The 52,102-nt window shown below is 41.6% G+C and overlaps 2 protein-coding genes, 1 long non-coding RNA gene and 3 pseudogenes across 3 annotated transcripts; 5 read left to right on the plus strand and 1 right to left on the minus strand.

Annotated features, from left to right (window-relative positions):
* The first annotated feature begins 7,225 nt into the window (after positions 1-7,225).
* LOC115668241 (BRASSINOSTEROID INSENSITIVE 1-associated receptor kinase 1-like) lies at positions 7,226-8,113 on the plus strand. Its single transcript, XM_030589721.2, has one exon. It carries the CDS (start codon positions 7,226-7,228, stop codon positions 8,111-8,113), a length of 888 nt encoding a protein of 295 aa, XP_030445581.2.
* A 2,523-nt stretch (positions 8,114-10,636) lies between these two features.
* Positions 10,637-11,911, plus strand: LOC115668277 (BRASSINOSTEROID INSENSITIVE 1-associated receptor kinase 1-like; annotated as a pseudogene).
* Positions 11,912-21,831: 9,920 nt separating this feature from the next.
* LOC115662708 (BRASSINOSTEROID INSENSITIVE 1-associated receptor kinase 1-like) lies at positions 21,832-23,359 on the plus strand (annotated as a pseudogene).
* A 4,577-nt stretch (positions 23,360-27,936) lies between these two features.
* Positions 27,937-29,243, plus strand: LOC130139127 (BRASSINOSTEROID INSENSITIVE 1-associated receptor kinase 1-like; annotated as a pseudogene).
* Positions 29,244-40,936: 11,693 nt separating this feature from the next.
* On the minus strand, positions 40,937-42,166 carry LOC130139092 (BRASSINOSTEROID INSENSITIVE 1-associated receptor kinase 1-like). Its single transcript, XM_056315325.1, has 2 exons — positions 41,650-42,166; positions 40,937-41,574 (listed from the first exon to the last, which is right to left on the minus strand). The coding sequence occupies exons 1-2, from the start codon at positions 42,113-42,115 to the stop codon at positions 40,937-40,939; spliced, it is 1,104 nt and encodes a 367-aa protein (XP_056171300.1). The 5' UTR covers positions 42,116-42,166.
* Positions 42,167-45,470: 3,304 nt separating this feature from the next.
* On the plus strand, positions 45,471-47,462 carry LOC130139109 (uncharacterized). The gene is made up of 2 exons (XR_008817331.1): positions 45,471-45,569; positions 47,160-47,462. It is a non-coding gene; the product is annotated as an uncharacterized LOC130139109 (long non-coding RNA).
* The last annotated feature ends 4,640 nt before the right edge of the window (positions 47,463-52,102 follow it).

The raw sequence follows: 52,102 nt of genomic DNA on the forward strand, positions 1-52,102 counted from the left end.
CCTGTCGTGACATTCATAATTTCCGATGCCCAAACTTGGTCTCTAATTAACGACTAAATTTAATTAACGTAACTTGAGCGTATCTCGAACTAACGGGTGGCTTTTGGGGAAATTTGCACATTCGACCCTTGGCCGATACTGAATCAAGCCACGTTTAAGTTCACTCGGATCGTGACGACCTCGGTTGTCACTTAATCGCGAGGATCGATTGCTAGTTCCGACGGATACGATCGTTTGGTATAGGTTTGGGGTCATTCGTCAACTCATCTCGTGGTCCAGCGGAATCACCCGCGATCCACTAATATAACAGCGGCGAACTGATCCCTAACTATCCTTGGATCGGCCTACATTAGCTCAAAATGTCATCTCGACAATTTTTTTATGGTCGAAAGTCGGTTCACGATCGAGTTTCTTTGGTCGCGTGAATTTAAATCCCTAATTAGCCATTCCCTATCGGTTAGTATCCCAGGAGTGATCAGTTCCGGGCGAGATCTAACTACAAGCACGTCCATAAATCATCCATTTCATAAATCCCAAGTGGGTTGGATTTTCAGAATGTCACACTTGAACACTAATTCTTCTTGGATGTAATTCACAAACGAGAATCCACGGAAATACCCACCGCCAAGCACTCACGAATGCGGCGCTTCCTTCTTCGTGCACAATAACAGTGCTTCTTGTTCACTTGCACGGCACACCAAGCACTCGCATTAGGGCGCTTCGAGACTCACGATCAACTTCTTCATCGACAATAGCGCACCAAGACCTCTGTGCGGCCAAAAACAGAATATCCCGTATTTATGCTTAGGTTCCACGGTCAATGTAGACTCCATGCAAATATACTTATTTCCTTTTCCGAATCCAACTTTCTCTGACACACGTGGCAAGAAGTCCACAATTTCCTCTTTCACAGTCAAAGTCTTCTAGGCCAACGTTGTACTCAATCCTGCTGATTTCTTCCCGACTTCAATAGATAATCGTTATCTTTTATTTTGCACCCATGTTGACCGAGTCAAAGAAGAAGACTCACTTAGACTTTCCTTTTCTTGTTTTGTTTGGAATCATTGAGCAACGAAACTTTTACACTGAAAAGAAAATTCTGGATTTCCATGGCTTATATTTGGATGTCCGCAAATACTAATTCATCACGGGTTAGGTTTCATTCGCATGCTCAAATTCGAGACATATTTTAACAGTTCTAACGAAAATTAAAGGCCACCATAAAAATTGTCCTTACAAGACATTGATAAAATCAGTCACACATGCGTCTTCATGCTCATCAATCCTTGTACATGCAAGAAAATCCAAGTTGCTGGCACTTTGATTCTCTACCTGCATCTTTCAAATTTGTTTCTCTGGTTTCAGAGGATGTTGGAAATCGCAAAGGATTTTTCAGATCTCAAGGAGACTCTTCGTAACCCAAGTTCATCTTGATACTTGGAATCTATGAAGTTGTTACCTAGGAGGTTATGTCTTTTAAGATAGCCTTTAATGTTATGAATCTAGACGTGTCTGTTCATGTGACTAGAGTAAACGTAGAGTCGTGTGTTAATCCTATATATATGTGCATCTTGTAATCTTTTTTTAATATACAAGTGAATACAATAGTATTTCAAATTTTCTTCTAACATTTGGTATCAGAGCCAGTTGGCTAAGTTTTGAGAGATCTCGAGTCAGATGGCTTCTGTGAGTAGTGCCGGGAATGTCCAACCTCAACTCCCAAGGTTTGATGGGAAGAATTTTGAGCATTGGAAGATCCAGATGGAGGTGCTGTTCGGATTCCAGGAGCTAACCGAGATTATCGAAGAAGGATTCGTCGAGCCAGAAGCAGCGGCAGATTCGACAACGGAGGAGCAGAGGACGATAAAAGAAAATCGTAAGAAAGATCGTAAGGCTCTCTTTTACATCTTTCAAGCGATAGATTCGTCAATCTTTGAAAAAGTGGCGAATTCGAAGACGGCGAAGGAAGCATGGGATACTCTCATCAAAATTTACAAAGGCGTTGAGAAGGTCCAGAAGGTTTGGCTTCAGACTCTTCGTCGACAATACGAGCTCCTTCAGATGGAAAAGTCGGAGTCCATTTTTGACTATTTCTCACGCGTATTGGCTCTTGTCAATCAAATGAAGGCCAATGGTGAGACTTTTGGTGATCAACATATCGTCGAGAAGATTCTTCGAACGCTAATGTTGCAGTTCGAATATATTGTGACTTCCATTGAAGAATCCCGTGATCTCTCAGTTTTGACCGTGGATGAGTTGATTGGCTCTCTACAAATGCACGAGCAACGACTCAAGGAGAAGTCCAAGACGGTGGAGGAGGCTCTACAAAGCCAGTGGGTGTTACCCGATGAAAAGAAAAATCTTTCTACTCAAAAGAAAGATAAAAGGCGGTAGGAGAAGCAACCTCTACAACAAACAGATAAGTCCCATATTCAGTGTTTTAATTGTAAAAAGTATGGGCATTATAAATCTGAGTGTCGAAGCAAAAGGATTGGTGGTCAAAAGTTTCATGCTAAAGTAGCAAGTTCTGTCGATAGATTTGTTGAAAGCAATGATGAGCATGGTAATGCTCTTTTATTCACGTGTAATGCTTCAGTGGAGAACCAGAAGAATGTTTGGTACTTAGACACCGGATGCAGTAATCACATGTATGGCAAGAAGGAGTTATTCTCGAATTTCGATGACACCTTTCGTTCGGAGGTGAGGTTCGGGAATAATGCAAAATTTCCTATCACGGGAAAGGGGAGCATTAAAATCAAAACAAAAGATGGGTCGGTTCAAAACATTTCCGACGTTCATTATGTTCCCGGTCTTCGAGAGAATCTCTTGAGCATGGGACAGTTGTCCGAGCGAGGCTATCACATGATCATCAAGGATGAGGTTTGCACGATTCATGATGGCAAAGGAGGATTAATTGCAAAGGTAAAAATGGCCCGAAATCGCCTTTTTCCTTTGTATATTAATTATGCTACGTCATGTTTTAGTGCCTCAGTGCAAGATTCTTCATGGCTTTGGCACAAGCGGTTCGGACATGTGAATTTCGACAGCTTGAAGCTGTTGTGTCAAAAGAAGATGGTGCGAGGTCTGCCCGAAATTTCTTCTCCAAAGGAGATATGTGAACCATGCGTCATTGGGAAGAAGTCCAGAGAAAGCTTTCTTTCAGGAAAATCATGGAGAGCGTCGAAGCCATTGGAGTTAGTTCACTCCGATCTCTGCGGACCGCTTGGTGAATCGTCGAATCGCGGGTACAGGTATTTTGTTACCTTTATCGACGACTTTAGCAGAAAAACATGGGTTTATTTCTTAAAGCAGAAATCCGACACCATCGATACTTTCAAGGAGTTCAAAGCCTATGTCGAAAACCAAAGTGGGCACAAAATTCAGATTCTCCGAACTGATCGTGGCACAGAATATTTGGTTGGTGACGGCTTCTTCAAGCAATGCGGCATCAAGCATCAATTGACAGCACGATATACTCCTCAACAGAACGGAGTAGCGAAGAGAAAAAACCGCACTATCGTCGAAATGGTACGTACTATGCTTTGTTCTAAACATTTGCCGAAGCATTTTTGGGCGGAGGCGGTTGCTTGTACTGTTTACTTGTTGAACAGATGTCCCACTAAAGGTCTTGAGTTCAAGACACCGACGGAGGTGTGGAGTGGTCGAATCCCTTCAGTTCAGCATCTTCGTGTGTTTAGGTGTATTGCTTATGCCCATGTGCCAAATGAGCTTCGTAAGAAGCTTGATGAGAAGAGCAAGAAGTGCATCTTCCTCGGTTACAGCAATGAAACCAAGGGTTATCGGTTGTATAATCCGGTAACGAAAAAGGTGGTAATCAGTCGAGATGTTACCTTCAACGAGGAAGGTGAGTGGACTTGGAACATGGAAGAAAAGAAGCAGTTTCGCTTTGTCCTAGATGAGGAGGAGACGGTTCAGCCCGATTCAAATAGTCAATCTGAACCAGTAGCGGCTTCGGTGGAACCAGGTTCGATAGCAGATTCGATAGTAGAGACTTCGACAGCAGTTACTTCATCAAATTCTGTTGAAAATCCTATCGAAAATCTTGCTGAAAGTTCTTCACGTCCACGGCGAGAACGAGTTTTACCGGCTCGTTTGAAGGATTGTGTTTTGTCCAATGATGATGATCCCTCTGATGAAGAAATTATCAATTTTGCTCTCTTTGCAGATTGTGATCCGACAAAGTTTCAGGAGGCTTCCCAAGATAATGGTTGGGTTCGCGCGATGAATGATGAGATCCACGCGATTGAGAAAAATGATACGTGGGAGCTCACATCTCTCCCGGAAGGCAAAAAGTCCATCGGTGTGAAATGGGTCTATAAGACCAAGTACAAGCCTAATGGTGATGTTGATCGGTTGAAGGCTCGTCTCGTAGTCAAGGGTTACAAACAAAAACCCGGGATTGACTATTTTGAGGTATTTGCTCCGGTTGCTAGACTGGATACCATTCGTATGATCTTTGCCTTGGCTGCTCAGAAACATTGGAAAATACACCAGATGGATGTCAAGTCCGCATTTCTCAATGGCGTACTTGAGGAGGAAGTGTATGTGGATCAACCTGAAGGTTATGTCAAGAAAGGTCAAGAGGGCTTTGTCTACAAATTGAAGAAAGCTCTTTACGGCCTTAAGCAAGCACCGCGAGCGTGGTATACCAGAATTGACTCTGATTTTCTTAATCATGGTTTTACTCGATGTCCTTATGAGCATACTTTATATGTTAAGAATGGCTTGAACGGTGAGATGCTCATTACTTGCTTATATGTCGATGATCTCATATTTACTGGAGATTGTCAAGAGATGATTTGTGATTTCAGGGAGGCTATGACTCATGAGTTTGAGATGGTAGACATGGGTCTGATGTATTATTTTCTCGGCCTAGAAGTTACACAATCGGAGGATGGTATTTTTATTTGTCAACAAAAGTATGCCAAGGATATTCTTGAGCGTTTCAAGATGGCTACTTGTAAACCAATCAGCACTCCCATGGAAGAAAGGTTGAAGTTGACAAAAGACGGAAGTGGTTCCGAAATTGATCCCACGTATTTCAAGAGGCTAGTTGGAAGTCTGAGATATTTGACTTCTACTCGGCCAGATCTTGTTTTTAGTGTTGGGATGGTAAGCAGATTTATGGAGCACCCTAGACAATCACACTTTCAGGCAGCAAAAAGAATTCTGCGATACATTAAAGGTACTGTGAATGATGGTGTATTCTACACTGCTTCTGATAATTTTCAGCTTGTGGGATATACAGACAGTGATTGGGGAGGTGATATTGAAGAAAGAAAGAGTACTTCCGGGTATGTTTTCTCTTTAGGAAATGGAATTTTTTCTTGGGCTTCAAAGAAGCAGTGGGTGGTTGCTTTGTCTAGTGCTGAAGCGGAATACATAGCAGCAGCTTATTGTGCTACTCAAGCAGTTTGGCTGCGTTCGATGCTCGCTGAGTTACGGCATAAGCAGGAGCATTCGACGGTGATTTATTGTGATAACAAGTCAGCAATTGCCCTTGCAAAGAATCCAGTCTTCCATGGAAGAAGTAAGCACATTGATATAAAATACCACTTCATTCGAGATCTGGTGAAGTCCGAGGAAATTGTGTTGCAGTATTGCAAGTCAGTAGACCAAGTAGCTGACATGTTTACTAAGCCGTTGAAGATAGATTCCTTCCTTAAACTTAAGAGAATGATCGGCATGGTCAAGATGAACTCGGCTTAAGGGAGGCTGTTGGAAATCGCAAAGGATTTTTCAAATCTCAAGGAGACTCTTCATAACCCAAGTTCATCTTGATACTTGGAATCTAGGAAGTTGTTACCTAGGAGGTTATGTCTTTTAAGATAGCCTTTAATGTTATGAATCTAGACGTGTCTGTTCTTATGACTAGAGTAAACGTAGAGTCGTGTGTTAATCCTATATATATGTGCGTCTTGTAATCTTTTTTTAATATATAAGTGAATACAATAGTATTTCAAATTTTCTTCTAACAGAGGAGGATATGGTTGGACTAGTTGGTTTTGAGTTTCTTCTCTGCGAGGTCAACTCATATGATGCTTTCAAGAAGTTGCTCGGTGATGGGAGTCATCAATTACAAAACAACATTGCACATCAACTTCTTGTAGGCTCAAGTTGAGACTTGTGAAATTCGGGCATACACTTTCCACAATTCACACCTACATGGGCCATTTTAGCTACTTCTGGGCAATGTTTCAACCCGCGGAATCTCCATTTTGTCTTAATTTAGTTTACTATCTCCTATTCACAGGAGGCAACGACAAGGGCAATGACATTATTAGCCTTAACCTCATTCGAACAATCAAGAGGTGCATAGTTCGATTCTTCCCATCTACACCTCTCTCAAGCTCTCACTGACTGTCAGCGAGTTGGAGAATGAGAAGACTCTACCGAATGTCACGTCGTGCAAACAGATCGTGCACTTGTGAGAGGCTTTAATAACCTGCTTAGTTTTAATTTACAGTTAAGTTTGTTGTTCGTAGTGTACGCTGTGATTATAAGTATTGTGTTCATTTAAACGTTTCCAATGGGCGTCCTGGTGTTTGTAAGTTTTTAGTTATTTTGATTCCAGTGAAGTTTTTTTCTAGTGTTCACATTTGAATTTTTTTTTCTTTCGACGTTACTTGTCCATTAATTTCCTTAGTTTTGGCATTATCGTTTTTTTTTATTTGTTTCAAGCAGTGTTTCTTTTATATTTCTTCTAAGTTCCGGTCATTGCACTTCAATTCCAAGCACTTTACTTTCCTTCGTCATTTAGATCGAAGTTCTCTTCCAATAACTTTTGGCTCTCAGGAGTCAGGAGCTAGTTGGGTTCTCTCTCGCTCAAATCCATCTCCATCCAGTTTGAAAAACATGTCTAGTGGAAGTTTGGTCACTTTGTCCCGAACAAGAGAACAAGCTTTTTTATTGTTTTTCTAATTGCCCGTTTGTCAGATCCCGCCTAGATCGATTTAGATTCAACGGTTCCTTAAAGTGTGGTCACACGGTTCAAGCCCCATGACCAAGCTAGATTAAGATCTGCTCGCCAGATGACAACTTGATGTCACAGACATCCAGATTAGTGTTTGCTTTGATACTTGGGCATGCCGAACCAAAGCTCTTGAGATGCAGAAAAGCTAATCCGAAATCAATCAGCACTAAAAGAAATTTCATCAAGCTCATGCGATCCATTGATCTTGGACAAGTATCGTGTTATTGCAAAATGGTGTTCAAGTTCCGAACCTTCAGCTTCTCCAATCCCATTGAGGACGACGCAGAACTCCCTAAAAGTTTTTCTCTGCGGGAGCTCCAAGACGCGATGCAAAATTTCAGCCGCCACAATATCCTAGGCATGGGTGTATTCAGCACGGTTTACCGGGGATGCTTGGCCAATGGTTCTCAAGTGGCAGTCAAAAGGGCCTGGAATCTCGCGCAGGGGACTGAAAAGCAGTTCAAAACAGAGATGGAAGTGTCAAGCTTGATTTATATGCATCCGAATGTGCTACGCCTGAGGGGCTTTTGCAGGACCAAGATAGAGCTTTTATTGGTCTATCCCCTGATGGTCAGTAACAGCCTAGCATTTCTCCTTAGAGAGAGCCCGGAGCGAGAGATTCATCCACTTGATTGGCCGACTCGGATGCAAATAGCATTGGGAGCGGCTAGAGGGGTTGCTCACCTGCACCATCGTTGTAAGGTTAAGATCATTCACCGCGACATCTGCGCATCGAACATATTGTTGAATGCTCAATTCAATGCCGTGGTGGCGGATTTCGGCTTGGCCAAGATCATACATCAGAGAGATGTCAAGGAAGGGACCATCGAGTGGTCAACTTCAGTGCGTGAAGTGGGAGTCTCATTCTCACCCCAAGAAAATGCACCAGGTTCTGATTCTGGTTTCGATTCCAATTCTCAATCTGTTCCAGCTGTTGTAACCTATCACCGCTGCAAAGATTTCTACGTTAACACCGCCGTCCGCAGTACCGTTGCTGTCATTGCTCCTGAGTACTCAAGCACTGGAAAGTGCACGCTCAAAAGTGATGTTTTTGCATATGGGAACATGCTTCTCGAGCTAATCTCCGGACAACGACTTTTCGACCTGGATCGGCTTTAGAACCACGAAGATGTCTGTGACGGCCCAAGCCAAGTGGCATAGCGCGGGGAGGAGGGATGGCAGTGCGTCGCGCTACTACCCCAGACATGCGCAGGGAAGTGGGGTACCTCTCTTGTCCCACATTGCCTAGGGGGAAGTTTTGAGCTAGCTTATAAGGCTTGGGGGTCTATATCTGTGTAACGCATTTTAAAGCCGTAAGAGTCGATGGACCCAAAGCGGACAATATTACACAATGTAGATCCGGGATGTTACAGGTGGTATTAGAGCCGACTCCCGACCGCGTGTAGACCCGGGGTGTTACAATGTCATGTTGAAAGATTGGATTAGCGAATGTCTGAACGAGAACAAGTGGGAAAGAGTGGTCGATCCTAATGTGCCAGGGGAACTATGTGGAAAAAGAAATTCGTAGTCCCTTTGTCACTGTAGAGACATATTTGTCTTTCGTGAGTTAACAACGTAAATTACGAGATGAGTTCTTTTTATTCTCTCCTGATAAGAAAGGACGGGGTAGACTTTGCAGTATCCTCACAGGACGCACCATTGTCTATGGATTCAAGTTTCAAAGAAACTGTGCATCATCTGCTTCTTCTTGAATCACTCGACGTGGAATTCTTCTCGGTGATGGACTCGTTCGACTTCATCCTTTTCCTCGGGTCTTTCCTTTTGTTATTTGTCCTTAATACTGGCAGAAGACTCCTGTCGTGGCCCTTTACGTATGAAATTTTTGTGTTTGGACCCTGTCAAGTCAACCATATATATATAGGATTATTAATTCATATGCTTGTCTCAAGATACAATCTATTGTGAATTGGCACGAAATCTGATGGATCTTGCAATTCAATATATAATAAAAGGCCCGTAGACAAGATAAATTAAAAGTAAGAGAGACCGTTGTTATTTAATATGAGCACGTTGTGATCAGCTGAGCATATTTTCGAAGAACATTTTTGCAGAAGAAAAAGACCGCCAATCCCTTGGAGCAAGGGCTCAAACCAGAGATTTGCTCAAGCCTTTCCTCTCCCTTTCTAGCTACCTACAGGCCACAAAGATATTCTGGAGAGAGCAGTCAAAGTAGACCAGACCTTGAGAGCCGTGCACGAAGTACCCAACGGTAGAAGAATCCCAGGCTGGTTAACTTTCGAGGGAATAATAGCAGAGGCAACAACAAGCGTGGCGATTGCAACACATATGGAAAACACCATAAAAGTCCATACGAGATTCCATATGAGATTTCTGATTTTATGAGATAATTATTAACTGTTCTAAAAACTTAAGTGATGACGTGATTTAATAAAACATTTTTCATTGAGTAGTATTTTGAGTAATATGAGCAATCATTTTTAGAAAATGTCTTTCAAATTATTCATTTTTCGCGAGACAAACGTAATCTTAAATTATGTTGCAATTTCCACAGCAACAACGAGAGATGGACATGAGATTCCTTCGTTAAATGAAGATGAGGGGGATGATGCACATACCAAAAATATTGTGTACAAAGAAATTTTTTAACAAATTTCCCTTCGATAAAGCGATGATAGCTATTTTACAAACTTTCTTACAAAACTAATCTTTGGGTACCCTCTGAATATTTTATACTTTATTTGAAGAACAATGAATGGAATCCGCGTGGATCCCATGCATAGTACATGTATAAATTAGTGATACGAACTTTCTAAGTTCCTTCACAAAACATATTTTAAAGGATGTATAAGAACATTATTAGTTTTTAAGTCACGAGATTTGACAAAATCAATAATGACAATCACAATATGCCAAGAATAGTTGTGCAGGGAGTTTACGAGGAAGATGAACTCATATCAAGTACTTCTGTCTCTTCCAATATTTGGTCAACCCTAACACTAGGAAGATCTAACGGAAATAAATCCCGATTTTTATTTATTTGCAATATCAACTGACTATATGTTTTGTATTTGTACGATATCATAGTAAATATTTCTAGCTATTGTTAATGCATTTGTTTCTTGTTTCCAAGGATTATCTATTTCGAATGGAACATAGAGAAAAGAATAATGATCTAAAATTAACACTAGTATTTCCACTGATATAGAAAATTTTCCATTGAAATTGCAATATGATCAATCGACATACAATGGACATGTTCCAAATACGAGTAATTAGAAGTATGGATGTTCAACTATATGCAAAAGTTAATAGCCTTTCAATGTGATGTACAGCCCATGTAGCAAAGGAAAAAGGCCTAGTGCTCTTCACATTTGGTTTTTCCAACGCGTAGGAATCCATGAATACTAGGAGAATTATGCAAAATTTGCTTTATATGAGTTGCACGTTTTGCCAAATTTTGGAGCTCGTGGCAATGAAACCTCTCCCGCTCTCTCTTTCCAGTTTCCGAGAAGCTGCTTACTGGAAGGCTTTGGAGTGAGATGGCCCCACACTTTGACATCGGCCTACAATCCAACGACATTTCCTCACCATTTCATTCCTGCACACCGACCAAAAGCTCTGTGTACAAGCAAGGCTCTTTGGATATGAAGAAGTTATTCCCAAACCAATCACTACCAATCGAGAAAAACCATCAAACGTATACTATCCATTCGTACTTGAGAAGGATCTACGTTTTCCCCGCTTAAAGATGGTGTTAAATCTCCGAACCTTCAGTTTTACCGAGTCCATTGAAGGTGGTGATCCAACACCTCCTAAAAGATTCTCTCTAAAGGAGCACCGAGTCGCGACAGACAACTTTAGCCGCGACAACTTCGTGAAGTTTGATTGGCACGTCAACGTTTACAAGGGGTGCTTGGCCGATGGTTCACTAGTGACAGTAAAGAGAGAGTGCCGTGTTGATCAAGGGAAGGAAAAAATGCTCAAAGCAGAAATACAAGTGGGAAGCACGGTTTCGACGCACCCAAATGTGCTATGCTTGAGGGGCTTTTGCAGGACCAAGAAAGAGCTATTACTAGTGTATCCCTTGATGATCAACAATAGCCTATCTAACAATCTTACAGAGAGACCGGATCGGTTTGCCCGACCTCTCGATTGGACTACTTGCAAACGAATAGCCTTGGGAGCAGCGAGGGGGCTTGCACACCTTCACAATCAAGGTAAGATCAAGATCATCCATGGCAGCATCTGCGCATCAAATATCCTGCTGAATCTGCATTTTGAGGCCGTGGTAGGAGGATTTTTGTCTGCCGTGATCACGAATGAGAGAAATGTAGAGGAAGGGACTATTGAGTGACCCACACGCATGCCAAGGCAGGGCACGGGAGTCTCAATCTCATCACCGGTAGAAGAAAATTCAGCTGATTCTCGCTCCGATTCTCAAACCTATCATCGCTATGAAGACGTTTCTGTCAACACCCCCCGATGCGGCAGTTTTTTTTTTACTGCCCCTGAGTACTTCAGCACAGAGAAGTGCACACTGAAGAATGATGTCTTCTCATACGGGAGAATGCTTCTTGAGCTCATCTCAGGACAGCCAATTTTAGAACTTCATGAGTTGGCGTATAATGAAATTCTCAGTTTGGAGGAATGGATTGGTGATTTTATGAACAAGAACGAGTTGCGAAGGGTGATCAATCCCAATTTGCAGGGCAACTATGTGGAAGAAGAAGCAGAGCAGCCAGTCCGACTGGCATTGTTGTGCGCGGATGGCGATCCATCTGTCGGACCCAAGATGTCAGAAGTGGTTACAATGATCGAAAACCAAATGCTTTGGCAGGAACCTAGCAGCAGAGCCATTGGAGTGGAAACGAGTATAATTCAACTACTTACTACTCCTTCCCTCCTTCTCCTTCTCTCTCATTGGAGATATGCTGAATCTCGATCACCATTGTCTTCTACAAGCTCAGCTTTTAGGTTTTCCTTTCCCTATATGATTTCCGTTTTGTTTACACGAGTGCTTTACCTTCCATGATGTTTGTATTTGTAATAGTGCGAAATGAGGTCTCGGCTCTAGTTGTTCAGGGACGCTGGAATAGGGGCCTTGTGTGACATTCCGAAATTTCCACCAATTGGAATTTATTGAATAATTGAGTTTTATGAAATGTGCTCGCAGTAAATTCTCGCCCGGAACTGATCATTCCTGGGAATGCTAACCATTAGGGAAAGGCTAATAGGGGAATTAAATTCGCGCGACTAAAGAAAATTTGACCGTGAATGGACTTCGACCATTAAATCGCGTAAGTGATATTTTGAGCCACTGTTGGCCGATCCAAGGATAGTTAGGGGTCAGTTCGCCACTGTCCTAGTAGTGGATCGCGGGTGATTCCGTTGGACCACGAAACGACTTGACGAATGATTCCGAAATTATACCGAACAATCGTACCCCTCGGATCAAGTGATTAATCTTCGCGATTTTTATGACAACCGAGATCGTCACGCATCGAACGGACTTGCACGTGACTCGATTCAGTATCAGTGATTAGTCGATTCTGCGAGTTTCCCCAGCAAGCCGCCCGTTAGCTTGAGAAACGCTCGAGTTGCGTTTAATAGAATTTAATTATGGAATTTTTATCCAAATTGGACACTGGAAAATTAGGAAGTCACGCCGGAACGTTAGGACGACGTTGTACGTGACACGTGTGAAATTTTGGTGTGCTCAAATTCTTCGGAAAAATTCAATTTGGACAAGAAACGAAGAAGTTGACTGTTTTGCCCTTAAAGATTAACAAAGAGCATGCTTATGGAAGAAGGGGTATTTTAGTCATTTTTGCTTTAGATATTTTTTTTGGGTCAAAGTTTCTAGATAAGACCCTCTCCTCTCTCTCTCCCTCTCCTTCGTGGACTTCCCCCCTCCTTTTTCTTTTTTGGCCATGAGTTTCCCCTCCTCCACCGTGAGTTCTTCCTTGGCCATTTTCTCCACCGCCGGCGCCGCCGCTCGCCGCCACCACACCGGACCACCCTCAAGCCACCGTCCACGCTGCCGTACGCCACCATCACCCCCTCCCGCCGTCCCTCTCTCTCTCTATTTCCCTCCCTCTCTCTCTTGGCCACGCGCAAGCCACGCCATCGCCGTCCAAGCCGATCGCCGCCACCCGGAAGTTGTACGTCGTCGCCGTTGTCCCCGATTAAGGGCCGCCGCTTTCCGTTCTAGCCGAGGAAGTCTAGAACGCGGGTAAGTCGCGCCTAAACCTAATTTAGGACTTCGGGTATCGACGGGTAAATTCGAACAAAATCAGTATGGAATTAGGTGCGGAATCACATGGATAGGGGGTGAAAATTTTATGGCGGGCCTTAGGAATTAATTCGGGTAATATTTATTGGAAATTCAGAAAATTAGGGGCTGCGAATTACTGTTCATATGCCTCGAATCACTGTTCACTGGCTGTGGTTACTGTTCACCGAGCTGTGATTGTCCGATTGGGACGCAAGTTGAATTTTTGGAACCTAGATATTTTGGCGAGAAAGTCCCGTGAAGGATCGGAATTAATCCGACGCCGTTTGGTTGGAGAAAAATGGGAATTATCGTATTGGATGCATATTTAAATTATTAGTAAATTGTGGTAATTAAGTTGAGTATGCTGTGGCGTGCTGTTGGGTACGAGAATGATACCGTTGAGTCCGGCTCGGAGTTTCATGTAAGTGTCGGGAAGAGTCGGTGGTGTGATTTTGTGGTTTGAGTGCAGAAATTACTGTTCACGAGCTGTGGGAGTACTGTGCACTGTGCTGTGGTGAGTCGTTCAATGCGTGTTCGGTACCGTTAGGTCCGTCTTGGAATTTATGAAAATCCCGTGAAGGGCTGAAAATGATTTGAAAACATTTGAGCAAAGAAAAATGTTGTTTTATGCGAAAATGTGCTTTTGTGTGAAAATGGTGATGTGGTGAAGTGTGGGGTGCAAGTGTGCACGGAATTTGAGGCAATGGCATGAGAAAGTGAATGTGGGATCGGACCGAGGCGTGTGATGCTCGGGGCGCGATCGAGGGGCCTGAGGCGTGAACGAGTACGCGGGCCGGATGTGGTGAGTGGTCGCAGTGTACCTGAGGCGTGTACGTTTATGCGGGTCACTGGCGAAGAATGAGAAAGAGGAAATGAGAATGGACGGAATAATGGGATAAGAGTGGTATATGCGCGTGTTTACATCTGACAGGATTGAGTTTGAATGATGTTGTGTGCATGTTTAAGCCTGGCAATATTATTTGTTGTGCCTACAATGTGATGTTTCAGCGTGTGGTGATATTGAGTGTTTGAATTTAATTGGCGCTCATGGTGCATTGCATTGCATAACATGGACACGCATTATGTATGCCGAGAGTGAGGTATGTGATGAAATTGTGTGAGAATGCGTGTCTGCAATGAGCATGTGATTACCTAAAATGCCCTGAAGCGTTATATGCTGGGTTCAGATAATAATAAGTTGTGTGATCACCGAAGGACCTTCGGGTCGTGACCTTCGGGTCGATACCGTTCTCATGCACTTTGAAGCAGGACGATGCCCGGTACGTCCGGAAGACGACCATCCTCATGCACTTTGAAGCAGGCTCTGGTTCGTAAAGAGATCAGTGTTGCGCCTCATGCACTTTGAAGCAGACTAGAGATACTGGGCTAGATCGGTTGCTGCGCCTCATGCACTTTGAAGCAGGCTAGACGCACCGGGCCGTTAATAATGTGGACTCGAGTCGTAATTAATAATAAATTGGGAAATTGCCAGTGTGCCAGTGTGGGCCAGTGGGCCGGAGAATGCGTATGACATGTAGACGACATTTGCATGCATGGAACATGCATAGACTGGCATGCGAATGTATGAGAATCGGTGCATGAACGTGTGATTGACATACGTGTGATTATGCGTGCCACGCATGTGCCGTGACTATTGTATGTTGATCCGCTTAACCGCGGGGTCGGATAATTGTCGACTATTGTGGTATTGTGATTTGAATAATTGTTTCCAATCGGAGATTGCATGCTAGCCTAGCCTAGGTTGGGTTTAGGGGTAAACTTACTGAGAAGTGTTCTCACGGTTGTTTCAACCAACAATTTCAGAACCCCGACAGGACCCATGAATCTTCCGCCACCGCCACCAGAACATTTTGGAGTCCTCAGTGGATGGGACGGTATAAAGGGACTCAGACTCAGAGGACAAGGAATCAGACTCAGAATGGGTTTTTGGCGAGCATCATTTTTGGAGTAGTAGTAAACCCAAGTTTTCATCCTTGGTGTATCGGTTTTTGAGAAAGGCGATATGCATGTACATGTATGGGACAGTTTATAAATGTAAATATTATGGTATAAGAAGGAAATGAAAAAGATATGTATATTCTCCCTGATTTTTCTCCCCAGTTTTAATTACCGGGTTTAATTGTTGATATCCGCTGTGGTAGTAAATCTCTGATGGCGAATTTGAGGTCAGCGATATTCCTGGGACGTCGCTTGAATCGACCAGAGGCGGTGTCGCGTGCCGTAGGGGTTCGAGGCGTGACACCTTGAGTTTCTGAACCATTTGTCTTAGGATTATTCAGGGGAAAAGTGTTAAAAAAGTCCTAAACATTTTGCATTGGTGCCAATTTAGTCCTAAACTTTGTTTTGGTGTCAATTTAGTCATAAACCTTTTACATTTGTGCCAATTTAGTCCTAAACCTTTTTTTGGTGCCAATTGAGTCCTAAACCTTTTGCATTTGTGCCAATTCAGTCCTAAACCTTTTGCATTAGTGCCAATTGAGTCTTAAACCTTTTTTTGGTGCCAATTAAGTCCTAAACCTTTTGCATTGATGTCAATTCAGTCCTAAACCTTTTGCATTGGTGTCAATTCAGTCCTAAATCTTTTTTAGCTAAATTAATCGGAAGGACTGAATTGGCACAAATACAAAAGGTTTAGGACTGAATTGGCACCAATGCAAAAGGTTTAGGACTCAATTGGCACCAAAAAAAGGTTTAGGACTCAATTGGCACCAATGCAAAAGGTTTAGGACTGAATTGGCACCAATACAAAAGGTTTAGGACTGAATTGGCACAAAAAAAAGGTTTAGGACTCAATTGACACAAATGCAAAAGGTTTAGGACTGAATTGGCACCAAAAAAAGGTTTAGGACTAAATTGGCACCAATGTAAAAGGTTTAGGACTTTTTTGACACTTCTCCCGATTATTCAGTACTGACCGCTCTCTTCTAACATTTTCAAGGAATTGAAAGCAACTGAACGAGTTGATCAAAGTGTCGCCTTCGAATCTATCACACTTATTGCAAAATGGAAAAAGAAACTTGTGAAGGAATGTCTATTTGATATAAATCCTGTATTCCTGGAGAATTTGGATGCCATCATCAAAGTAACAAAGCGTTTGGAAGGAAGGACCTTCACATACCTCAGCTGCGTATGCATCTTAACCATAGAATTAGGTCTCAAATTCTAGAGCTGAGGCATCTCAACGCGTATGCATATGCTGCCCGTGCGATGCATGGTTTTATTTGTGGAAGTACATTTCGACAAACTGTATATTTGAGTAGCATTTACACGTGCATGCACAGTTGCACACTGAGGTTGAAGACTTTGTGGTAGACGGTTTTTTTCCCTCTAATTTTCAGGATGTCAGGCATCAATTAAGGTAGCGTCATGTAATCATGCTTTACTTCTTAATTAATGAAATTCCAAGTCGTTGTCCCTCTCATCCTCTGCCTGCATTTCCAAATTTGTTTTCTCTGCGTTGAGAGAGGAGGATATGGTTGGACTAGTTTGGTTTTGAGTTTCTTTGCTATGAGGAGACTCATACGAAGCTTCCAAGAAATTTCTCAGCGATGGGATGGCCAAAGGTTGGGACTATTAAAATTGGGGAATACAAGGGAAGCACCTTCCTCCTATTGCCGAGCCAATTCCATGTCTGAATGGAAAGTCTCCAAGATTTTGATATATAGCCTTCTTGTCCTCGAGGAAATTAATTTCAAAAGACATAATATTTCCATCTCTCTACCAACGCAGAGTTGTAGACCGCGCACGCAGCCACTTCCGACAGCTTCAACGATCCACCCCGACATCGGATCACAATGCCATTTTCACCATTGAAACCAGCACAGAAAAATGATACGACCTGTGAATTTATAATTATTTTCGGAAACATTTGAATCGTCTGTTACTTACCAGAAGTTACAAACTCGTGAAAATTATGGAAAATGATTTTCTAGACATTAAAAATTTCTATAATTGATCTGGTCTGTTTAAATAAGTATGGCTGGTCAATCAAAGTCTTTGAAAGGTCCAATACGGTTATTGAAGAAAATAAACTAGTACGATCAATTTTTGGAAAAATATAACTTTTATTTGCTATTTAGAAAAAACTGTATTTTCTACAAAGTTGAGTAGTTCTGACCATATACGGCGTTTAAGTAATTTTTAGGCGATTAGGGTGCGTATAGGGGCCATACACCCTAAATTGGGCTCTCGAATGGCATTTTCGTAATTTCCTACCGAACGGGCTTTCGGGCCCAAGCAAGTTTAGCCGCTATATCTAAAGAGTGCAACTTCTAATAAGGTACGTAAATTGTGTTAGGGTCCAAGGAAAAACGTGGTTGGCGTGTGGTGGTTTATTTAGCACTCAAACTAGGTAAGTGATTTTTACCACTTTTTCGTTTTGCAAAAATTGCATGACTTGATTTATCTAGATAGAGTCATGTTGTGGCATGGCACGTATTTCGAACTATATAAAATACATTATTTCGTGGCTCCTTCTGAAAACTGGACAAAGTATTAATTTTTTTTTTTAACTTCATGTTGTTGTTATCTACAAACATTCTGAAAATGAAATGCTATTTATATTGGTGATATATGTGCCAGCATGTGGTATTGTGACACGGATTTGATGGTCATTGTCGACCTAAATATTGAGACATGATATGAGAAGCATGTGCACATACCATCCCTATTCCAAGGCTTAATCACAGCCAATGTGATTTTCAGGGCTTACCCCAACGAAGCATGAGCAAAGGGTTTTCTTGACATTAGGGATCAAATGACTTTTGACATTTGTTCGCTATGCTATATATGTGGTTTATTGATATGATGCACAATATATGATTTATCGGAAGATATGCATTATGCTGGTTACATTGGGATGGTTATGAATGGCCTTGATAGTTGCCGCCTTTTGCAGGATTTGAATTTTGATAGATCCGGCGGGCCTTCTTAGTTGGACTTGGGCTTACTTTGATGATGGTAGGCTTGTTGTACTCTGGCCATTCTGTGGACTTTCATAGAAGAAAGCAGGCTCGACAGTCCCGGAGATAAATAGTAGGGATTTCTCAAACTTTGAACAAAATTACAATGTAGTCCTTGTGGCAAATTTTTGTGGGGAAATCGTAGATATGGCGGCGTGCCACATAGGATGGCTGGCGATAACTGGACCACCACGTCAGTGATTTCTTGCAAAAATTGGCCAAAAGGATTACATTGGAATTTCATGCAAATGTTTAGGACTAAATTGACAAAATTGAGAAGTAATAGCCGTATAATAGGTTTAGAATTATGACTGATTTGGTAATTTTCCCTTTCTCACGGTCTTCTCGTAACTGTAGAGATCTGTTTGCTAATAATTTTCACCACTTCATGGGGATAAAGATGCCATGAGACAGTGACATTCTTAAGTTTTGAAGAAAGGAATCGTCCATCTGTTATCTACTCAACCGCTTCGATGTTAAATTCTTCTTGATCAACATCCAGTTAGCAATCCATATATTTCCTCTAACCTCTTTTTTGTTGCTTGTGGCCGGTTATGAGCAGCATTTTCCCATGTGTGTGCATCAATCTTGCTATCTCTTTCTATATATGTTGGCATAAATCACTCTAACACCCTGGATTTTGATGACCTTGCATTGGCATTCTGAATGACGTTTTGATTGCAAATGTAGTGACTGTTACTAGATAGTAGATACATAAGGATAATGTTATCAATGGTCCATATACTTTTATTCGAAATTATCCCTCTACTTTTTGTTGGTTCAAAATGGTCCATGGTACTTTCTAAAAATGTCCACCGTTAGCCCTTCCCTTAATTTGGTCGCTCGAATGTCAAGTTGGACACCACAGCACGTGTCATGGTGAACACTCTTAAAAAGTACATGGATCATTTTTAAAAAAATGAGTGAAGTAAAAGGTACAATTCCAAATTTCGAAAAAAAAAAAGTTATGACACTACTGATGTCATCATCCAAAATAAACATCAACATGTTTGATCTATTAAACCACGGATAACTGAGTAGCATTTAGATGTGCATACACACTAAGGTTGTAGATATTTTGTGATAGATAGTGTTTTTCCCTCTAATTTTTAGGATGTCATGCATTAACTAAGGTGGCATCATGTGATATCCTGAAAATTCGATCAAATTTGGTGATTTATGAAATGGTGATTTCATCGACGCTCTATTAGTTAATTCTCGCTCTGGCCTGATCACCCAAGGAATACTAACCAAAGGGGAAAGGCTATCGAAGAATTTATTTCTAGCAGCCGCCTGTTATTTCGAGATAAATTATAGTTGCGATTGATCGATTTCAGCCACGAATTATGATCCGATTTTGCGTGTCGAGTGCTCAAGGATATCACACCCGAACTATAGGACGTCGCCTCATAAATTTTACGAATTGGCCATCGAAAATTAATTGCTAACTTGCCCTTCTAGAAACCTCTTTGTTAGATTAAATTTTGGCCGTTGGATGGAACTTGGAGAGCAAGGCTTGATCTTGGCCGTTGGATTAAACTTGGGCATCAAGAACACATCCTAGCCCTTGATCTTTGCTTGGGCATCAAGAACTAATCTCAACCATTGATCTCTCTCCTCACTTTCTCTCTTATTCTCTCTCTCTTCCTCTCTCACGGCCGAATCACCCCACCACCGCCGTGCACCCACCAGCCCCTCACGCCACCATCCTTGAGCCCCGTAGATCGCCGTGTGCCGTTCACCGCCGTTTGCCGCTTGCCGTGTCAAGCCGAGGCCGCCACGGACAACTCGTGTCGTTGCCGTCGTCCTCACGTTGTCGTCGTTTTTAGACGAGTAAGTTAACATCTAATCCCTTGTTTAGGATGTTTAACTTGCATTGGGTAGTTTAGCTAGTTAATGTTTTGGTATGTTTGAACTTCTAGAATGAGCGTTGGCGAGTCTTGATTGCTAGACTAAGTTGAAATAGATGTTGAATGTTGATTTGAACTCTTGGTGTGGTATTTTCATGGCTGAGAAGTGGTGGATCTCAAAGTTGAAGGTGTTTCTTGGAGTTTTTACCTTGATTTCAGAACTGATTTTACTGTACGTCCCTGGTTTTCCATTTTTATAAAGCATTTTGTGGTTAGAATCTTGAAAAGTGTTCCTCATCAAAGTTGTTCACAAGATCTTGATCTATAACATACTTAAATTTCAGATTTTTCTGAGCTCAAATGGGTTACACGAAGGTCCAATTTCTTACCGAATCAGAACTGTTTTATACTGTAGATTCCGTGACCTTCGTGCCTTCTCAGATTTTTATAAAAATTTCCAGTTCGATTTCGGCCATACTTCCTTCACAAGATTTGTAAACGAAATCCATTTCTACAACGTATAAAAATTTCAAAGTGTTTTGAAAGGATTTGATTTGTAAAACGAGTATTTCTTGTGGTTCAGTTCCCCTGTTCCGGCGGACCAGTTCTGGGTTGTTTCCGAGCCATCAAAAGTGATCTTTGTATAAGGATTTTGGGATTGTGTTCTTCATGGAAAATATTCTTTAAGGTCTTGTCTATAACATATTCAAATTTTATAATTTTTGGAAACCATTTGCTATGCTTTTGAAGTTGATTTCCCAAATCATGCAAATCTGTCCAGTTTTTCTAGAATTCCATAATCTGCCGGTTTTTACTTGAAATCTTTGGCTTTCGATTTCCGGCCTAAAAGAGGCAATAACGGCAATTACCTAGCTTTTCAATAATGTTTATTTGGCTGTGATCCGATGTTGAATTCATGTTTTAAAATGAGGTTCACAAAAATCGATTGACCATTTGCATGTGTGACCACTTGTTATTGTTGTGTGGCATTGATGTGAGCACGATTCATGGACGCATGGGCTAATTGAGAAGATAATAATTGGCCGGAATGCTTGTGTGCTCGTGTGGTCACACGTCGAAGCCGTCTTGCTGTGTATCGCTTGACGTTGCCCGATTTATCGGATGCCTGGGGATTATCTGGAGTGCCGATACCCCGGATGCCTTGTCGCGGCTTGAGGCCGGACTTGATGCTCCTTGCGGGATACCATCTTACTGTGTATCGTTTGATGTTGCCGTATTGGAATGCCGTCATCCTGTGTATCGTTTGACGTTGCCGTGCCCGATGGGGCGGGACGATGCCCGGTTATGCCGGAAGACTGCCATCTCGCTGTGTATCGCTTGATGTGTAGTGGCCAAGAGGGGTCGTAATAAATGGAATACGTGTGATGCATAGTGCTTGATTATGGGGTAGAAACTACTAGGCATGGTATGGGACGTTGCCCGTGTTGCGCTCTCGCGGGGTTCGGGGCGTGACACATCATGTAATCATGCTTTACTTATTAATTAATGAAATCCCGAGTTATTGTCACTCCCCTCCTCCGCCTGCATTTTCAAATCTGTGTCTCCGCTTTCAGAGAAGAATATGGTTGGACCAGTTGGTTTTGACTTTCTTTGGTACGGGGAAACTCATATGAAGCTTCCAAGAGATTTCTCAGCGATGGGATGGCCAAAGGTGCGGACTAGTAAAATTAAGAACTACGAGGGAAGCCCCTTCCTCCTGGCATTCCTGAGCCAGATCCATTTCTTGTGCGCAATGGCTCAAGCCGGAGACTCTCCTCTAGCAGAGCCAATTCCATGTCTGAATCAAAGGGCAACTCCTTGAATTCGGTACGTTGTCTTTTGTCCTCCTGGAATTAATCATTTCAAAAGACGGAATATTTCGATCTCTGTAGTGACGCAGAGCTGTAGTCTGTTCTTTTGTACAAGCAAAAGCCCGAAAAAGATCCGATTCATTTGGTGGGGAGGAATTTTCAGGATTGCATAGAGATGGTGTTCAATTTACGCACCTTCAGTTTCTCCAGTTCTAGTCGAGAAGTTGGAAGGACAGTTGATAATACCAGTAATACACTCAAAAGGTTCTCTTTCAAAGAGCTTCAGGCTGCGACAAGGAACTTCGACCACAAAAACTGGTTGGGTGAAGGAGCATTTGGACCGGTTTACAGAGGCCGGTTAGCCGATAATTCTCTCGTCGCTGTAAAACGACTGAGAGTGCTTTCCGAAGATTCGGAAAAACAGTTTCAGACAGAAGTGGAAGTGGCAGGCATTGTTCACCACCCCAACTTGTTAATCCTGATTGGATATTGCGATGAGGAGAAAGAGCGGTTGTTAGTCTACCCCTTCATGGTCAACCGCAGTCTCGACTACCTCTTGAAACAGAAAGCCGTCCGAGCACTCAATTGGCCGATCCGGATGCGGATAGCATCGGGAGTTGCGAGGGGGATGGCTCACATGCACGATCAATGTCATCCGAGCACCATACACCGCGATGTGAGTTGTTCGAACATATTGCTGAATGAGGAATTCGAGCCAGTATTGGGAGACTTTGGCTTGGCCAGGATCATGCATGAGAGGGACATTGTGGTGGGGAATGCCAAAGGGTACGTCGGCTTCGGCTCGGTTTCTGCAGCTGAAGTGGGTAAATATCCGCCTTTATCACCCCTATCCCCTCAGTGGTACCAAGATTGTTATGTCAACGCCGTCGTGCGTGGACACATAGGGTATGCCGCTCCCGAGTATATGAACACGGGCAAGTGCACTCTGAAGGCTGATGTCTATTTATATGGGAACATGCTTCTCGAGCTCATCTCAGGACGTCCATTTTCCAGCTTTGGTGGGCGACGGAATGACTGGATTAGCAGATGCATGAAAAAGAATGCATGGGAAAGGGTGGTTGATCCTACTTTGCAGGGGAGCTATCCGGTGGAAGAGGCAGAACGACTCGTCCGACTGGCATGGTCATGTGCGGATGACGATCCATCTGTCCGACCCAAGATGTCTGAAGTGGTTATGATGCTCGAAAACCAATTGCACGGACCGGATCCTAGCAGTAGGAGCAGTTGGAGCCGAAGCGAGTGTGATTCAACTCCTTACTACTCCTTCCCCCCTTCTCCCTCGCTGGAAATGGGTCCATGACTGGCACGCACGATACTACATCTTGATCAACGTCTGTTCTTTTCCCTTAAACTTGAAATGCATCTTCTACCTTTTGCCGTTTTACCTAAGTTCCTATATGTTCATTTCCCATTTAACTTGTAAGATCTTTCTCTAATATATCTCCGTTGAGCAAATACTGGATATTCTTGGAGTAATTTTTTCGGTTCCATCCATTTCAGAAAAAGGCAATATTATAGCTCATTAGGACCTACACAAAATTTATAAAGGGGATTTTCCCTATTAGGAAGAACGATGTTAATAGTTTTAATTTGGTTACACAATAATCTAATTTTCTTTATCAACTCCTAATATGATCAATAAAATTAATCAATTCAATATTTCTTTTCATGTGGGATTCATCTAAGTATAGGTTCAGGTGCGCATGAAAGCCCCAATTTGATTCGTCTGGAGAAAACCATTGGATTGTTGTCCTCAATTCCTTGGTTCATAAACGAGTAGGAGGTTTTCTTTTCTAGATAGAGAAAGAAATTGGCGGTCCTTTTGTCACTCCGGAGACACAATTGTCTTTCGTGAGTCAACAACGTCGATTACGGGATGAGTTGACTTTCTTGTATTCTCCCTCGATAAGAAAGTACGCGGTAGACTTCGCAGTATCTTCATAGGAGGCACCATTTTCTAGGGAGGTAAGTTGCAAAGAAACTGTCCATCATCTGCTTCCTTCTTCAATCACTGCATGTGGAATTCTTCCTGGTGATGGACTCCTTCAAATCCATCTTTTTCCTCTGTCATGCCTTTTGTTATTTCTCCTTCATATTAGCAGAAGACCCCTGCCATGGCCCTTTATGTATGAAATTCTGGGTCCGGACCCTATCAAGTCAACTATAATTGCAGGATTATTAGGTCATAAGTTTGTTGGGAAAATTTTCAAAAAAATCATAAAATTATTGCACTTTTGCCAATTCAGTCCTAAACCTTATAATTTTGCCAATTAAGTCTTTTAACATTTTCACATTTTGCCAATTGAGTCCATTCGATCAATTTTGATTGAAAATTACTGACTTGGATGCCAAACGTTCTAAGTGGCATGGCCGGCACTAGCATGGACAATTTTTAATAATACTTTTATATTTTTCGATTTTTTAAATATTTTTTCTTTTCCTGCTTTACTTTTTTCTCGTTTTTTCTTTTTCTCGTTTTCCCTCCGCGGGCCATTGGAGGGCCTTGTCGATGGCCAGCAGAGGTCGCTGGCCTCAGGCGAGGGCAGCCCTCGCTGGCTCGGCGACCAAGGTCAATCACTTTGAGCAAGAGCTCCAACCAGAGATTCGCTCAAGCCTTTCTTCTCACTTGCTGACTACCTGCAAAACTGTTCTGGAGAGAGCACTCAAAGTTGACCAGGACCTTGAGTGCAGTGCACGGAGTAGACAACAGTAGAAGAAAGTGGATGAAATAATCCAACTCTTTCACGTAACGGCAACCCTCTTGAAGCAATAGCCAGCTCTAATACCCCCGATCTTGAAAGGAAGTTTTTGGATTCTAACTACCGGAAGAAAAGAGATACTCTTACTCCATGGAATAAGACAGTGGATGAAATAATTCCATACATAATGGATCTTCTTCCACGTGAACACATGGCTCAAAATAGCAATGCTTGTTATGTGACTATGAAGCATTAGTCCGACTTTGGGTTTATGCAACAACACTAGGACATTGTCACTGTTATAATTGGGCCAAAACTCAGCCCACCTAATGAGCTCTCAAATTCTGCAGGAGCTGTGAAGAAAGAAGAAGAGTAGGTAAAAAAAACAGATACACATAACCGAGAGATGAGAAGAAAAGAGAGGAGACAGAAACCTCCTTCAGAAAACAAAAAATAAAGAAAGAAGAGAAAGGGCAATTCGCGCGTGCATGTTTGGACATATTGACAAATCGGACTAACACCGTTACCCAATGCCCAATAAGAATTCAATCCCTTTTGTCATCTAGTCAGAGAAATTTTCGAAATTAAGTCATATACTGATCCATATGAATTCTAAGTTTCTGGGAAGAAGGACATTAGAAGTGCTAAAAGTTGTGTATGGCGCTCACTTTAGTGCTAAAAGTTTTTTTCGGATCACTTAAGTGCCACTTAAAAAAAAAAAGGATCACATAAATGTCAACTCCAATCTAGATCGCCAGAAATCCGATGTGGCAATATTTTATTAATTTCTCACTCCTATGTGGCTCTCCGACGTGCCCAGTCAGCATATAACCCATAAACGACGTCGTCTAAAGTTGTAAATAGTGATCATTTGAATGTCAAATTTTGTTTAAAGTGATTACTTCAGTACCAATTGCTGTTAAAAAATGATTACTTCAATGCCAGTCGGATTGTGCGACGTCAGTTTGGATGTCCACGTAGACTAGATTTGTTTTAAAAATACGCCAAGTCATATTAATTATTTTAATTTTAAATGCCATGTAATCAATTTGGCCGGAATTGGCACTTAAGTATCGCTCTTTCTCTGATTTGGCACTTAAATAGTCCAAAAAAAAATTTTGATACTAAAGTGAGCGCCGTACATAACTTTTGGCACTTCTAGTGTTTTTCTCCCTAAGTTTATGGATTTAATTTATGAAATTAAGTGGAAAGTATAGTTTATGGTATTGTGGAGCGGCGAGATTTTACAAAAGTCAATTTTGAGATACGGTTTGGTCGGAATAAATGTTTAAAGTTTTGCACACATTGCTGACTAATTCCGAATTTTTGTTTTCTGCGATGGTTTTCGCTCGTTTTCAGCCATCTTTTGAGTCGGTGAAGTTTAATATCTTTTAGTACTTCAAAAGTGATTTTTTTACGATGAACCCACTTGAATTTGAGTTCAGTAGAGAGAGATATGGCACGAGACATTTCGTCGTGCAAGTGGCCATTTGTCGCGCAAGTGGTTGTTCTTCGCATTAGTGCTTATTTGTTGTGATTGGCCATTCTTGATGTCTTTTGTCGACCCGTAGTGAATGTTTTGACTTCAAAATAGGGTCGCCTAGTCAAGCCTTAGTTAAGTTGATTATTTACTTGAGTTTTTATAGTTGAATCTTAGTTATGAGTTGAGATAGTTGGATATATCTTTAAAATGGTGCTTTGAGATTTAGTTTGTTAGTTTGGGAAAGTATATATTCTTATGATGATTTTAGAAATCTAATCCTGTAACCAAATTATTGTTTATCGAATATATAGATGGAGATACATATTTGATAACAGTTAATATTGTTTATGTTTGCAGCTGCATCCTTCAGGTAGGAGGACGGCCGTTTTATTTCTCTTATTTTGTAGAAGTTGGGGTGTGTGTTGTTAGAAGGGTAGTTTAAGCTTAGATCATTACTAAGTTCTAATTTAGTATCCAAAGTGCTAATTCCTCGCGTAGTTACTTCACCCACTGAGTCTCATTGGTCACTTATACTTATAAAGATAGCAGTTCCCCTTTCTCATTGGCCAAACTTCATGCTTTGTTGGCTTATTTTTTTCCCTAAGCCAGTTTCTAGCCATGGACAACTTTATGTTGCAATTTCCACAGCAACAACGAGAGATGGGTACGAGTTTCTTTTGTTAAATGAAGATGGGGGATGATGCACATACCAAAGATATAGTGTACAAATAAATTTTTGACAAATTTCCCTTAGATAAAGCGATGATAGCTATTTTAAATACTTTTTTTACAAAACTATTCTTTTCGTTCCTTGTTATGGTAACATTTTTGGCTCTGAATATTTTATACTCTATTTAAAGAACAATGAATGGAATCCGCGTGCATCCCATGCATAGCACAGGCTTTTGGGCTAGTACAATTATAAATTAGTGACACGAACTTTCTAAGCTCCTTCACAATATACTTTTTAAAGGATGAACAAGAATATTATTAGTGTTTAAGTCGCAAGATCTTACAAAATCAATTATGACAATCGCAATATGCCAAGAGTAGCTATGCAGGGAGTTTACAAGGAAGATGAACCCATATCAATTTTTATTTATTTGGTCAACACTAACACCAGGAAGATCTAATGGAAATAAATCTCAATTTTTATTTATTTGCAGTATCGACTGACTATATGGTTTATGTCTGTACTATTCACAGTAAAGATTTCCAGTTATTGTTAATGCATTTGTTCTTGTCTCCAAGGATTTTCTATTAAAAATGGAACATAGAGAAAAGAATAAATATCTAAAATTAATATTAGTATTTCCACTCATATAGAAAATTTTCCAGTGTAATTGCAATATGATCAATCGACATATAACGCACGTGTTTCAAATACGAGTAATTAGAAATATAGATCTTCAAGGATATGCAAAAGTCGATAGCTTTTCCATGTGATGTACAGCCAATGTAGTAAAGAAAAAAGACTAGTGCTCTTCACATTTGGATTTTTCAATGCGTAGGAATCCAAGAATTCCAGGAGAATTATGCAAAATTTGCTTTATATGAGTTGCACGTTTTGTCAAATTTGGAAGCTGCTCACAGGAAGGCAATGAAACCTCTCTCGCTTTCTTTCCAGTTTCCGCGAAGCTGCTCACAGGAAGGCTTTGGAGTGAGATGGCCCCACACTTTGACATCAGCCTACAATCCGACGACTTTTCCTTACCATTTCATTCATTCACACCGACCCAAAGCAGTCGCGGGTGAGGCAGGCACAATCCCAACGGAGTTATAAAACTGTGTACATGCAAGTCTCTTTGGATGTGCAGAAGGTGCTCCCAAACTAATCACTACCAATCGAGAGAAACCATCAAGCTTAGACGATCCATTTGTACTTGAGAAGAATCTACTATTCTCCCGCTTAAAGATGGTGTTCAATCTCCGATCCTCCAGTTTTTCCGAGTCCGAGTCCGATTCCGTTGAAGATGATCCAAAACCTCCCAAAACAACACCTCCTAAAAGATTCTCCCTAAAGGAGATCCGAGTCGCGACACACAACTTTAGCAGCAACAACATCTTGGGGGACGATGAATACGGGAAGGTTTACAGGGGGCGCTTGGCCGATGGTTCGCTAGTGGCAATACAGAGAGCGTGCTGTGTCGATCGATGGAGGGAAGAGCTGTTCGAAGCAGAAATGCAAGTGGGAAGCGTGGTTTCGATGCACCCAAACGTGCTATGCCTGAGGGGCTTTTGCAGGACCGAGAAAGAGCGCTTACTGGTGTATCCCTTGATCAACAATAGCCTATCTTACACTCTTAGAGAGAGACCAGATCGGTTTGCCCGACCTCTCAATTGGACTACTCGCAAGCGAATAGCCTTGGGAGCAGCAAGGGGGCTTGCACACCTTCACAATCAAGGTAACATCAGGATCATGCATCGTGACATCTGCGCGTCAAATATACTGCTGAATATGCATTTTGAGGCCGTGATAGGAGGATTTTCGCTTGCTATGATCATGCACGAGAGAAATGTAGAGGAAGGAACCATTGAGTGACCCTCGTGCTCAGCTGATTCTGGCTCCGATTCTCTATCCTATCATCGCTATGAAGATGTTTATGTCAACACTCCCATCTGTGGCACATTTGGGTTTATTGCCCCCGAGTTCATCTACACAAGAAAGTGCACACTGAAGAATGATGTCTTCGCGTACGGGAATATGCTTCTCGAGCTCATCTCGGAACAGCCGATCTACTCTGACGATGGTGAAATTTTCTGCTTGGATGATTGGACTAGAAAACAAATGAATGAAGATCAACTGAGAAGGGTGATCGATCCCAATTTGCAGGGGAATTACGTGGGAGAAGAAGCAGAGCAACTAGTCCGATTGGCATTGTTGTGCGCACATGAGGATCCATCTGTTCGACCGGAGATGTCTGAAGTGGTTCGAATGCTCGAAAGCCAGTTTCTTCAGCGGCACCCTAGTACTAGGACTAGTTGCAATCAAAAGTGAGTGTGACTCAACTCCGTACTTCTCTTTCCCTCCTTCTTCTTCTCCTTCTCCTCTGGGGATTGCTCCATGACTGGCATGTCAATGCTACATCATCACCATTGCCTTGTACCTTCAATAACAAAATTAGCTTCTATATTTCTCTTCCTAAACTCTATATGTTCCTCTTCATTTTCATTTATATGATCTTTCTGTAATTCCTTCCTCCGATTTTTTTTGAGACACTTAGCACGTCCTTCATGCAATGACTGCTATCTTCTACATTTGTCATCAAACTAGAAACTGAAATAAAAAATTCAAAGTGTCATCTCTTAATCTATCGAATTAATGGTGAATGAATGTTTAAGTTTATTAAGAAAGTTCTGTTGTTCTAACGAAAATTAAAAGCCACCATAAAAGTCGTCCTTAGAAGACATTAATAAGATCAGTCGGACATGCGTTTTCGTGCACATCAATCCTTGTATATGCAAGAAAATTTAAATTGTTGGCACTTTGATTCTCTGCCTGCATCTTCCAAATTTGTTTCTCTGATTTCAAAGGAGGATATGGTTGGACTAGTTGGCTTTGACTTTCTTGTCTGCGAGTTAAACTCTTATGGATCTTGCAAGAAGTTTCTCGGTGACGGGAGTCATCAATACGAAACAACATTGTGCATCAACTTCTTGTAGGCTCAAGTTAGGACTTGTGAAATCTGGGTATGCACAACCACAATTCATGCCTACCTGGGCCATTTCAGCTACTTCTGGGCAATGTTTCAACCCGAGGAATCTCCTTTTCGTCTTAATTTACTTGATTATCTCGGATTTGCAGGAAGGCAATGACGAGCAATGTCATTATTAGCCTTAACCTCATTCGAACAATCAAGAGGTGCATAATTCGATTCTTAACATCTACAACTCTCTCAAGCTCTCACTCACTAACTGTCAGTGAGTTTGGAATGAGGAGACTCGTGCTGAATGTCATGCTGTACAAACGGATCGTGCACTCATGAGAGGTTTTAATGACCAGCTCAATTGTGCGATTGTGCATTTCCTTCATGTCTTAAAATCCACCCAGGCAGGATATTGTGCTTCCTATTAGATTGATTTTTTTTCAATGAATGTAAAGATTAACCGATCTCAAATTTGTTTCAACCTAATTGATGTTTTAGCAATTCTTTGGCGGAAATCATCCCTTTGGCTCATTGCAACCAGTTTTAAAAGATCAGGGGCAGTACCAATTTGAGATTTTTGTGAGATGATAATTAGTTTGGGGCATATGCATCAAGGGAACTGATTTAAAATTTTTATTGATATTAATCCCTAAAATTAATCAATCCAATACTCTTTTCACGCGGGATCCACCTAACTATGTGTTCGAGTGCCCTAATGCACATGCACCAGCTAAAGGTCGATGGTGATTTGTCGGGACATGGAGTAAGACTAGAATGTTAACAAATTTGTAGGTTGCAGAATAGAAAACCATTGAATTGTATTCCTCAGTTCCTTGGTTCATAAACAAGTGGGAGATGTCCTTTTCTAGATGGAGCAAGAACTTGGTGGTCCTTTTGTCACCCTAGAGACATGCCAATCTTTCGTGAGTGAACAAGGTCAATTACGAGATGAGTTAAAGACTTTTCTTTATTCTCTCGATAAGTTACTACGTGGTAGACTTTGCAATTTCCTCACAGGACGCACCATTTTCCATGGAGTTATGTTTCAAAGAAATTGTGCATCATCTGCTTCTTCTCGAATCACTTGATGTGGAATTCTTCTTGGTGATGGGCTCGTTCCAATCCATCTTCTTCCTCGGTCTTCCCTTTTGTTGTTTGTCCTGAATGTTGGCAGAAGACTCCCGTCGTGGCCCTTTATGTATGAAATTTTTGTGTCTAGACCCTATCGAATCAACTGTATTTGTAGGATTATTATTCCATATGCATGTATCGCGATACAATTTGTTGTGAATTAACGCAGAATCTAATAGATCTTGCAATTCAACATATAAAATAAGATGCCCAAAGGGAGAAACTAAAAGAAAGAGAGCCTGTTGTTATCGAGTATGCGGCTCGTTTTAATCGACTAAGCAAATTTTCAAAGAACATTTTTGGGAAGAAAAAGACACAGCCGATTGCTTCGAGCAAAGGCTCCAACCAGAGAATGGCTCAAGCCTTTCTTCTCGCTTGCTGACTACCTGCGAAAATGTTCTGGATAGAGCACTCAAAGTCGACCAGGTCCTTGAGTGCAGTGCACTCAGCGGACAACAGCCGAAGAAAGTGGATGAAATAATCTTAACTCTTCCACGTAACGGCAACCCTCCTGAAGCAATAGCCAGATCTACATACCCCGATCTTGAAATGAATTTTTTGGATTCTAACTTCTTAGAGGAAAGAGATATTCTTACTCCAAGGAATAAGACAGTGGGTGAACTAAATCCATACATAATGGATCTCCTTCCACGTGAAGATGTATTATGTTATGCGCAGAATCCATTCGTAAGGTATACTATATCTCTTAGAGTTTCTAGATTCACTACAATTTCTAGGATCTCCCGATCGCAAGTTGCGGCTCAAAGCAGCAATGCTTGTTATGTGACTATGAAACATTATTATGACTTTGGGTTCATGCAACAACACTAGGAAATTGTCGATGTTATAATTGGGCCAAAGCCCATAGGCCCAAACTCAGCCCACCTAATGGGCTCTCAAATTCTGCAGGAGCTGTGAAGAAAGAAGAAGAGAGGAAAAGAGAAAAGACAACCGAGAGATAAGAAGAAGACAGAGGAGACAAAAAGCTCCTTCAGAAAGCAAAAATGAAAGAAAGAAGAGAAAAGGGCATTCGCGCGTACACGCTTTGGAATCCTTACGCTTTGGGGAGGGGTTCGGGGTTGGGGTGGGGCCCGACGCCCAAAAAAGAAAATGGGAAAAACGCGTGAAAGAGGGGGTTGGCCTTTCCTGCGTTTCTTCTTCTCGGTGTCAGCAATTTACGCTGAAAGGCTCCAAAAGAAAAGGTCCAGCGTTTTTTGGGATAAGGACGTCCCCTTTCGTAATTTGCCAATGACGACCTAAATCTACGGAGGGAAAGAGGCGCGGATTATGTCGATTCCCTCTTTAACGGTCCAGATTTAACTCGGGTCGATTTCTTTTTCTCTTGTTTTTTTTGGGGGGAGGTCGGAACCGGGGTCGGTTGGTCGCGTTTTGATCTGCGTCCGACCTGCGGGCCGAGGAGAGGGCCCTATTGCAGGATAAGATATACCGTCTCGGATAGTGATATCGATCATTGGCGTATAGAGATTAAAAAACGGTCCCTCTAAAAGATAATGAGGGGAGAGCCGTGTTGCCATGGATAATCATTGGTCCGAACATGCGTATTTTAATCTCTCCCTCTCTCCACCTCCGTGGGTGGAGGGGGAAAAGAGCTCGTGGGCGTCGGCGGGACCCGCCGGCTGTCTCGTCCGGTGGTGGTTCGGGTCGTGTTCTTCTATAGTAACTTTTTGGTTTTTGGCCTTTTTAAGTTCACACATGCTCTTTTTAAGTTTATCTTGCCGGCCTTGAGCATGTTAAAATAGTATTCTTTGCCGACCCTTTCATTGTACCGGTCCTTGTCAATGCAGAAAACATGGCTCTCTCTTCCTCCTTTCTTTCTTTTCCTTTTCCCCCCATTCCCTTTCTGTTTCTCATGCGCGCTCGATCCCATTTATTGCAGAATGTCCACTGTTCTGCTTGTTGACCGAGTGTGAACGCTTTTTTTTTCTTTTTTTTTTTGCTGCGCCGTTTTTTGGACCTGGTAAAAGATCCAAATATTACAAATTTAGTACTCAAAGTGCTCATTTCTCGCATAGTTACGTCACCGATTGAGTCTCATTGGCCATTTATTCTTAAAAAGAAAGCATTTCCCCTTTCTCATTGGCCAAACTTGAAGCTGTGTTGGCTTATTTCTCCCTTAGCCAGTTTTTAGCCATGGACAACTTTATGTTGCAATTTCCACACTAACAACGAGGGAGATGGATTTCAGATACTTTTGTTAAATGAAGATGGGGGAATGATGCACATACCATAAATTTTGTGTACATCCCTTAAATAAAGCCATGATAGCTATTTTAAATACTTTTTTACAAACTATTCCTTTGGTACCTTACTATCGAAACATTTTTGGCTGTGAATATTTTATACTCCATTTAAAGAACAATGAATGGAATCCACATGGATCCCTTGCATAGCATGGGATACTGGACTAGTACTTGTATAAATTAGTGACACGACCTTTCGACGCTTCTTCACAAAATATTTTTTAAAGGATGTGCAAGAACATTATTAGTTTTTAAGTCACAAGATTTGACAAAATCAATTATGACAATCGCAATATGCCAAGAGTAGTTGTGCAGGGAGTTTACAAGGAAATGAACTCATGTCAAGTACTTTTGTCTCTTCCAATATTTGGTGAATCCTAACACCAGGAAGATCCAACAGAAATAAATCCCTATTTTTATTTATTTACAGTATCGACTAACTATATGTTTTATATCTATACTATATCATAGTAAAGATTTCTAGTTATTGTTAATGTTAAATTTATATCTCGAATTTGAGCCCGCATTCCTATTTGGCTGATTTCGGATGAGGGGCTCACGACGACGCGAATAAAGAAGGCCACTAAAAGACAAAATAGGGGCACACTTTATTTTATTATATCTATTTCGGTGGGCCAGGTCAATTTGTTGAATGCTTATCGGTGAGGGACTTCCCTTCTTGGACGTGCAAAAGAAACGTGTGGGGCCACGAAAGTCAAATAAAAGGGGAAGCACAACTAGGGTTTTTTGCCGCATATAAAAAGAAAAGAAATTGAGGGTTTCTTTCTTTGAGCGAAGACCAAAAACTGCACAAAGCAAGACGTACAGAGACGCTCGTATTCAAGCTGCACGAAGGAGGCAGAACTTACAGAGACATTCTTGAACGTGCGCGTGTTTTTGCTTTGGGCTTGAACATGCAGTGATTTGTGCAGTGAGTTTATTTTGTCCAATTAAGTTGTTTATTCGTAAACACTTTGGGTTTTGGCTTAAATCTAGGTGTGAAAAACACTCGAGCGTTTGAGCGATTTGTAACTCTGATTCTCCGATTATAGTGGATTATTTGTTGCTGGCTCTCCTCGTGGATGTAGGTACCGATATTCGGACCGAACCACGTAAATCTCTGGTGTCTTTTATCGTTCCTTGTTTATTTTTCTGGTATTTTCGCATTGACTTAATTTGCAAGATCTTGTCGTTTCTGCGTTATATTTCAAACAATTGGTATCAGAGCTTGAGGGTTGGATTTTCTGGATTGTGATTTGGGGCTTTTGCTTGTCTGATTATTATCTGGAAATACTACTATTGCAATTATGTCCGGAGCGAAAGTTGAGATTGAGAAATTTAACGGGAGGAACAACTTTGAGTTATGGAGCGTCAAGATGCGTGCGCTATTGACAACCCAAGGTTTGGCTAAGGCATTAGATGGCGAAGATGGGTTACCCATTATAATGAAAGTAGCTGATAAAGCAGAGCTAATGGAGAGAGCAAAGAGTATAATCCTGCTGAATTTATCGGATGAAGTGTTAATAGAGGTGGTTGAGGAGAAGGATGCCGCAGCATTGTGGGCAAAATTACAGGCACTCTATGTAACGAAGGGTTTGAACAATCGCTTGTACATATTGAAGAGGATGTTTCAATTTCGATACACTGAAGGTACGTCGATCAGATCCCATCTAGATGAATTTAATAAACTCATGATGGATTTGAAGAATGTCGGTAAGATACTTGATGATGAGGAATAGGGCATGATGTTATTGGCTTCTTTACCTGAATCATGGGAGCACTTTACTGATTCACTACTCCAAGGGCGTACTACGATTACCTCGGAAGAGGAAAAGTCAGCATTGTTCTCTAAAGATTGGCAGAGGAAGTTGCGAGATGATAGTCTAGCGCAGGATGTAGCGCGAGGACTAGTGATTCGAGGTAGAAAACAACATCGAGGGTCCAGTAGCAGCAGAGATAAAAGCAGGTCAAAGTCATGCAATAGAAAGTCTAAGGGACGCGTGAAGTGCTTTGAGTGTCAGGAGGAGGGGCACATCGGGAGAGATTGTCCGAAGCGAAGAAATAGAGGTGACAAGCAGAATGCCACGAGCAGTGTGGCAAACGTTGCTGAGGAGAGCACTAGTGATGCAGAGGCCGTCTTGTGTGTGACTACTAGTTCGTTAGGAGATGAATGGGTGCTAGATTCGAGGTGTTCTTATCATATGACGCCTCATAGGAACTAGTTTACTGCTTACCAGACTGCAAATGGTGGTAGAGTTCTGATGGGGAATAATGCAACCTGCAATGTTGTGGGGATAGGAACAGTTTAGATTCGAATGCACGATGGGGTGGTACGCACACTAACAGACGTGAGACATGTACCAGAGCTCAAGAAGAACCTTATTTCTTTAGGGACACTTGATGATATCGGGTGTAAATACACTATCGAAGGTGGAGGCTTGAAGGTCTCTCGAGGTGCCATGACAAGTGATGAAGGGAAGAAAGTGAATTCTCTCTATCATCTACTGGGAGAGACCGCGACCGAAGCTTCTGCAGTTTCATCAAGTGAGTCAAGTTCTGACTTGACTCAGTTATGGCACATGCGTTTGGGGCACATGAGTGAGGCAGGTATGACGATGCTGAGTGATAGGGGGTTGTTAAAGGGTCAGAAGACAGGGAAGCTGGACTTATGTGAGCACTGCATCTTTGGGAAGCAGGCGTCGGATTAAGTTTACAATGCTATTCATTCGACCAAGCGACCGGTTGAGTACATTCATTCATACGTCTAGGGCCCATCTCCGGTTCCTTCGAAAGGAGGTGCCTAATATATGTTGACATTTATCGACGACTACTCGAGAAAGGTATGGGTATACTTTCTTAAGCACAAATATGATGTGTTTGATCGGTTCAAGAAGTTTAAGGCATTAATTGAGAAGCAGTCAGATAAACAGATCAAGTGCCTAAGAACCGATAACGGCATGGAGTTCTATGGTAAAGATTTTACCGAGTTATGTGAGAAAGAAGGGATTGTGAGACACCGCACAATGCCCAAGACGCCACAGTAGAATGGCGTTGCAGAACGGAAGAACAGAACTTTATTGGAGCGAGCTCGAAGCATGCTTTCCCATGCAGGTTTAGGCAAGGAATTTTGGGCCGAAGCAATGAACATGGTATGTTACTTGGTTAATCGATCTCCATCATCTGCTATAGAGTGGAAGACTCCTGAGGAAGTATGGTCGGGAAAACCTATTGATTACTCCGGATTACGAGTATTCGAATGTCCTGCGTATGCTCATGCGAGTGATGGTAAGCTTGAGCCGAGGGCGAAGAAGTGCATATTTCTGGGTTATGCACATGGGGTGAAAGGCTATCGACTGTGGTGCACTGATCCCAGATCACCCGGTTTTCTAATCAGCAGAGACGTGATCTTCGATGAGACTGCAATGCTTCAAAGGAGGGGTCTTGAGACACAACAAGCAGAGCATACAGATCGTGGTGTCAGCAGTGAGGTGGAGATTCAGGTGGAGACTCCAGAGACCTCAAAGGTAACAAAAGCTGAGATTACAAATCAGGCCACAGTTCCCGAAGTCGGTGATAATGAACAATCAGCAGAGCCGCAACACACTATAGCCGTGGGTAGACAGAGAAGGCAAATTAAACCACCGGTACGTTATGGTTATACAGATATTGCTTATGCATTGACTGTAGGTGACGAGGTGGAGACAGATAGGCTTTCGTCTTACTCTAAGGCGATGGCTAGTTCTGAGTCGTCGCAGTGGCTAGGGGCTATGAGTGAAGAGATGGAATCACTTCATCGGAATCAGACATGGGAGTTGGTCAAAGTACCTAAGAGCTAGAAGATTGTCGGTAGCAAGTGGGTCTTTAAACGGAAGGAGGGCATTCCCGGTGTCGAGGCAGCGAGATATAAGGCAAGACTTGTGGCGAAGGGGTATACACAGCGGGAGGGCATTGACTACAATGAGGTGTTCTCTCCTGTGGTAAGACATACTTCTATTCGTGTTTTACTTGCCTTAGTTGCTGCACAAGATCTTAAGCTGGAGCAGCTAGAAGTGAAAATAGCGTTTCTTCATGGTGAGTTGGAGGAACGGATTTACATGAGGCAACCAGAGGGATTTGCTATTCCGGGTAAGGAACATCATGTTTGTTTATTGAAGAAATCTTTATATGGGCTGAAACAGTCTCCTAGACAGTGGTATAAGCGTTTCAATTTTTTTATGGCTAGTCAGAACTATTCTAAAAGTCATATGGATAGCTGTGTTTACTATAGGAGATTGGAGGATGGGTCTTTGATATATCTGTTATTATATGTTGATGATATGTTGATAGCAGCTAAGAATATGTCTGATATTGTTGTGCTGAAGAGGCAATTGAGTATTGAATTTGAGATGAAAGATTTAGGTGCTGCAAAGAAAATTTTGGGTATGGAGATTTTGCATGACAGGACTGTAGGAATTTTATGTCTTTCTCAGAAGAAATATATTGAGAAAATTGTTGCACGATTTAATATACAGTCAGCAAAATCTGTAAGTACACCTTTGGCGATGCACTTTAAACTTTCAGATAAGTTATCACCGCAGACTGAGGAGGAGGAGGAGCATATGTCACGTGTTCCTTATTCTAGTGCAGTGGGTAGTATTATGTATGCTATGGTATGCACTAGGCCCGATATTTCACAAGCAGTGAGTGTAGTTAGCCGTTATATGAAGCGACCTGGTAAAGCTCATTAGGAAGCTATGAAGTGGATCCTCAGATATTTAAAGGGGACATCAGACATTGGAATTGTGTACCGAAGGGACAATAATGGCAGTGAGACCACTGGTTATGTGGATTCAGATCACGCAGGTGACTTGGATGAACGCAGGTCTTTAGCAGGGTACGTATTTACGCTAGCAGGTGGTGTAGTTAGTTGGAAGGTATCCTTACAGGATCACGTTGCCTTGTCTTCGACTGAGGCAGAGTACATGGCACTGACCTTTATAGAGAAAGAGGCAATATGGCTAAAAGGTTTACTCTCGGACTTTGGGTTAGATCAGAATAGTGTTGATATACACTATGATAACCAAGGTGCGATATATCTGGCATATAATCCGGTTTATCACGAGCGAACGAAGCATATCGACATCATGTACCACTTCATCCGAGATGTCTTAGCGAAGGGTGTAGTTGTTGTTAAAAAGATTACGACAGAGAAGAACCCAGCGAACATGATGACTAAGCCTGTTCCTTTGGCGAAGCTCAAGCTCTGCTTGAGCACAATTGGCGTCTATGGAGAGTAAGCGCCCGTCGAGGCGTTGGGAGAGCTAGCATGAATGATGAAAACTATAACTTGGCTACAAACATCGAGCAAAGGTGGAGAATTGTTAAATTTATGTCTCGAGTTTGAGCCCGCATTCCTATTTGGCTGATTTCGGATGAGGGGCTCACGACGACATGAATAGAGAAGGCCACTAAAAGACAAAACAGGGGCACACTTTATTTTATTATATCTATTTCGGTGGGCCCAGGTCAATTTGTTGAATGCTTATCAGTGAGGGACTTCCCTTCTTGGACGTGCAAAAGAAACGTGTGGGGCCACGGAAGTCAGATAAAAGGAGAAGCACAACTAGGGTTTTTTGCCGCATATAAAAAGAAAAGAAATTGAAGGTTTCTTTCTTTGAGCGAAGACCAAAAGCTGCACAAAGCAAGACGTACAGAGACGCTCATATTCAAGCCGCACGAAGGAGGCAGAACGTACAGAGACATTCTTGAACGTGCGCGTGTTTTGCTTTGGGCTTGAAGATTGGAGGTCTGACCGGATGGGCCCTCTCTGACCGGAGGATGGGAGAGAGAAAGTCATTCGCTCAGATTAGATTTTTTAATAAATCTGATCTGTGGGGCCCGCTTGCCACATGTCATTCGTTCAGTGGTGTTATGCATGGCTGATGTGGAATATCTCACTCACGTAATATTTTCTCGTTGTTGACGGACGACTTGAAATGAGTTCTTTTACAAAGAGGAGGGAGAGAGAAAAGAGCCAATAAATTCAGCATTGATTGTTGCGTGCGTCAGTTCTTTCGGCCAGAGGACAGAGAGACAGGAGAGCTTCCGGTTCACTTTTTTAATTCCACCTCGGAGGACAAATGTCCCGTTTTGAGTGGAGCCACGTAAGTTTAAACATGCCATGTAGGCGAATGACGTGATGATATTAAATCACTGAATATTTTTTCCAAAATTTGGGTCTATTCATTCTTTGTAGGAAGTAATTTATTTTTCCGGATAGCAAATAAAAAGTATATTTTTCCAAATATCGATGTGCTAGTCTATTTTCTTCAATAATCGTATTGAACCTTTCAAATGCTCCGAATTCCAAACCACCAATATTTATTTGAATGGACTAGATCAATTATAGAATTTTTGGATGTCTAGAAAACTATTTTCCATTAATTTTCAAAAGTTTCGAAACTTCTGGAGAATAAGAGAAGACTCAAATGTTTCCGAAAAAAATGAAAATTTCACGGATCGTATAACTTTCTGTGCTGGGTCCGATGGAGAAATGACATCGCGGTCAGGTGGATTGTACGAGCCATTAGAAGCGGCTGTGCGCGTGGACTACAACTCTGCGTAACTAGAGAGATTGAAATATTACGTCTTTTAGATGATTAATTCCTTGAGGATAAGAAGGCTATGTGTGATAAGTCCGGGAGTAGACTTTTGGTTCGGACATGGAATTGGCTCTGCAAGAGGAAATTCTTTGGCCTGAGCCATGGCGCCCAAGAAATGGACCTGGCTCAGGAATGCAAGGAGGAAGTTGCGTCGCTTTTATTCCCTAATTTTACTAGTTCTCCGTTTTGGCCATCCCCCTCACCCAGAAATTTCTTGGAAGCTTCACATGAGTTTCCACGCTGCGCAGAAGTCAAAAACCAACAAGTCCAACCATATCCTTCTCTCAAAGCAGAGACAAATTATAAAATGCAGGCAGAGAGTGACAACAAACTGGACTTTCCTTAACAAATAAGGAAAAGCATGATCACATGATGCTGCCTTAGTAGATGCTCTGAAAAGTAGAGGGAAAAACAGAGTACCAAAAAACTGTCCACAACCTCAGTGTGCATGCGCATCTAAGTGCTACTCAAATATCCGGGATGAACAAACATTGTAGGAAAACAGATTGTTGAAATGTTCTTCCCTAAACAAAGCATGCGATGTAGGGGGACTAAACTAGTGAATCGGGGGACTGCGAAAAACAATCGAATAAGTGAAGATTGCAGATGGCTCTGTACGACCAAAAAATTTGGACACACTCTACTCCACTTTTAACTGTAGCAGTATCGGTTGTCGTACTGGGTGCATATGCATGGAGATGGGTCACCTCTAGAATTTGAGAACTAATTCAAGTGTTGAGATGCAAACGCAACTGAGGCATGTGAAAGTCATTCCTCCCAAACGCTTTGTTACTTTGATGGTGGCATCCGATTTCTCTAAGAGTCAAGATTTATTACAAATAGGCATTCCTTCACGAGTTTCTTTTTCCTTTACGCAGTAAGTGTGATGGATTAAAAGGCGACACTATGAATAAGTCTTTCATTTGCTTTCACTTCCTTGAAAATCTTAGAACACAGTGGTCATTACTGACTAATCCTAAGACGAAGGGTTTAGAAGCTCAACCCCGCTATTCTAGTGTTCTTTAACAACTTATAGCCGACACTTGGTTTCGCACTATTACGGATACGAAGTGATGAAAGGTAAAGCACATACTATATGTCACATAACAAAGATTATACAAACAAAAGTGGAAATTGTAGAAGACAATGGCGATCAAGATTTAGCATGTCTCCAATGAGAGAGAAGGAGAAGGAGGGAAGGAGTAGTAAGGAGTTGAATCATACTCGGTTCCACTCCAATTGATCCTGCTACTAGGATCCTGCCTATTCATTTGGCTTTTGATCATCGTAACTACTTTCGACATCTTGGGTCGGACAGATGGATTGCCATCTGCGCACAACAATGCCAGTCGGACTAGCTGCTCTGCTTCTTCTTCCGCATAGTTCCCCTGCAGATTGGGATCAATCACTCTTTCCAACTCGTTCTTGTTCATAAAGCCACCTATCCATTCCTCCAAACTGAGATTTTCATTATAAGCCAGCACATCAAGTTTTAAGATCGACTGTCCAGAGATGAGCTCAAGAAGCATTTTCCCATAGGCGAAAACATCATTCTTCAATGTGCACTTTCGTGTGTGCAGGTACTCTGGGGCAATGAACCCAAGTCTGCCGCAGACATAGGTGGTGTCAACATAAATCTCTTCATAGAGGTCATATGTTTGAGAATAGGAATCAAAATCATCTGAATCTTCTCCTTGGGATGAGGATGAGACTCTCATGGGGTGCTCGACTCTGGGCCATTGAATGGTCTCTTTCTTTGCATTTCCGTAAGGTACGATAAGGGCACGCCAAAAACCTCCTATCACAGCCTCAAATTGGGTATCCAGCAATATACTTGATGTGCAAATGTCTCGGTGCATGATATTGAGGTTGCCTTGATCATGTAGGTGCGCAAGACCTCTTGCCACTCCCAAGGCTATACGCTTGCGAGTCGTCCAATCGAGAGGTTGGGTGGACCGATCCGGTCTACGTTCAAGATGATAACTTAGGCTGTTGTTGATCATCAAGGGATAGACCAGTAAAAGCTCTTTCTTGGTCCTGCAAAAGCCCCTTAGGTATAGCACGTTTCGGTGCATCGAAACCGTCCTTCCCACTTGCACTTGCGCTTTGAACAGCTCTTCCATCCATTGATTGACAGAGATCGCTCTCTTTACTGCCACTAGCAAACCATCGGCCAAGCGCCCACGGTAAACCTTGCCAATTATACCTTCATGCAACAAGTTGTCGCGGCTAAAGTTGTGTGTTGCGATTCTGAGCTCCTTTAGAGAGAAACTTTTAGGAGGTGTTGGATCATCTTCAACGGACTCAGTAAAACTGAAGGTTCGGAGATTGAATACCATCTAAAAGGGAGGAAAAAGTAGATTCTTCTCAAATACAAATGGATCGTATAAGCTTGGTGGTTCTCTCGATATGTGGCGATTGGGATTGTGCCTGTCTCACCCACGACTGGCTTTCGTATTGATGACTCCCATCACCGAGAAACTTCTTGAAAGCTTCATATGAGTTTACCTTGCAGAGAAGAAAGTCAAAGCCAACTAGTCCAACCATATCCTCCTCTGCAAGCAGAGAAACAAATTTGAAATATGCAGGCAGAGAATCAAAGTGCCAACAACTTGGATTTTCTTGTATATACAAGGATTGATGTGCATGAAGATACATGTGCGACTGATCCTAAGGACAACTTTTATTGTGGCCTTTAATTTTCGTTAGAACAATAGTACTTTCTTACTAACTTAAAAATTAATTCACCATGAATTTGATAGATTAAAAGGTGACACTTTGAATTTTTATTTCATTTTCTAGTTTTCAATTCAATAACAAATGTACAAGATAGCATTCATTGCACGAAGGACATGAAATACGTCTAAAAAAAATCGGAGGAAAGTATTACAGAAAGATAATACAAATGCAAGTGGAAAGGAACATATAGAGATTAGGAAGAGAAACATATAAGCGAAGGTAAAAGGCTATGGTGATGATTAGGGGTGTCAATAAAACCTGGGCCGGCCCGGCCCGACCCGCGTCGACCCGGTCCGGCCTTAAAATTTGGGGTATTTTGGGGTCGGGTCTTAATCTTCTTCGAATATGGCCCTAAAATTTGAGGTTTCGTTAGGGTTGGGTAGGGTCAGGCTGACCCATTAACACTCTGGGCTGGCCCATCTCCCTCTCTCAGACTCTTAGTCGCCAATCGCCATCGCCTTCGGACGCTCTCTCGCCTCGCCTTGCCTCGTCTGCTCTCGTCTCTACCCCCGTCAATCATCTCTCTGCATCCTTCGCTCGTCGCCGTCGCTTGAGGTCGGTCTCTCTCTCTCTCTCTCTCTCTCTCTCTCTCTCTCTCTCTCTCTCTCTCTCTCTCTCTCTCTCTCTCTAGCTCTGCAATGCCTCTGTTAGGGTTCGCCTTTGTTGTTGTCCTTTTCGCTCCGCTTGCCCTAGCGTCCTCGATCTGCTCCCTTTTGCTCCACGATCGCTTGCGCTCGCGAGCTCCCGCCCTTCCGTTCGCGCTCCGGCGAAGGGAACGAATTGCTTGTACAAAGCAGCTGTGGAGCGTGATATCAATCGCGTTCTGCGGATTTCGTGTGTGTTGGGTGTCTCTGATTGGGTGTCTGAATTTTGGGTTCAAGTGATAGTGCCGGACAAGTGAAAGGACGGAGCCAACAACACCACCGAGGGCGGCGGCCGCAAGATCAACGAGAACAAGCTCCTCTCCAAGAAGTCCAGGTTACACCCTCTCTCTCTCTTTGTCCCTTTCCCTTTCTCTGGAAGATGAATTTCCATGGAGTCGCTGTATTGCGCTGTCGCGAACTAGCTGTGGTTGTTAACGGGTGTGACTTTTGTGGGTCAATTTCGTTTGATAGAATTGTGCGGTGGGGATTTCTGTAATGTCTGGAGGAGTTGGAGCGGTTGCAGTTTGCTCAGCTTTATGCAATTTTTGTTGTGGAAGTGGTATGAGTGGTGCAATATGATTAGTAATTAAGTGAGAACTTTTGTTGTTATTGCCCCCCGTATGCCGGTCGCAATATCTTCATCTGTGTTAGGTCGTTGAAAGAACGAAAGCGAGAAAGTTCCCTGGAATCATCTTAAAAACTGGAGGTGGGAAGAGATGAGTAAAATGTATTCATCTTTAATTAGTTTGTGATTCTAGATTGCAGGGACTTTCCCTTCAAAATAGTAGCCTTTTCTGTACCCTTTATCTGAAGGATATGACGATTATGAAAATATGGTTCTTTCTTTGTGTCCACTAGCCATCAATATAACGTGAGGTGATGCCGTCGCCATTGTTACTAAATAGGGAAAAGTGCCAAAAAAGTCCTAAACCTTTTGCATTAGTGCCAATTTAGTCCTAAACCTTTTTTGGTGCCAATTCAGTCCTAAACCTTTTGCATTGATGCCAATTTAGTCCTAAACCTTTTTTTGGTGGCAATTCAGTCCTAAACCTTTTAAATTGGTGCCAAATCAGTCCTAAACTTTTTATTTTTGTGCCAATTTAGTCATTCCGGTCAATTTTGACCGGATTTTATCGATGTGGACACCTGCCGGCCGGCGGCCGGTCACAGGCGCTGACGTGGCGCCGACGTGGACAATTTTAATATTTTTTAATATTTATTTTTTTTTTCCTCTTTTTTTTTTTTGGTCTCTCCCTCCTCCCTCTGGCCGGTCGCCGGTCCGGCGACCGGCCAGAGGCCAAAGGCCGGCGAGCTCGACCTCGTCGGCCACTGGCGAGGGCGGGCCTCACCTTGGTCGAGTGAGGCTCGACCTCGCCAGATCCGGCGAGGGCTTGAGCCTCGCCTTGGTCGGGCGAGGCCCGACCTCGCCAGATCTGGCAAGGTTGAGCCTCGCCCGACCAAGGCGAGGCTCGAGCCCTCACCGGAGGCCGTGGCGAGGCGAGCCTCGCCATGGTCGGGCGAGGCTCGACCTCGCTGGATCTGGCGAGGTCGCCGGGCGAGGCTCGACCTCACCAGATCCGGCGAGGTCGGGCCTCGCCATGGTCGGCGAGGCCCGACCTCGCCGGATCTGGGGAGGTCGAGCCTCATCCGACCAAGGCGAGGCTCGCCCTCGCCGGGCGAGGCCGCCCTCGCCAGTGGCCGGCGAGGTCGAGCTCGCCGGCCTCTGGCCTTTGGCCGGTCGCCGGACCGGCTACCGGCCAGAGGGATGAGGGAGAGGCCAAAAAAAAAAAGTGGAAAAAAAAAGGAAAAAAAGGAAAAAAAATAAAAATTCAAAATAATATTAAAATTGTTCATGTCGACGCCACGTCAGCGCCGGTGACTGGCCGGCAGGCATCCACGTCGGCAAAATCCGGTCAAAATTGACCGGAAGGACTAAATTGGTACAAAAACAAAAGGTTTAGGACTGAATTGGCACCAATTTAAAAGGTTTAGGACTGAATTGGCACCAAAAAAAGATTTAGGACTAAATTGGCACCAATGCAAAAGGTTTAGGACTGAATTGGCACTAATGCAAAAGGTTTAGGACTTTTTTTGGCACTTTTCCCTTACTATATATATCATGCATGCCACTGGGTTCAAGAAGTTTACTGTTTGGGGAAGTTATGGAGCAGTGTTTGGTCTTGATTTTACCTTATCTCTTGCGAATTGTAGAATCATCAGCTTGAAGAGAATGTCTAAAATTTTATTATGTGTTGATTATTTTGTTCTTTTTGGCTGTTTTAATGATCTTAAGCTTGCTTTAACTTGTGTAGAAAAGGGAAAAGTGATTAGTGAACATTACAAGCTCCTTCCAGTTGACTTGCGTGACATACCAAAGTTGGACGACAATATATCATTGGCTAATTTAATTGTAAGTTGTTTTAGCAGAGACGACATTTGCATGATTTTGCAATCTCTGCATTTTCCTATCTCATTTCATATCACTTTAACCTGCAGCTCTCTTTCTTATCATTTCTGATAGTAATTAATTTTTATGCCCTGCTTAATGTTTTGTTATATCTCTATCTGTGATAGAATTTGGGAATTCAACATCTTCTAAATTAGTTATCCTGTAATCAATAATTTGGAGTAGAAATGACAACTCTTGAGATGTTTCTGGGATCAGAATCTGTTCTTGGTTTTGTTATGTCAAAACTTTTGTTGAGAATGACTTAGAAGCCAGTTTTAGAGATGTAAAATCGATGGTGAAGCATGATGATCAGAAGGTAATTATGAGCATATCAATACTTTAAACAGAAAATGTATCAGCTTTTTAAAACTGAAGGTTTCAGGTTGTTTGGTTGGTTGCTTTAGACAATGGCATTTCGTGTATGTGGACTTTTTTCATTTAGCATCATGCACATCAATAAACTTCATTAATAAGATCAAAGGTCCACTTGAAAAGCATCAAATTCTGCCTGGTTTCATGAGAAAGGCTAATAGAAGTTCGATGTTATATTAATTTGTCAACAATGTTAATTAGAAGAAACCAACGGAAGTGTTTTTCTCATTTTGTACCTCTTTTTCCTGCTATGCTGATAATCTTCTTCCTTGTTCAGATAAAAGTATCATGATGGAACTTTAATTATCTATCCTGGGATATTTTAAGCACCATCTACCTTAACAGGAGAGGCATCTTTTTGTTTGGTATCCATTTGTATTTGTCAAGAGTATGTTGAGGACTACATTTCTGATTATAGTAATACTTTCCAGGTTCTAAGTGTCATAGATAAAAGGATTGCTAAATGTCTGAGACAAGTGCTTCTAGTGTAACACAAAGAAGGACAAGATCTTCGGTATGGGAACACTTTAAACATATTCCTGATGAAGAAAAGGCTAAATGTATATACTGTGGGGCCTGTATTGATTGTGCTAGTGGTCAAGGGACCAGTTTGATGCATCGTCATTTAGCTAGATGTAAGGAATTCCCATATGCAAATGTCGAGAAAAGGCAAAAAAATGACTCGGGTCCTTGGAAATTTGACCAAGATGATAGTGGAAAAGAATTGGCGATCATGTTTATTTTTGATGAATTGCCTTTCAAGTTGGTAGAGCATGAGGGATTTTGGTGATTTGTGAACAAAATCCAGCCAAATTTCTTAATCCCATCGTGCAACACTTTGAGGCGCAAATGTTATGATTTATACACGGATGAAAGAAGTAAGTTGAAGTTTTCTCCTTTATCGAATTGTATTGTCCAACTGTCCTACGATGGACTGATTTTAGGGAGTAACCCATAGATGGCGTAAACACTTGGATGAACTGCTGCAGTGGAATATTGAGAGGAAATGCTTTCCCAAGCTTTCCGCGTTCTCCCTCCCAACTTTTTCTTTATCGAGTAGTTTTCTTCATACGATTAATGTTGTCACACGCTTGAGTAGCCCCCTCTTTCCGTCTCTTCCATTATCTAGCTTGTTGAAAGCATTATCCTTGCCTAACTTGGTGCTTTTCTCCTACCGAGATGGAGAACAGGGACATTTGATGGAGCAGCATTGAAGATAGAAATGTCAGTTTTCAGAGCGAAAAGAGTTATGTTTATGTTCTAATGGTGTTTTTCTTGAAGACGGGAGTGGTGGATGATGATTATTGAGAGGCAAAACGCTTCCTTGAGCTGGATATTTCACATGAGCTTCTGTCTTTTGATAACATCAAAGAACAACTTGCATTATTCAATCGGGAGCTAGAAGTGTATCAATTGTTTAGCATGTGTACTGATATTAAGATAGACTTGTAATAATACGACCCAAGCATCGTGAACCATGTCTCTCCGTGATGGTGATTACTCTATGTAGAAATTTTTCTTTATGAGAATTGTCTTCTGCCTTTTGATGTTACTATCTGTGCGAAAAAAAAAAAAAAAACAAAAACCCGAAGCCCGGCCCGACCCGACCCGGCCCGGCACGGGCCTTGGGGTGTATGGTGAACAGGGTCTTGGGTGGGTCTGGGCGGGTCAAGCATGACCCTGTAGGTTTCGGGTCGGGTCGGGTATCAAGAAAGCCTGACCCGACCCGACTCATTGACACCCCTAGTGATGATGTAGCATTGACATGCCTGTCATGGAGCAATCCCCAGACGAGAAGGAGAAGGGAAAGAGTGGAGTGGTACGGAGTTGAGTCACACTCACTTTGACTCCAACTACTCCTTGTACTAGGGTCTCGCTATGGAAACTGGCTTTTGCACATTTGAACCACTTTAGACATCTCTGGTCGAATCGTAAAAAAGTTAATACCACTAAAAATCTCAAATTGATATATTTATGACAAATTTACCCTCCGTTAATTTTCGCTAAATTGATGATTTGAATGGCACAGTTGACGGGTGTACCAGTTTGGGATTTTACCTTTCTGTTTGTTACAGGTTTATCAATTTGTGATTTTTCGTAGTATTAATTTAATTTAATGAAGAGTAAATTTATCAAAGATATATCAGTTTGGGATTTTTGGTGGTCAAAACATTAATTCGAGGTAAATTTGTCACGGGTGTATCAGTTTAAGATTTTTCGTGATAAAAAAAAATTAATTTAAGATAAATTTGTCACATGTGTATTAGTTTAGCATTTTTGGTGGTATTAACTCAATTGTAAAATATGGGTTTCAAGGTTAAAAGGGCAAAGGTGGAAAAGCAAAGAAACAAAAAGAAAATGTTGAAAAGTCAAAAGCAAAAAGGGAGCAGTGGAGTGCTTCAGCTCTATTAAGAGGTTGAGAGCATGCACGCAGAAAAGAAGAAAAGAGAGGAAAGAAAAGAGAGAAAGGTAAAGAGGAAGAATAAAAGAAAAAAAAGGAAGAGGGATTTCGCGCTACATGCCACGGGAGTGTCGTCAAGCAGGAGTTACTTCGTATCGCAACACCCGGTAAGTATTCGTGCCTCTCGTTTGTCCAATCGAAGTATTTTTTGGAATTGTGGCACAATTTCGAAGTTTTGTGAAAATCAAGCCACGTAGTTCGATTTTTGAGTTATTGAGCTACGAAATATATAGAAATGGTAGTTTAGGTTGATATGAGATTGTGAGATTTTACGGAACTCGATTTGAGCTTGCGACTTGTCTGAAACGAAATTTTGAAGTTGGTTGTGACTGATGAATAGTGCGCGATGGCGATTTTTATCGCTTTATGGTCCACTTTGTGGTCAGCTAAGGCTGCGCATCACAACTTGCCAATTAGTGTTTGATTCTGTTCTTTTGTTCCCAAAATCAGTTTGGGAACAGAAATGCGTTTGTTTAATTTTTTGATTCTTGGCACAATTTTGTCAAAAATTGTTCCCAGAATCAATTTTCAAGAATAAAAAAAATGTAGCTTCTTGATTCTGGGAACAATTTTGAGAATCAATTTTTTTTTCTTCTTCCTTTTCTTGGTTTTTAATGTAGCTTCTAATGTCCGGCTCGAGGACCGCCTTCGTCGGATCTGACGAGAATAAAATATTTTAATAAAAATATTATTAATAAAAAATATTATTAAAATAAAAAATATTTTACCGGCCATGGCCAAAAAAAAGAAAAAATATATTTTTAATAAAAATATTTTAATAAAAAATATTATTAATAAAAAAATTATTTTACCTGCCATGGCTGGTGACTAGGCCATGGCAAAAAAAGAAAAAAAATATTTTTAATAAAAATATAATTAATAAAAACCATATTTTACCGGTCACGGCCAGCGACCAAGCCATGGCAAAAAAAATGTATATTTTTAATAAAAATATTTTAATAAAAAATAGTATTAATAAAAAAATATTTTAATAAAAAATAGTATTAATAAAAAAATATTTTACAGGCCATGGCAAAAAAAAAAGAAAAAAATATATTTTTAATAAAAAAAATATTTTACTAGCCATGGCCGGCGATCAGGCCATGGCATAAAAATATTTTAATAAAAAAATTATTAATAAAAAAAATATTTTACCGGTCATGGCTGGCGACTAGGCCATGGCCAAAAAAATGAAAAAAATACTTTTAATAAAAATATTATTAATAAAAAAAATATTTTACCGGTCATGGCCGGCGAGCAGGCCATGGCCAAGAAGGAGGAAAAGAAAAAAAGAAAGAAATATTAAAATATTTAAAAATATTATTAATAAAAAGAAATTTTGTGGCGTTACCAAACGCATTTCTGTTGTTTTTCTATTCCAAGGATGGAATTTTGGGCCGTTAACAAACGCCTTAAAATGCTCAAAATCAATTCCGAGCACAGAATCGTTGTCATGCGCAGCCTAAGTTGAGAGTCTTGTAGTTCCCTGAATGGGCTTTCTTTTGATTACAAGTTTGCTTAGAATGGGATTCGATAGCACGATCAAGTTTTGCACTCAAGTTCTGTGTTGCGGACGGTTTTGATAATTGCTTTATAAGAGCAATTTGTGGACACCTTTAAGTCGTTTTGTTAGCAGTTAAGCTTGATTTAATCGAGTTGTAGTTGAGGTAGAGTTTTACTCAATTTTAATGTTGTTTCTCGCTTATTTGATAGAATCGCGAGTTCCACGGTTCTAGTAATCTTTGTTGTTTGGTCGTAGGTGTTCTCAGGTGAGTTGTGTTATCTCTTCTTTGAGTATGTAAATTCATATTTTCAAAATGAAAAGTATGAGACATTATGTGCAAAGTGTGATTTGGCTAAAGAAGAAAAGTGATGTTGAAGGCATAACTTCGGATCGAGCATTTATTACCCTATTTGTTATTTGAAATGTGACATCCTCAATCCGACGCCAATTAATTACGCAATATTGGATTTATTCGGACTCGTTTAGGTGCTAATCAAGAAGGTAAGGCCATCCTACCACATTGAATCTTGATTAATTATTTGAATGTTGCACATTATTGTACAATGTGCTTGATTGGTGTCATATATTTGATTAACATATAGTTTTCATTTATGTGCAACTTCTAGAAGCCTTGACGGAGATGAGACAAATTTTTGGTCTCATTCGAATGGCTTGATGGCACCTTTTTTTTTTTTGGGGGGGGGGGCGAGGGGGGGATAGGGAAGGGGGCCCACTTGTTAGCTTCTAGAATTGTCTTCCCTTTGAACTTCTTGCATGTGCCTAATTTAGTAGGTATGATTACCTAAGGGTTGGGATGCGAGGGAGATATTTTAAAGGCTAAGCTACCCTAAGCCTAGGGCCATAAGTGCAAGTGTATTATTAGTCTCTCTCTCTCTCTCTCTCTCTCTCTCTCTCTCTCTCTCTCTCTCTCTCTCTCTCCCTTGCAAGAACACCATAGGATAACACTCTCATTTCTCTCATTTTCTCTCTTCCTCTCCCTCTCTTCTCTCCCTCACTCATGCCATCACTACCACCGTGCCACGCTGCTCGTCGCCTTGCTATCGTTCACGCCATGCCAAGCCACTCTACGCTCACCATTGACCGTCGCCAACCGTGCCGTGTCGTTGCTCGTTCGTCATCACCATTTGTCCATCTTCGCTCATAGTTCCAACGGTTTAGTTAGTGGTTCTTCTAAACCTTGGTTAGGGTGTTATTCTATGCATATCGGTCCTAGGTTAGTCTTGGTTGAGCTTGATTCCTCATATGTGTTTATGGATATTCAAGTGGCTATTGCATGATGGTTTGGACATGGTGGAATGAGTTTTGTGGGCTGAAGATTGATGGGTATCAACTAGGGCTTGAATCTTTGAAGTTTGGTTTGAAACCCGGATTTGTTATTACTATACCTCTTCGGTTTACTATTTTGTAGAGACTTTTGTGGGCCGAATATGAAGTGGTGTTCCCACAAAAGTTGTTCCTCACATCTTGAAGTTTAACATATTTTAAATTTGGAATTTTTGGAGGTTATTTGGGTCACACGAAAGCCCATCTTCAGACCGTGTTTAAACTGCCCTGGAATGCTGTTTCTCTGACCTTCTTGTCTTTCCGGATTTTTATAAATTTTTCTAGATCTATTTTCAACAAGATTCCCCCACAAAAGTTGTTAAGAAATTTTTTATATGACATATAAAAATTTTGAAGCTTTTTAAAGTGATTTAGGTACTGAAAGAGATGTATTTTGAGGACCAAGTAGTCTGTTCGAACGAGTTGATTTCAGTCTGGCTTTGAGTGTCAAAAAGACATGATTGCAGATTGAACAGAGTTTTGTGTTCTTCATAAGAAATGTTTATCAAGGTGTTTTCTATTGTATATTCAAAATTTAGAATTTTTGGAGTTCATTTACTATTTATTTTGGAAGAATTTCGGTTACTGTGCAATCTGCCCAGGTTTACCCCAATTTTATATATGCACTTTTTTCTTTCACGTGCAATTACTCTAGTACATTTTATGTGTTCGAAATTTAGATGTTCTAAGTGCGTGAGCATGAAACACTCTTGCATTAGCCTAAGTAGAAGATAATAATTGGCTTGAGTGATTGATATGCTTACTTGATCACATAAATGGTTCTACTCGTATGATTGCGAGGGACGATGCTCA

This window comes from Syzygium oleosum, unplaced genomic scaffold (assembly GCF_021117445.2).
Source record: "Syzygium oleosum isolate NSW1041296 unplaced genomic scaffold, Sole_v2.1 Sole_v2.10, whole genome shotgun sequence".
Taxonomy (NCBI): Eukaryota; Viridiplantae; Streptophyta; class Magnoliopsida; order Myrtales; family Myrtaceae; genus Syzygium; species Syzygium oleosum.

Excerpts from the sequence above, each read along its gene's own strand:
- LOC130139092 (XM_056315325.1), bottom strand. The coding sequence starts at position 42,115 with ATGGTATTCAATCTCCGAACCTTCAGTTTTACTGAGTCCGTTGAAGAT. Across the intron at positions 41,575-41,649 it reads TGCGCACCTACATGATCAAG|GAGGTTTTTGGCGTGCCCTT; the intron begins GCAACCTCAATA and ends AGGCTGTGATAG.
- LOC115668241 (XM_030589721.2), top strand. The coding sequence starts at position 7,226 with ATGGTGTTCAAGTTCCGAACCTTCAGCTTCTCCAATCCCATTGAGGAC.